The sequence below is a fragment of the Rhinoderma darwinii genome, chromosome 5, assembly GCF_050947455.1.
Source record: "Rhinoderma darwinii isolate aRhiDar2 chromosome 5, aRhiDar2.hap1, whole genome shotgun sequence".
Lineage (NCBI taxonomy): Eukaryota > Metazoa > Chordata > Amphibia > Anura > Rhinodermatidae > Rhinoderma > Rhinoderma darwinii.
In genome coordinates this window covers 149,585,982-149,658,070 of record NC_134691.1, presented here as the reverse complement: position 1 = coordinate 149,658,070, position 72,089 = coordinate 149,585,982, and the positions used below count along the sequence as shown (strand labels likewise).

General features: G+C 44.4%; 1 protein-coding gene across 1 annotated transcript; it reads left to right on the top strand.

Moving 5' to 3' along the window:
• Positions 1-39,178: 39,178 nt before the first annotated feature.
• TMEM170B (transmembrane protein 170B) lies at positions 39,179-59,583 on the top strand. Its single transcript, XM_075826635.1, has 3 exons — positions 39,179-39,790; positions 47,027-47,197; positions 57,858-59,583. The coding sequence occupies exons 1-3, from the start codon at positions 39,694-39,696 to the stop codon at positions 57,986-57,988; spliced, it is 399 nt and encodes a 132-aa protein (XP_075682750.1). The 5' UTR covers positions 39,179-39,693; the 3' UTR covers positions 57,989-59,583.
• The last annotated feature ends 12,506 nt before the right edge of the window (positions 59,584-72,089 follow it).

The following is a 72,089-nucleotide window of genomic DNA, read 5'->3' as shown; positions in this document are numbered from 1 at the left end:
TATTTTATAAGAGCTTTTCATATTCTGTTGGTTTGTGAACGCTATCAATTACTTTTTTTTGCTATACCAGACTGCCACCTCCTGGGCAACACATGTACAACAATACAGTAACAAAAGACTAATACAAAACTATATTTTTTCCCACTAAAGGTTTATTGTCTATTGCATGTCAGTGAATGTATAATCACGGTTTTAACCCCTTCCTGACATTTGTCGTAAGTATACGTCATGGAAATCCAGTGCTTCCTGCAATTTGTCGTATTCTTACGAAAAATGGATGACACGGGCTCAGAAGCTGAGTCTGTGCTATCATCTCCGTGTGTCAGCTCTATGTTACAGCTGACACCCTGCTGTAATAGAGCGGATTTAATTCCGATCCCAGCAATTAACCCCTTAAATGCAGTGGTCAAAAGCGACCGCTGCATTTAAGGTGTTTGCAGCTCGCCGCCACCCCGGCAACGAAATTGTCGGGGTGCCAGTGGCTGCAATGGCAACCGGAGGCCTAATACTGGCCTCCTTGTCCGCCTAGTACAGAATCCTTCCAGACCCCGCCCAGAGGCTATGTAAAAGGCTAAAAGGCTTCCGTAGCAAGATGGCACCTTCTCAGAAGCCTAGCCAGTGTCATCAGCAGTGAATGTCAGATGTATGTTACAGCTAGCTCCGATCCCTGCCATTAACCCTTAAGATGCAGCGATCAAAAGCGATCACTGCATCTTAGTGGTTGGTAGCAAATCGGCAGCCCTGCATGCAATCACAGGGCTGCCGACTGTTGCTATGGCAACAGGACTCCTAGCAATAGCCTCCTGCTCTGCCATTATGGAAGCAGACTAGGCCCCGCCAGAGGCGAAGCCTAATTGGTTTGCTGTCAGTGAACAACTGACAGATGTAATACATTGCACTACATAGGTAGTGCAACGTATTAGAAAAAAAATCAGACAGTGGGACTAAAGCAAAGTGTAAAAAAAAAGTTGTAAATAATATAATAAAGGTTTCAAGTAATAAAATAAAATACTTTTTCCCTTATCAAGTCTTATTATTGAACAAAAAACATACATATTTGGTATCACCGCGACCGTAACGTCATGAACTATAAAAATATTTTGTTATTTATTCCATATGGTAAACGCTGTATAAAAAAACTTAAATAAACAATGCCAGAGTTTTTTTGGTCACTTTGCCCTACAAAAATTGAAATAAAAAGTGATTAAAAAGTCGCTTGTATCAAAAAATGGTACCTATAAAAACTATAACTCGTCTCACAAAAAACAAGCCTTCATATAGCTCCGTCGACGAAAAAAGAAAAAAACGTATGGTTCTCAAAAAGTCGTAAAGCATAAAAAAGTGCTTTCAATTTGGTATCACCAGAATCACACTGACCCGCAGAATAAAGATAACATGTAATTTATAACTCATGATGAACGGTGTAAAAAAAACGTAAAAAACAATGCCAGAATTGCTGTTTTTTGTTCCCCTTGCCTCTCAAAAAATAGGATAAAAAGTGATCAAAAAGTTGCATGTAACCCAAAATGGTACCAATAATAACTACAGCTCATCCCACAAAAAAACAGCCCTCATACCACTACGTCTATGAAAAAATAAAATTAGTTAAGGCTCCAATAATTCAGGAAATAAAAATATGCAGTTGTGCAGGCCCGAGGGGAACATTTCTTCTGTTTCAAGAGGCGATTTATCAAGGCCGTAAAATTAGAGAACCAGGAAGGGGAGGACCCCAACATATCTGCTGGAAGTGAGGATGCCCGTATTATACAAGGACAACACTTCCCAGTAAAATTATGTTTGGGCCCTACCCTTCCTGCTTCCCTAATTTTAGTGCCTTGATAATTCGCCTCTTGAAACAGAGGAAGTGTTTCCCTCGGGCTGCACAACTGCCATATTTTTCTTTCCTGACTTATTGAAGCCTTAACTTATTTTAAATTTTAGACGTAGTGGTGTGAGGGCTGTTTTTTTGCGGTATGAGCTGTAGTTATTATTGGTACCATTTTGGGGTACATGCAACTTTTTGATCACTTTTTATCCTTTTTTTTGGGGAGGCAAGGTGACAAAAAAACAGCAATTCTGGCATCTTTTTTTTTTGTTCTTTTTATGCAGCGTTCAGTACGCATAATAAATTACATGTTGACTTTAGTCAGATTCCGGCGATACCTAATTTTTAGCACTTTTTTATGTTTTACAACTTTGCACAATAAAATTACTTTTATATTTTTTCTGTCGCCATGTTGTGAGAGCCATAACTTTTAACTTTTTTCATCGATGGAGCTGTATTAGGGCTTGTTTTTTGCAAGACGAGTTATAGTTTTTATAGGTACCATTTTTGGATACATGCGACTTTTTGATCACATTTTATTTTACTTTTTGGAAGACAAAGTGACCTAAAAAACCAGCAATTATGGCAGAATGTTTTAGGTTTTTTTTACGGCGTCCACTGTGCGGGATAAATAACATAATATTTTTATAGTTCAGTTTGTTACGGTCGCAGCGATACCAAATATGTATGGTTTATTATTTTTTTCAATAATAAATGACTTGATAAGGGAAAAAGGGGGCGATTGTGTTATTTTATTACTAGAAACTTTTATTGTATTTTTTACAACTTTTATTTTTACTTTTTTTCCACTTTTTTTTCCACTTTTCTGTAGACCTACTAGGGGACTTGAAGATCCAACTGTTTGGTTGATGTTCTAATACATTGCACTACCTATGTAGTGTAATGTATTGGAACTGTCCGTTGTTCACTGACAGCAAGCTGATTAGGCTCCTCCTCCAGGAGGGGCCTAATCGGCTTCCGTAATGAATGTGTGAGCCACAAAATTCGGATCCCAAAAAAAACATGCAAGGTACAAAATTATGTCACAAGCTTGTCCCAACCCCTATAGAATGTCAGAAGCCATTTCCTTGTGCATTTTTGCTTGCCTTTGCTTTGTGTGAGTTCTGTCAGATTCCTCTGCTGATATAGCTGTGGTTTTTGGCAATTCCTCACTGTGAAGATGTCTTCTGTTCATGTGGACGATGTACTTCTGTACTTCAGACTGTCTTCAGGCGATTTGGACAGCAACCATCAATGCTGGACGAAGAACCGAAGAGTAGGAGGAGGTATTGGGTTCACCTCATTGTCTCCCAACGGCCTAGGAAGGGGCATTTCAACATCCTCGACTATTTCGCAGATTGTCAAGCTTACCTGTGAAGTCATCTGACAGCAACTTCGAACACCAGTAATGCCTAAGCCTGAAGACTAGATTCGGATTGCCGAGGGCTTCTTCCAATCTGTGCAGTTTCCCAACTGTGTTGGTGTGCTGAATGGGAAGCACATCCGCGTTAAAAAGCCGCCTCACTCAGGGTCACAATATTTTAATTACAGACATTTTTTCTCGGTGGTGCTGTTAGCCTTGGCTGACAGTGACTATCAGTTTGTAATTGTCGATATTGGGGCCTATGGAAGCTCTACGGGTGCTGGCGTCTTCAGGGCTTCCAGAATGGGTGAATGGCTAGCATCTAACCAGCTCGACCTTCCAGAACCTAAACAGCTTCCAGGATCTAAAGGACCTCTGGCACCAGTGGCGTAACTACCGCCGTAGCAGCCGTAGCAGCTGCTATGGGGCCCGCGGCATGAGGGGGCCCGTGTCGCCCGCCGACACGGGCCCCCACCATGGCCGCAGGCTCCGCTAGCAGCCGCTATGGCTGCTACAGCGGGACGCCACTGAACACTACGGCAGAGCAGGGAGGTATCTTCCCGCTCTGCCATTAAACAAAAGACATGTATCCCCTCTCCACAGGATATCCACAGGATAGGGGATACATGTGTGCTCGCTGGCATTGATAGGGAGAACGGGGGACTGAAAGTCCCCTGAAGTTCTCCATCACAAACCTCGGACTTCCGGGTTCTGTGTCGGCTTCTCCGTAGAAATGAATGGAGCGCCGGTCGCGCTTGTGCACATGCGTGACCAGCACTCCTTTCATTTTTATTGAGCTGCCGACACAGATGCCGGAAGTCAGAGGTTAGTCATGGAGAACTTGGGGCGACTTTCAGTCCCCCGTTCTCCCTATCAATGCCAGCGATCGCACATGTATCCCCTATCCTGTGGATAGGGGATGCATGTTATTTGTAGGACACAAAAACACTGTAGGTCGCATTTTTTTGAGGGGTTGGGGACGCTGTATGGCATTCGCTGCAGGGGGGGGGCGCTGTATGGCATTCACTGCAGGGGGGGGGGCGCCGTATGCCGTTCCCTGCAGGGGGGGCGCTGTATGGTGTTCCCTGCAGGGGGGGGCGCTGTATGGCGTTCCCTGCAGGGGGGGCTGTATGGCGTTCTCTACAGTCGGGGCTGTATGGCATTAGCGCCATACAGCCCCCTCTGTAGAGAACGCCACACAGTCCCCCCTGTAGATAACGCCACACAGTCCCCCCTGTAGATAACGCCACACAGTCCCCCTGTAGATAACGCCACAAAGTCCCCCCTGTAGATAACGCCACACAGTCCCTCCTGTAGATAACGCCACACAGTCCCCCCTGTAGATAACGCCACACAGTCCCCCTGTAGATAACGCCACACAGTCCCCCCTGTAGATAACGCCACACAGTCCCCCCTGTAGATAACGCCACACAGTCCCCCTGTAGATAACGCCACACAGTCCCCCCTGTAGATAACGCCACACAGTCCCCCCTGTAGATAACGCCACAGTTCCCCCTGTAGATAACGCCACAGTCCCCCCTGTAGATAACGCCACACAGTCCCCCCTGTAGATAACGCCACACAGTCCCCCCTGTAGATAACGCCACACAGTCCCCCCTGTAGATAACGCCACACAGTCCCCCCTGTAGATATCTACAAAGGGGGCTGTATGGCGTTATCTACAGGGGGGGCTGTATGGCGTTATCTACAGGGGGGCTGTATGGCGTTACCTACAGGGGGGGACTGTAAAAAAGGCACTATCTACAAGGGGGGGGGGTTGTGTGACTCCCAGGGGAGGGGGGGGCCCCAGTCAAAAGTTTGCTATGGGGCCCAGTCTTTCCTAGTTACGCCCCTGTCTGGCACCCTTTGTCATTGTGGGCGATGAATGCTTCGGACTGTCCCCTCACCTGATGCGTCAATTCCCTAGGTGTGGCTTGGATGAATGGAGGCGCATTTTCAACTACCTGTGCGAGACGTTATGTGGAGTGCGCTTTTGGAATTCTAAGCAGCAAGTGGCATGTGTTCCAGAGCTCGATTCAGATGGATCCTGTGAAAGTGACAAAGGTTATCCAAGCCTATGTTGTCCTCCACAATTTCCTGAGGATTTATGAGTCGGCATTGGACGCTGAGCTGAACCATTTGGCAACAGATACAATCTCTTTGGACTACACATGGCGTGGAAGACCTGGAGTGTCTGGACTGGCCATCCGTGATTTGTATACCGTGTATTTTGTGTCACCAGTGGGAGCGGTTCCTTGGCAGATGGATGTGCTTCGTGGACCAAATTAAATTTCATTGGCACTGTTGTATTTTCTGTTTATGTTAAAAATGTTGTTTAGTTTATTTTAAAGTTGCAGTAGTAGAGTAGGGACTCGCAGGAGAATGAGGACCCTTGATGAGGGTTGCGAGCTGATGTATCTGTCTTTTTTTTTTTTTTTTATTAATTAAGAAAAAAAAATGTGATTATATACATTTGGCAGAAATGCAAACCAATACCTCATTGTTTCCAAAAGAAAATAAAATCAATAAAGTTATTGGTCCATTCAATCACCCATAGTAACTTATTTATCCAGAGAATATCAATAGATGGTCTAACCTCAGGATAGGCCACAAATATTTTATGTGTTGGTGTCCAACACACGGGACACCCACCAAACAGCTGTTTGGATAAGGGGGTACAGCGCTCGTATGAGCGTAGCACCTACTTCTAAACAGCTTATTGGTGGGGGTCCCGTGTGTTGGACACCAACACAGTAGATTTTTGTGGCCTATACGGAGCAGAGTCCATTTATGTTTTATCGGTGGAAACCCCTTTGGCATAAAAGATTTATGTTTTTAAGTACTCGCATGTGTGCGGATACATTGATTAATTTTAATTGTGTTTTTCAATTTGATGCATACTACACATCTCCCAGATAATACATATGCACACTCACACCATACATATACCTCAGGTCATATTCACATCACGTTAGGGGCTTCCATCAGAGGTAAAAGGTCGGGAAGACTCCCGACATATACCTACGACAAAAGGCTCAAACGTATACCATTGTATGGCATACAGTGGAATACTTTTGCTGGGGGGACCGGCCCTGGCAAAACCACTAAGGTCATTGTGCATTTATGGACAGTGACTTCAGGAGTTCCCTATCGCTGGATTCGGCAAACAGAGCATCAGCTGCTGCTCTGCTTAGGGACTCCAGCACTCCTCTTGACGTCACTGTCCATGAATGGACAGTGACTTCAGGAGTTTTCAGGGGACCGAAGTCCCAGACAGAGCCATCTAATAGTGCTCTGCCCAGGCACTCCAACACTTTGGACAGTGATGTCGGGAGCTCCACGAGGTATACGTTTAACGTATACCTGTGGCAGATGCCATACAGTGGCATCCGTTACCCATAGGCTCCCAAGTTAAAAAACGTATACTGTGTAGTATAAGTTTTTTATGCGGGGGTCCCTCAGGATGGAATAGCGTAGTCTACTACGATACTCCATCCTTCAAATAAAAGGTATACTGACGTATACCAGTCCGACGGAGGCCAAAAGGACACTGTTTTTGTCTCTGTCGGGATAATGGAGCCCTATGGATAAGTTTATCTTGTACGTCGGGAGCTTTCCTGACGTACAAGATAAACGTAGTGTTTTAACGTGATGTGAATGGGTCCTCATGCGTATTCACAGCACACATACAGCACTCAAGCAATTACATTCTACAAAAACACATAATTAACTATTTAACCTTCTTTATACACTACCGTTCAAAAGTTTAGGGTCACTTAGAAATTTCTTTATTTTTTAAAGAAAAGCACAGTTTTTTTCAATGAAGATAACATTAAATTAATCAGAAATACACTCTATACATTGTTAATGTGCTAAATGATTATTCTAGCTGCAAACGTCTGGTTTTTAATGCAATATCTACATAGGTGTATAGAGGCCCATTTCCAGCAACCATCACTCCAGTGTTCTAATGGTACATTGTATTTGCTAACTGTGTTAGAAGGCTAATGGATGATTAGAAAACACTTGAAAACCCTTGTGCAATTATGTTAGCACCGCTATAAACAGTTTTGCTGTTTAGAGCTATAAAACTGACCTTCCTTTGAGCTAGTTGAGAATTTGGAGCATTACATTTGTGGGTTCGATTAAACTCTCAAAATGGCTAAAAAAAGAGAGCTTTCATGTGAAACTCGACAGTCTGTTCTTGTTCTTAGAAATGAAGGCTATTCCATGCGAGAAATTGTCAAGAAACTGACGATTTCCTACAACGGTGTGTACTACTCCCTTCAGAGGACAGCACACACAGGCTCTAACCAGAGTAGAAAGAGAAGTGGGAGGCCCCGCTGCAAAACTGAGCAACAAGTCAAGTACATTAGAGTCTCTAGTTTGAGAAATAGACACCTCACAGGTCCTCAACTAGCAGCTTCATTAAATAGTACCCGCAAAACGCCAGTGTCAACCTCTACAGTGAAGAGGCGACTCCGGGATGCTGGCCTTCAGGGCAGAGTGGCAAAGAAAAAGCCATATCTGAGACTGGCTAATAAAAGGAAAAGATTAATATGGGCAAAAGCACACAGACATTCGACAGAGGAGGATTGGAAAAAAGTGTTATGGACAGACGAATCGAAGTTTGAGGTGTTTGGATCACACAGAAGAACATTTGTGAGACGCAGAACAACTGAAAAGATGCTGGAAGAGTGCCTGACGCCATCTGTCAAGCATGGTGGAGGTAATGTGATGGTCTGGGGTTGCTTTGGTGCTGGTAAAGTGGGAGATTTGTACAAGGTAAAAGGGATTTTGAATAAGGAAGGCTATCACTCCATTTTGCAACGCCATGCCATACCCTGTGGACAGCGCTTGATTGGAGCCAATTTCATCCTACAACAGGACAATGACCCAAAGCACACCTCCAAATTATGCAAGAACTATTTAGGGAAGAAGCAGGCAGATGGGTATTCTATCTGTAATGGAGTGGCCAGCGCAGTCACCAGATCTCAACCCCATAGAGCTGTTGTGGGAGCAGCTTGACCGTATGCAGTGGCGGATTAAGAAGACCATGGGCCCTGGGCTGTTACCCAAACTTGGGCCCCCCTTCTCCACCACCACCCTGCCGCGCCGTAACTATTGCTAACACTACCTAAACACTAGTACACAAAGTAGGCACATTATGCACAAAGTACACACAGTACACAAAGTACGCACATTATGCACAAAGTACACACAGTACACAAAGTAGGCACATTATGCACAAAGTAGGCACATTATGCACAAAGTAGGCACATTATGCACAAAGTACACAAAGTAGGCACATTATGCACAAAGTACGCACATTATGCACAAAGTACGCACAGTACACAAAGTACCACATTATGCACAAAGTACACAAAGTAGGCACATTATGCACAAAGTACGCACAGTACACAAAGTACCACATTATGCACAAAGTACCACATTATGCACAAAGTACGCACATTATGCACAAAGTACGCACATTATGCACAAAGTACACAAAGTAGGCACATTATGCACAAAGTACGCACATTATGCACAAAGTACACAAAGTAGGCACATTATGCACAAAGTACGCACATTATGCACAAAGTACACAAAGTAGGCACATTATGCACAAAGTAGGCACATTATGCACAAAGTACGCACATTATGCACAAAGTACACGCAGTACACAAAGTACGCACATTATGCACAAAGTACGCACATTATGCACAAAGTACGCACATTATGCACATTATGCACAAAGTACGCACATTATGCACAAAGTACGCACATTATGCACAAAGTACACAAAGTACGCACATTATGCACAAAGTACACAAAGTACGCACATTATGCACAAAGTAGGCACATTATGCACAAAGTAGGCACATTATGCACAAAGTACACAAAGTACGCACATTATGCACAAAGTACGCACATTATGCACAAAGTACGCACATTATGCACAAAGTACACAAAGTAGGCACATTATGCACAAAGTACGCACATTATGCACAAAGTACACACAGTACACAAAGTACGCACATTATGCACAAAGTACGCACATTATGCACAAAGTACGCACATTATGCACATTATGCACAAAGTACCCACATTATGCACAAAGTACGCACATTATGCACAAAGTACGCACATTATGCACATTATGCACAAAGTACCCACATTATGCACAAAGTACCCACATTATGCACAAAGTACGCACATTATGCACAAAGTACACAAAGTACGCACATTATGCACAAAGTACACAAAGTACGCACATTATGCACAAAGTAGGCACATTATGCACAAAGTACGCACATTATGCACAAAGTACGCACATTATGCACAAAGTAGGCACATTATGCACAAAGTACACAAAGTAGGCACATTATGCACAAAGTACGCACATTATGCACAAAGTACGCACATTATGCACAAAGTACACAAAGTAGGCACATTATGCACAAAGTACGCACATTATGCACAAAGTACACACAGTACACAAAGTACGCACATTATGCACAAAGTACGCACATTATGCACAAAGTACGCACATTATGCACATTATGCACAAAGTACCCACATTATGCACAAAGTACGCACATTATGCACATTATGCACAAAGTACCCACATTATGCACAAAGTACCCACATTATGCACAAAGTACGCACATTATGCACAAAGTACACAAAGTACGCACATTATGCACAAAGTACACAAAGTACGCACATTATGCACAAAGTAGGCACATTATGCACAAAGTAGGCACATTATGCACAAAGTATGCACAGTACACAAAGTACCACATTATGCACAAAGTACGCACATTATGCACAAAGTACGCACATTATGCACAAAGTACGCACAAAGTACGCACATTATGCACAAAGTACGCACAGTACAAAGTAGGCACATTATGCACAAAGTACGCACAGTACACACATTATGCACAAAGTACGCACAGTACACACATTATGCACAAAGTACGCACAGTACAAAGTACGCACATTATGCACAAAGTACGCACAGTACACAAAGTACACACATTATGCACAAAGTACACAAAGTAGGCACATTATACACAAAGTATGCATAGTACACAAAGTACACGCGAGTATGCACATTATACACTAAGTAGGCACATTATACACGAGTATGCACATTATACACAAAGTACACCTTGTAAACACATGAATATGGGCATTAAACATACATGAATATGGATATTAAACACACATTAATATGGACATTAAACATACATTAATATGGACATTAAACACACATGAATATGGATATTAAACACACATGCACTTACCTTTTATGTCTTCACTGCAGCTCTTCTCCTGCTCACAGCACAGAGCCCGCCGACAGTCTCCCCTCCCCCATGTCCCGACAGCTAGCAGCAGAGATGTTTAGAGCAGGGAAGGGGGGCTGGAAGGGGAGCTTCTAAAGCAGCACAGACCACGGCTGCTAAGTAGAAGCAAAGCTCCCCTCGCCTGACAGGTGCGGTCCTGGCACCGGGGCTCCCTCCGGTGCTAGCGACGCCACTGGGCATGAGGGGGTTGGGCCCCCTGGCAGTCTTGGGCCCCGGGCGACCGCCCGAAACGCCCTAATGATAATCCGCCACTGACCGTATGGTACGCAAGAAGTGCCCATCAAGCCAATCCAACTTGTGGGAGGGCCTTCTGGAAGCATGGGGTGAAATTTCTCCCGATTACCTCAGCAAATTAACAGCTAGAATGCCAAAGGTCTGCAATGCTGTAATTGCTGCAAATGGAGCATTCTTTGATGAAAGCAAAGTTTGAAGGAGAAAATTATTATTTCAAATAAAAATCATTATTTCTAACATTGTCAATGTCTTGACTATATTTTCTAGTCATTTTGCAACTCATTTGATAAATATAAGTGTGAGTTTTCATGGAAAACACAAAATTGTCTGGGTGACGCCAATCTTTTGAACGGTAGTGTATATTAAACACATAAAGTGTCATGAAACAAAATAAAATGAATATAATTGTTGAAAATTATAAATCATAAAAATGTGGAGGTGCTGGGTCCTGCTAGGGGAATGGATCAGCCTCCCGCTGCTGCATATGCTGATATTGTTGGGAGGAAGGTCCTGGCATGCCATAGCCTGGTCGATCCTGGCTGAATAACGACATCAAACTATCCTATGGCGGATGCTGGCTGGGTTGCAAAGATGTTCTAGGTACTGGAGGGCCGAAGTTGCTACCATCTCACCTCCGACGATGGTATTCAATTGCTTGTCAAAGCTCACGTGGGTCTGGGTGTGTGGCAAAAACCTCAACTACACCCATTAGTGTGGACTGGCACCTCATCTGCCTCTCCTGGGTAACTCTGTTGAGGTTGTTGGATAGAGATTGACAGAAGGTGCCCTCTTCAGTTTCAGTCGCTCTTTTCTCCAGATGTTCCAGCACGTGCAAATCTATCTCCTGCCTTGGGTCTCTAGCGATCAAACTTTGTCCGTCCGGCCACGTTTTGCTCCGGGGATAGTTGGGGCACAGGAATGTCTACTTCTGCGGTCTCCACAGGGACAGGACTTAAAACAGTATCCTCCTCAATTAATGTCACTGATGACTCATCTCCTGTGTCAAGATTATCCTTGGTTGTGTTGAAAAATTTAAAAAAATGTAAGTGAATTTCATTTGCACTATAAGTGTATGTGCACACGACCTATTCTTAGACGTAATTCAGGCGTTTTACGCCTTGAATTACGCCTGAAAAGACGGCTTCATAACGTCTGCAAACATCTGCCAATTGCCTGCAATGGGTTTTATGATGTTCTGTTCCCACGAGCCTTTATTTTACGCGTCGCTGTCAAAATACGGCACGTAAAATGACGGCTCGTCAAAAGAAGTGCAGGACACTTCTTGGGACGTTTTTGTAGCCGTTTTCTCATAGACTCTATTGCAAACAGCTCCAAAAACGGCCGTAGAAAAAGCAGCGAAAACGTAGCGAAAAACGCGAGTTGCTCAAAAAACGTCTGAAAATCAGGAGCTGTTTTCCCTTGAAAACAGCTCCGTATTTTCAGACGTATTTTGTTAATCGTGTGAACATACCCTTAGGAGTTATGTCTACAGCAACGTGCTTGCTAAATCACACAGGGCTTTAAAAACAAATGCAGTTTATCCGCTGGGTTGGCTATAGGGAATTCTGTACTTGAATTAGACCTAGAGATTTGTTTAGGCCCATTGGGCACCACAATACGTACTCCATTGTCATAGCCCCATGCCTCACTACACGCCCTGACTGCAACAATAAAAGTATACAAGCAATACATACGGCCCATCCTCCATGACATTTAGCAGGAATAACAGCTGTTTGGTGTAGCGGTGCGGTTTCTTTTTCATGCGTCCGTCTCCGCTCCTCCCTTTTTCATTTAATAATGGTTGGAAAACAGGGCTTATTTCTGCCGGCAGGCAGCCTTTTTTGAATTTAACTGTTGCACGCCCACCAACTATTGAGGTCCGCTCCATTGTATTTTTCCCTTTTTCATTCAGCTCCCGCTTGAATTGGTCCCTGCACATGTTCCAACTGTTTAAATGTAGTCAACTATGATTTAAAAAAGAAACAAACATAAAACTCACAGATCAACATATTTAACCCCTTCCCGCTTTGGCCACTCCTGACAGAGCCACATTTTTCAAATCTGACATGTTTCACTTTATGTGGTAATAACTTCGGAATGCTTTTACCTATCCAAGCGATTCTGAGATTGTTTTCTCGTGACACATTAGACTTTATGTGTAGCGTCCATGGCCGCGGGCCATCGGATCTACTCACCTCCTGACGCCCGCAGCCATGGATCTGTGAGCGCTGGTCCCCATCTCCTTCCCAGGAGACGCCAGAGCTCGCTTACGCTCCGGTCCGATGTGTCCCGTAGGGTGCGTGCCCGCTCTTAAAGGGCCAGCGCGCGTACATGAGGGAAATCTTCATCATCAACACACATGATTTCCTGGACTATTAGAAGGCCCCAGCCCTTTTGATCCTTGACTGAACGTTGTTAATATATCCCAAGTCTGTCTTGCAAATGGTCCCTTAGTGTATACCGTTCCTTTTGTTATCCGTGCCCTGTTACCTGTTCCTGTATCCCGTGCTGTGTTCTTGTTCCTGTGCCTACTAGTTGGAGTCGTGTCTACTGCACCTATTGTTGTTTGCCACGTCCTGTGTCATCCGCCATGTCCAGAGGGATTTGCCACATCTGGCGCAACCTGCGGCACCCGCTGTCATCCACCACACCTTGTGTTACCTGCTGCACCCTTCTCCATCCGTGCCAGAGCTGCGGCCACTGCCTGGACTATTCAGCTACCCTTGTGCGGCACTTTGTATTGCTGGGTTTCCCAGTTGTTTGGCCAGCTGCCTCCCTGCTACGGCGGTGCAGCCTAGTGGGTCCACATACCCACAAACCGTGACATTATGTTACTGTTAAAATTTGCTCAGTACGTAGTATTTTATTGTGAAAAACACCAAAATGTAGTGAAAAATTTCAAAAATTTGCATTTTTCTAAATTTAAATGTATCTGCTTGTAAGATAGGCAGTTATACCATACAAAATTGTTGCTAATTAACATTCCCCATATGTCTACTTTAGATTGGCATCGTTTGTTAAACATCCTTTTATTTTTCTAGGACGTTACAATGCTTAGAACTCTAGCAGCATTTTCTCACATTTTTAAGAAGTTGTGAAGAAACCCCCAATAAGTCACCCCATTTTAAAAACTTCACCCCTCAAAATATTCAAAACAGCATTTAGAAAGTTTCTTAACCCTTTAGACATTTCACAGGAATTAAAGCAATGTAGAGGTGAAATGTAAAAAAAAATTTAATCAATGTTTTGCAACACAGAGTCTTTTACCAGAGGAACGCAACTCAATATTTATTGCCCAGGTTCTGCAGTTTTAGGAAATATCCCACATGTGGCCCTAGTTTGCTTATGGACTGAAGCACCAGCCTCAGAAGCAAAGGATCACCTAGTGGATTTTGGGCCTCCTTTTTATTAGAATATATTGTAGGCACCATGTCAGGTTTGAGGGGCTCTTGCAGTGCCAAAGCAGTGGAAATCCCCCAAAAGTGACCCTATTTGGGAAAATACAACCCTCAAGGAAATGATCTAGGGGTATAGTGAGCATTTTGACTCTACAGGTTTATTGCAAAAATTATTGGAAGTCGGCCGTGAAAATAAAAATCTACATTCTTTCAAAGAAAATGTAGATTTAACTAATTTTTTCTCATTTCAACAAGGACTAAAGGAGAAAAGGCACCACAACATTTGTAAAGCAATTTCTCCCGAGTAAAATAATACCCATAGGTGGACATAAACGGCTGTCTGGACACACAGCAGGGCTTAGAAGGGAAAGAGCGCCATTTGGAACTTGGAGCTCAAATTTAGCAGAAATGGTTTGCGGAGGCCATGTCACATTTGCAAATCCCCTGACGGACTTAAACAATGAAAACTCCCAAAAAGTGACTCCATTTAGAAAACTACACCCCTAGAAGAATTTATCTAGGGGTGTAGTGAGCATTTTGACCCCACAGGTGTTTCATAGATTTTATTAGAATTGGGCAATGAAAATAAAAACAATCGTTTTTCTTCAATAAGTATAGTACTAATAATATAGTACTATAATAAACGTAGCTTTAGCTAAAAAAAAAATCATTTTCTCAACAAATAAAGGAAAAAAAGAACCCCAACATTTGTAAAGCAATTTCTCTGGAGTACGGAAATACCCCACATGTGGTCATAAACTGCTGTTTGGGCCCAGGGCAAGGATCAGAAGACAAGGAGCGCCATTTGGCTTTTAGAGCACAGATTTTGCTGGATTGGTTTCTTGACTCCATGTCGCTTTTGCAAAGCCCCTAAGGTACCAGTACAGTGGAAACTACCCAAAAGTGACTCCATTTGGGATACTACACCCCTTGAGGAATTAATCTAGGAGTGCAGTGAACATTTTGACCCCACAGGTGTTTCATAGATTTGAATTGGGCAGTGAAAATACAATTATTTTTTTTCCAATAAGACGTAGCTTTAGCTCAAAATATTTCATTTTCTCAAAAAATAAAGGAGAAAAAGCACGCTAACATTTGTAAAGAATTTCTCCCGAGTGCGGCAATACCCCATATAGTAAATTTATAGGGCCGTGATGACCACACTACTTTTGCCAAGCCCCATTCACTTGAATATGTGAACTTTCTAATACATGTTATTAGGGGAAAGTGGCATCTTTCTCACATTTCAGCTGCCCGTAGTTCCCCTTTCCCTGTCTGCAGGAACTCTGCAAATGTTCACAAACCTCCTCACTCACTTAGGCTTTGTTCACATCTGCGTCAGGGCTCCGTTCCGTCTGAGCCTTCCGTCGGAACGGAGCCCTGACTGACACAAACTGAAACCATAGGTTTCCGTTTCCATCACCACTGATTTCAATGGTGACGGATCCGGTGCCAATGATTTCCATTTGTCTCCGTTGTGCAAGGGTTCCATAGTTTTGATGGAATCAATAGCGTACTATGGAACCCTTGCACAACGGAGACAAACAGAAACTATTCAATACATAGAGTGCCTGCCGGCAAACAAAGCCCTTGTTTCCCAACTACCAAAATTAAAATAACAAAATTTTATTAGGTATAACAACCATAGACAGACTACATGAAAGTTAAAATTCCTGGTCCATTGCTGATAAGGATCAGCATAGTGCAATGTATCAAGACTCAAAGGAAGCAAGGTGCTAGCGACTGCAGTCCGCAGCACCAATGCTATCAGTTAAATTCTAAAGGATCAGCAAGACCAATAATTAAAATTCAAAAGAGCCCCCCCGACATGTTTCGCTACCGATGTAGCGTCTTCAGGGGTATCGGGGCTAGTGACAGCGAGCGGCGGAATCCACAGTCATATATACAAGGAGAAGTGTCTACACGTGTGCCTGTAATTAGCTGGGAGCCAATCAGAAACCGAATAGAGGACCGTGCCTCCACTCGGCTGACTGACAGTCAGCACAGCAAATCGCAGACGATACACAGACCACCAATGAATGCAGTGCAGGCGCGCATGCGCTGTAAAGAATATACAGGAGATAGAAAAAATCGGGTAGTTAAAAAGATGTTGAAGAGGATTCATCTGGGCGCATGCGTACTACAATGTATGCAAACATCATTAAGGTGAGATGTAATCGCTAGGTCAATCCATGACCAGCGATAAAGAGGGGAAAATGTAGACAAATAGACTGGGAGTTATGGCTATGATAACGTGGACCACAGAAGTGGCTTAGCACAGGTATAAACGATGTGTGTGTAATGCCACCTAGAAGATAACATTAATAGTGGCACAGATTTAATCTATAGTAGGAGCTAGATTGTAAGTTTAAAGGAAACCGTCACACTAGTCACTAAAATAGTCTGAATAGTTATCCAAGAGTAAATAGTAAATTAGATTTAAATCAATGAATAGTAACGGATAGCAAAAGGTATAGTCATAGTCAGAATTAGTTCAATGATAATGCAGCTTATAACATAAGGCGCTCGAAAGAAAAACATAATAATGTATATATACCGGAACGAAAAGAGGAACCGGCAGATGATAGTAAAATGCTCATATCAGATAGTAGATAAATTCACAGAAACGCCGCAAAGGTGAAACCCTCGTTAAGGCCCCTTGGACTGAGAGAACCCAAACGATAGATCCAACGTGCCTCCTCTTGTAGTAACATGCGATCTAGATTACCTGCTCTGGGGCCAAGTTTAATATGGGTTATACCCCAAAATTGTAAGGCACGAACATCCCCATCATGTGCAGAGCGCATGTGCCTAGAGAGTGGTGTGTCTTCTTTGTGATGAATGGTACTTAGGTTCTTAGAGACTCTCCTCCTCAATTCCTGTATGGTCTTGCCAACATATAATTTAGGACAAGGGCACTTAGCAATATAAATAACCCCCTTACTCTGGCAATTAATAAATTCTCTGATCTGGTAAGATCTTCCATCCAATGGATTTGTGAAATGTTTGACGGTAGGCATGAGATAACAGAAAGAACACCGACCACATGTGTGTGAGCCAATAATAGATGACTTTAGCCAACATTTCGATATCACATTCGGTCCGGAGTGATGGCTATGGACCACGTAGTCGCGTAGGTTCCTCCCTCTACGGTAGGTGATACTAGGTGTAGAGGGGATAGCATCACGAAGATCCGGGTCGGCCAAAAGAATTGGCCAGTGTCGGTGTAGAATTTCGCGAACCTGTTGGGAGCCAGTATCAAAAGTGCCGATGCATCTGATGTTAGTAGATCCCATGGATTTAGCAGTGATCGCTATTTGCTGAACATCTTGAGACTTACGTTCACATAATAATTCACTTCTATTAGTAGCTCTAGCCCTGGCATAGGCTTTGTGCAGTCACTTTCTGGGATAACCTCTTGCCACAAATTTGGAGAAGAGGCTATTACATTCCAGTTGAAAGCACCGTTCATCCGAACAGTTTGTTTTTGCACGGAGGTACTGCCCAATAGGGATTCCCTTCTTAAGGGCAGGAGGATGGTAACTTTCCCAATGCAATAGACTGTTTGTAGATGTAGGTTTCCTGGAGATATCAATATGGACACCACCAGCAGGATCCAAGGAAATTTTTAAATCCAAAAAAATAATTTCTTTTTCGTGTATACAGTGGGTGAATTTCATACCCACCTGATTAGTATTGAGTATGTTCATGAAATCGTGGAATAGGGATAGGTCACCGTCCCACAGGAGGAGAATATCATCGATATATCTCCCCCAGAAAAGGATGTGACAGGTGTAGGAGGCTAGTGTATCAGTGAAAACTATGGTGTCTTCCCACCAACCCAAAAATAAGTTTGCATATGTGGGTGCACAGACGGTGCCCATTGCAGTTCCTTTTATCTGTTGATAAAATTTGCGATCAAATAAGAAGTAATTGTGAGTGAGGAGAAATTGAAGTAGAGATAATAGAAATTTATTATGTGCATGGAATTGGGTGCCTTTAGTACCTAAAAAGTTTGCAACTGCTGTGAGTATATTAGTGTAAAGTGATTCCACGTCAATACTAGCAATGAGTGTAGAGGAAGTAACATGGATCTCCTGGATCCTGTTAATGGTGTCCTTGGTGTCTCTCAGGAATGAGGGCAAAGAGGTAACAAAAGGTGAAAGGATCTCGTCCAGATACATGCTAATGCCTTGAGTCAGGCTATCATTACCAGACACAATCGGTCTACCTGGCACTGGGCGAGATTCCTTATGGATCTTTGGCAGAGCGTAGAAGGTCGCCAGAGTTGGGACAGGGTTATAGATCCGTTTGAATTACTGGTTGGTAATAAGGCTAAGTGTCTTTGCTTCATCAAGAAGTATGTGCAGCTCTCTCAAGAACAGATCAGTAGGATTTTTGTCCAGGATGATGTAGGTAGTAGTATCATCCAACAATCCTTTGGGCCATAGCGACATAATCGCCCTGGTCCATAACCACAATGTTACCTCCTTTGTCAGAGGGTTTTATAGTAATCAAACAGAAACTATTGGCACCGGATCCGTCACCATTGATATCAATGGTGATGGAAACGGAAATCTATGGTTTTCCTTTTGTATCAGCCAGGGTCCCGTTCCCACGGAAAACTCTGACGGAGTGTTGGAACGGAACCCTGACGCAGATGTGAACAAAGCCGAATAAATACTAGTTTAAAATAGTAATTACTATACCAGGAGGAAAGAGAGGAGAGAGATGCTGCAGCAATTGGCTAAAGGAAGGGAATGTGATAAAAAAAAAGAAAAAAACTTTACTTACCTGGTATATCCCCCACCGCTCCAGCATCATCGTTTCGGTAGTCCTGCCAGTTTTTGCTAGCTGTCTTGCAGTGATGACGTGCTGACTACCCGCACGTGACCGCTGCATCACCGCTGAGGCCAGTGATTGGTTACAGCAATCACATCGGGGTAGTCGCCATGTCACCGCTGCAGGAAAACGTACAAAGACCGGCAGGCCCACCAGAGTGTAGCGACGTGAGGTATACGATGTGTGTTTCTTTTGTCATTTTATCACATTCTCTGCTGTGACTACCGTGAACCGCCGTCTTCTCTCACCATTCGGCGGCCATGACCGCAGACCTTTGAGCTCCTACCGGCGTCTCCTACCCCGGAGACGCCAGAACATGCGGCCGTACTGCTCCACATTGTTTCCTAAGGTGCGCGCACGCGCGACCTAGCTTTGAAGGGCCAACGCGCACACCTGTAAAATATTCCCAAACCAATCCCAAGTTTTCACTGGACTATAAAAAGGGCTCTGCCCCTCCACACCTTACCTGAGCGTTGTTGTTGTCTTCCCATGTTAGTTAAGCAAATGGTCCCTCAATTGTATCCTGTTCTCAGTGTACCCGTATCCTGCTTCCTGTATCCTGCTTCCCGTATCCTGTATCCAGTAACTGATCCAGTAACTGTGTTTGTTTCTGAGCTAAAGTCTAGTGTTGGAGTTGTGTTGGGGTCATCTGCCATGTCCAGTGATTTCTGCCACGTATGGTGTCATCTGCCACGTCCGGTGTCATCTGCCATGTCTTGTGTCATCTGCCACATCTGGTGTCATCTGCCATGTCCTGTGTCATCTGCCACGTCTGGTGTCACCTGCCACATCCTGTGTCATCTGCCACCCCAAGCACCATCGGTGTCACAAACCATCTGTGCCAAGGCATCTGCTACACCTCGTGTCTGTCTGGAACTTTCATACAGGTACTCTTGTGCTTAGACCTTCCATTGACTGGTATTTGGTCAGCTGCCACTCCGCTATGGCGGAGCGGCCTACTGGGTCCACATACCTCGGAATCGTGACACCTGCCTTTAACTAATTTGTTTGGGACTTGGGAAACACTAATGCTAACATCCCTGGTGGGCTAGTACAGAGAAGGGGTTAATGATAACATCCCTGGTGGGCTAGTACAGTAGAGATAAGGGGTTAATGATAACATCCCTGGTGTAGTAGGACAATGAAGTGATTTATATTAACATCCATGGTGATCTATGGAAGTGAAGGTTAACTCCTTGTGCAGAAGTTAGCTACCTGTACTGACAGCTGCAGGACTCCTTCCCTTTGAAACACCGTCTGTGGCCGTAAAATGTGCAGAAACACAGATCATCAGCTATCAGCCGATCACAGAGCAGCTCAGACAAGCAAAGAGGCTTTGTAATTGGCTGACGGGGATAATGTAGTGTCTGTGTAAGCTATGAGAAATTTGTGGAGAGTGGGATACTTGTTAAAATCCTCTTTTGGCAGAGTGGGCCCCATCCCCTCTCTGGGCCCCTGTGCAGTTGAACAGGCTGCACAGGCTACATATCCGCCCCAACATAAAGGATCCAGATATAGTGTCATACATAGCCAAATTGTGTATTACAATTTCTCAATAATGACATACATACAACATTTTGCCATGCATACCCCATTGCGTTGTACAGTGCCCAATTGTCCCATGCCATGCAATATAGTGCTTCTTTAATGCCACACAGTCAACCATTGTGCTATATGTTCCGCCACTGCATTATACAGTGCTTGTTTACTGCCATACAGTGACCAATTTAATGTGCCACATAAGGGGCATTAACTAATCCATCTTTTCTAATATTGATTCGTTCCTGGGCCAAAGTCCTCTTCCAGCTTTAATCATAAGTAAGAAAAAATTAAATCCAATAAATGCCACACAAATATGAAGGCAAATGGGTGACGGTAAAGGAGTAGCCTCAAGATCCACTGCAATGTCTTTTTATATTTATTTTTCCCCTCCAGAACTTATGTTTCCTTCTATGCTATGAGTCAGCAAAACATCCCCACACAACAGCTGCAATCTGTGCGTGCACGCGCACACGCACACACTCTCCTCTCTTCAGCTCTTGCTGTGACACAGTCCATAGCTGATTGGACAGTGTCACAGCGATGTTACACGCCCCCTTGCCATTATACATCCCATTGACCGTTCTGGGGTTATTTATGTATCGAGCGCAAAATATAACGGCACAGATATCTAAATAACGGAGGAGGGTAGGAAAAAAATGTAAATTGCACCAGGGTTTGTGCAGTCCGGCCCATTACATGCTGCACTCAACTGCACATGTATGGGCAGGTGAAAGGTTCTCTTTAAAGGGGTTGTTTTTTAGAGTATGTTCACACGTAAGATCAATAACGGCTGGAAATTACGGAGCTGATTTCAGAGAAAACACCCTCTAATTTTCAATCGTTTTTTAAGCTGAAAACGTTTTTTGAGGCATTTTTTGAGCCGTTTTTAGAGCTGTTTTTTCACATTGGGACAATGAAAAACAGCTCAAAAACGGCTTAAGAAGTGACATGCTTCTTCTATGCGTCAATTTTTTACACAGTGTTTTTTAAAACAGCAGCGTAAAGAAACGCCCCATCTAAACGAAACGCCATTTTTCCCAGATGTTTGCAAGCGTTCTGCTACTATTTCTCATGTGTATTTCGAGGCGTTTACGCCCCGAAATAGGCCTCAAAACACAGCGTGTGAACATACCTATATGCTGATGACCTATCCATAGGATAGGTCATTAGTATATGATGGATGGGGATCCAACACGTGGACTCTGCCCCAGTCAACCGTTCCAGCTGCCTCTGGGCGAAGGAAGCTATGCAGGGGTCGTGCCGGAAGCAGAAGGTCATCAGTATAAAAAACAGCCCCCAAACTGGACAACCCCTTTAAAGAACACCAGTCACAGAGGCATAAATCAATTTAGTGAAGGAGTATGCCTCACTATAACATACAGAGGGGGGTGCATACAAGAGGCTCTGTCACCACATTATAAGTGCCCTATCTTCTACATAAGGAGATGGGCGCTATAATGTAGGTGACAGCAGTGCTTTTTATTTAAAAAAAACAATCTATTTTCACCACGTTATTAGTGATCTTAGCTTTATGCTAATTTGTTTCTTAATGGACAACTGGGCGTGTTTTACTATTGACCAAGTGGGCGTTGTACAGAGGAGTGTATGACGCTGACCAATCAGCGTCATACACTTCTCTCCATTCATTTAGTCAGCGTATAGATAGGGATCCTGCTAGATCAGTATGTGCTGTCTTATACTGACACATTTACGTTACTGAAGTGTTTAGACAGGGAATAGACATTCCTTCAAGCTAGGATGGGATGTCTATTCACAATCCCGGCACTTCACTAACGTTTCTGTGGTACTTACAGCAGAGCAAGCGTAATCTCGCTGTAACCCGTCAGTGATAGCGAGATCTTGCGAGATTACACTTGCTCTGCTTTAAGTACCACAGAAACGTTAACGAAGTGTGGGGATTGTGAATAGACATCCCGTCCTGGATGGAAAGGAATGTCTATTCACGGTCTAAACACTTCAGTAATGGAAATGTGTCAGCATAAGACAGCACATACTGATCTAGAGTCACGAAGGGTCTGTGGACCCACTGGGTCGTACCGCCTTGGCGGTAAGGCAGCTGGCCAACAGGGCGCAGGTCAGAGTCTATAGTTATATAGGGTACCTGTGGCAGCACGGACAGTAGCTTGGCACGAACTAGGCAGCAGGTAGACGTCAGGCATGAAGAAGCAGGACAGGCGTGATATCCAGCACAGCATGACTACAGCTAAGCACGGCACTAGATCAGGATACAGGTTACAGGAACAGGAAACACTGGGAGCAGGAAACACTAAGGGACCATTTGCATAGACAAACTATAGGGAACACAACAATTCTCAGGCATAGAACTAGGGGGCTGGAACCCTCTTATAGTCCAGGGTACTCACGGCTCAAAGGTCGCCCATGAGGTCCAATGCGCACGCTGCCCCTTTAAGAGTGGGCACTAGCGTGCGCATGCACCCTACGGGATCTGGAAGAGGTGAGTGGACGCGAGCGCTGGTGTCTCCTGAGGAGGAGGCTGGGGCCAGCGCTTTCCGACTTGTGGCTGCAGCTGTCAGGGGGAGGTTGGAGCTGACAGCCCGCAGCCACGGACATTACAGTATCCCCCCTCTTACGCCCCCTCTTCTTGGGACAAGAGCAAGAGAGAAACTTCTTCAGAAGAGTAGGGGCATTGAGGTTCTCCTCTGGCTCCCAGGACCTATTTTCAGGACCGAACCCACTCCAATCCACCAAATAAAAAGTCCTTCCCCTCACTCTCTTGGTGTCCAAGATCTCCTTAACCTCAAAGATGTCTGAGGGGCCGCTGGAGGCAACCGCAGGGCTGGGAGTCTTGGAATAGCGGTTCAGGATCACTGGTTTCAGGAGGGAGACATGGAAGGAGTTGGGAATCCTGAGGGTAGGAGGCAGCCGAAGCTTGTAGGCGACAGGGTTGATCTGCTGCAGTACCTCGAATGGTCCGGGGAACCTGGGGGCAAATTTACATGATGGTACCCTCAGTCGGATATTCCTAGACAGCCAGACCTTAATTCCAGGAAGAAACCGAGGAGGCTCTCTTCTCCTTGTGTCAGCCTTCCGTTTCATGCGGTCCACTGCCATAAGGATGGAGGATCGAGTCTGCTGCCAGATCTGCAAAAAGTCTCTAAACGTGGAGTCAGCTGCATGTACCTCGGAAGTATCAGGCACCGGAAGAGGAATTTGTGGGTGCTGGCCGTAGACAATGCAGAACGGTGTATTCCTAGTACACACGCTGGTGTGATTATTGTAGAAGAACTCCGCCCATGGGAGCAGCTGCACCCAGTCATCATGCTGTTTGGAGACGAAGTGGCATAGGTAGTTCTCCAAAATCTGGTTGATCCTCTCGACCTGACCATTAGACTGAGGATGGTAGGCAGAAGAAAAGTCCTACTTCACGCCAAGAAGTCCGCAGAGGGCTCTCCAGAACCTCGAGGTAAACTGAACCCCCCGATCAGAAACAAAATGCTGCAGCAAGCCGTGCAGGCAGAAGATGTGTTGAATAAATAACTTGGCCAACTAAGGAGCAGAAGGAAGAACGGTCAGAGGAATGAAGTGGGCCATCTTCGAAAATCGGTCCACCACCACCCAGACAGCACTGCATCCAGCAGAGGGAGGCAGGTCCGTGATAAAGTCCATCGCTATATGGTGCCAGGGAGCATTAGGCACAGGCAATGGCTGGAGCAGACCAGCAGGTCTGGAGTGGGTGGCCTTGTTGGCTGCACATACAGCACAGGAAGAAATGAAGTCCACAATATCCTTGGGCAGAGTGGGCCACCAGAAATGACGAGCAATCAAATCCCGGGTCTTACGTAACCCCGCGTGACCTGCCAGTCTAGAGGAGTGTACCCAGCGGAGGATTCTTCCACGATTAGCCAGGCGCACAAAAGTTCTCCCTGGAGGAATGTCCCCAGTTTGCAGGGGATTGACCGAGACAATGCAAGATGGATCGATAATGTTCTCTGGACTCTCAATGGTGTCTTCTGTCTCGAAAGACCTGGACAAGGCATTGGCCCTCACATTCTTGTCGGCCGGGCGATAATGAAGCTCAAACTGAAACCTTGAAAAGAAAAGTGACCGCCTGGCCTGACGAGGGTTCAGCCGTTGAGCCGTCTGGAGGTAGGTCAGATTCTTGTGGTCCGTAAAAATCAAGATCGGATGAGCTGCGCCCTCTAGTACATGTCTCCACTTTCCAGAGCCAATTTGATGGCCAGTAATTCCCGATCCCCAATCGAGTAGTTGCGTTCTGCAGAAGAGAAGAGCTTGGAAAAGTATCCACATACCCTTGACTTGCCCTTGGGACCTCTCTAGAACAGAAGTGCACCAGCACCGACAGAGGATACGTCCACCTCCAACGAGAACTGCAGAGAGACATCTGGATGATGGAGGATAGAGGCTGACGTGAAGGCACACTTCAGGCTATTGAATGCGGACTCTGCCTCGGGAGTCCACACCTTGGCGTTCATACCCTTCTTAGTAAGGTTAGAGATGGGAGAAGTCAGTGAGGAGAAGTTCGGAATAAACTGCCTGTAAAAGTTAGCAAATTCCAAAAAGCGCTGTATGGCACTCAAGCCTTGAGGACGTGGCCACTCCAGGACAGACTCTAAGTTCTCAGAGTCTATCTCGAGACCTCGATTAGAATCGATGTAGCCCAGGAAGGGAAGGCATCCTTGTCAAATACGCACTTCTCCAACTTGGCGTACAGACAATTCTCCCTTAACCGTAGCAGAACCTGACGGACATGTCTCTGGTGCGTCATAGGATCTGGGGAGAAAATCAAGATGTCATCAAGGTAGACTACAACACAAACATAGAGGAGGTCACGGAAAATGTCATTCACAAACTCCTGGAAGACCGCGGGAGCATTACACAGGCCGAAGGGCATAACTAGATACTCATAGTGCCCATCATGGGTGTTAAATGCAGTCTTCCATTCATCACCCTGGCGAATCCGGACTAGGTTGTTAGCCCCACGCAGGTCTAGTTTGAAAAAATTCTTGCACCATGTATACAATCAAAAAGTTCGGAGAACAGTGGCAATGGATATTTATTCTTCACCGTGATCTGGTTGAGACCACGGTAGTCGATGGAAGGATGAAGAGAGCCATCTTTCTTTTTGACGAAGAAGAACCCGGCTCCTGCCGGGGAGGAAGACTTTCGTATGAAGCCCCTTTCTAAGTTCTCTTTCACATAGGAGGACATGGACAGAGTCTCTGGCAAGGAGAGAGGATATACCCTACCACGGGGAAGGGATGCACCAGGAATCAGTTCAATAGGGCAGTCATACGCCCGATGTGGAGGCAATGTCTCCGCCTCCCTCTTACTGAAGACGTCCAAAAAGGCAGCATAATGACCCGGCAATCCTGCCAATAACCGAGGCAGCGAAGGCTGAGCCGAACGAATCCGCACCAGGCAACGACCTTGACATTCAGGGCCCCACTGAAGAACCTCTCCAGAATTCCAGTCCAGAACTGGGGCATACAGACGGAGTCAAGGCAGGCCCAGCAACACAGGGTTAACAGCTTTGGGCAGGACATAGAAAGGCAGAAGTTCGGAGTGAATAGCTCCCACTTGGAGCCTCAGTGGCTTGGTCACAGCTATAACTGGGTCTGGCAGAGGTAGTCCATTCACTGATGCCACTGTCAACGGGCTCTCCAGAGGGGTGGTGGGCAATTGCAGAAGGTCCACCAGATCTCTGCGGATGAAATTAGCAGCGGATCCAGAGTCCAGATACGCAGAGACCTGACACTATGGTCACAGGTATGGAATATTTAGACGGAAGTCCATCTTTACCCAAGGTCTTCACTCCAAGCAAACCTAGGTTTTGGGATTTTTGGGGGCACAGGCGCATCAGACGGCCATCAAGACCGCAATAAAGACAGAGTCCAGATGTGCATCTGTGTTGTCTCTCTTGGGTAGATAACTTATACTGATCCGTTATTACAGACTTCTTAGGAGGATCAACATCTGAGGACAGCAGGGGTTGCTGCAACATAGGGACCAGATTAGGAAGGGCTCCCTCCCGTTGAACCTCTTGGAGGCGTTCACGGATCCGTATATCAATCCGGGCAGACAGAAGGATGAGGTCATCCAGGGTAGACAGCAGATCCCGGGCGGCAAGTTCGTCTTTAATTCTGGAAGATAGTCCGTGCCAGAACGCAGTCACCAGAGCCTCATTGTTCCATAAGAGCTCTCCCGCCGGGGTTACGGAAGTGGATGGCGTACTCATTCACGGAGGTGTCTCCTTGGCGCAGGTTAATCAAAGAGGCCGCTGCAGATGAGACCCATCCAGGCTCCTCAAACACTATGCGAAAAGTCCAGAGGAAGGCAGGGAAGTCACGGGTCTCTGGTCCTTGTCTCTCCCAGATAGGGTTCGCCCATGCAAGAGTCTTTCTGGTGAGGAGAGAAATGATGAAAGCGACCCTAGCACCATCAGACGAAAATGTCCTAGCATACAAGCTGAAGTGGATCTGGCATTGATTAAGAAAAACACGACAGGTACTTGCTTTTCCATCATAGCGGTCAGGAAGTGGCAAAGAAACACGTGGGTCAATACTGCCAAGAGGTGTAGACTGAGGATCCACATTGCCAGGAGGTGTAGTAGGAGGAATGGCAGCTTGTGCCTCCTGCCGACATGCAAGAATGTTCAACGCCTGGAGGAGTTAGTCCTGTCGAGATTGGAGGTCCAGCATAACCGCTCGCATCTCCTTTGTCGTCGTCATAGTCTTGAACCGACCAGCGGGGTCCATGGCCTGAGCGTATTGTCACGAAGGGTCTGTGGACCCACTGGGCCGTACCGCCTTGGCGGTAAGGCAGCTGGTCAACAGGGAGCAGATCAGAGTCTATAGTTATATAGGGTCAGTGGCGGATTATCATTGGGGCGGTTCGGGCGGCCGTCCGGGGCCCAAGGCTCCCGGGGGGCCCATGGTCGACCGAACCACACATGATCGCACGGCCCCCCTCATGCCCGGTGTGGCATCGCTAGCACCGGAGGGGGCCCCGGTGCTAGCGGCAGTCACATTCACTCATCAATGAAAAGTTACTATAGTAACTGGGGCCTATGTAATAAACTACACGGGCCCCTGTTACTATAGTAACTGACAGTACTTACCCTCCTCTTCCTGGAGCGCATCGGAGGTACTGACGTCACAGCGCTGTGCGCAGCGCATAACGTCACGATGCTATGCGCCGCGCACAGCGTCCCGACAGTTGATGGAGCGAGGACCAGCGGCCGAAGAGGAGGTAAGTTTAATTTTATTGTCTTGCTGATGGGTTGGGGTCAGACACCCGGGACCCCCGCTAATCAGCAACTTTGAATGGGTTGCAGCCGCTCGTACGAGCGCTACTTCCCTTTCATTCCGGTCACTTTCTCACACTGAATCGCCGACACGGACTTGTCAGCGATTCACAGTGTGAGCAAGTGAGGGAAATGAAGGGGAAGCAGCACTCGTACGAGCAGCTGCAACCCCTTCAAAACAGCTGATTGATAGGGGTCACGGGTGTCTGACCCCAACCCATCAGCTATTGATGGCCTATACTGAAGATAGGCCATCAATGTTTAGGGACTGGACAACCTTTACAGCCTACCATGTGTTAGGCTTAGATACAGAGCCGCAGCTTATACTGCATAAGAATACTGTATGCTGGACCCTGTATCTAAGCCTACATTAGGCTTATATACAGGGTCCAACAAACAGTTTCACAAGTGCACATGGGCCCTGTATCTAGGGCCCTGTATCTAAGGCCCTGTTCACATCACCGCTGCCCTTCCGTTGAGGGGTTCCGTCTGGTTAACCCCTCAACGGAAAGGCAAATGGAAACCTTAGCTTCCGTTTGCATCACCATTGATCTCAATGGTGATGGAAACTTTGCTAAAGATTTCTGTTTGGGGGGATATTCATTTGTATCTATAGGGGGCTGTGTGTAACGCTCTCTACGGGGGGGGGGGGAATTTGTGATATCTACAGGGGCTGTGTGTGGCGCTATGTATGGGGCGGGGGGTGTAATATCCACAGGGGTTGTGTGTGCCACCATGTACAGGTGGCTGTGTGTGGCACTATGTACAGGGGGCTGTGTGTATGTGGTGTTTTACAGTGTGTGGTATTATATTCAGGTGCGCAGTGTTTGGTGCTATTATATTTAGGGGTACAGTATGTGGCACCATGATAACTTTATTTTCATTTATAGGTGTGGAAATGTTGGAAAAGTGAGGAGTCGAAGACATCTGAGTGGCAAATTCTGCAGAAATCAGTCATGGCCGGGAGAAGTCGTCATGAGCTCTGGACCGGATAGTGAAGAAAAGAGGAAAAAAACTACTAGAATCTTAGACGTCGTCACATGTGAGTCACTAGATTTATAGAGAATCTGTCACCTCTCCTGCCATGTTTATCATAGGAAATCCTTGTATTTCACAAAAAGTCTTTCTGCAGTCCAGGACTGATAGACAATTCCCCTTGTAAGGAGGATGTGTCCCTGAACAGTGTGATACTGTCAGTATGTAGGGACACCGCCCTGTGACAAGGGGAATCCGTAACACCCATTTGTTAATGCTTGCCCAAAAAGGTAGTGTTAAAAATAGTTACGGCGCGGCAGGGCGGCAGTGCGCAAGGGGGGCCCAAGTTTGGGTAACATCCCAGGGCCCATTGTCTACTTAATCCGCCACTGTATAGGGTACCTGTGGCAGCACGGACAGTAGCTTTGCAGGAACTAGGCAGCAGGTAGACGTCAGGCGTGTAGAAGCAGGACAGGCGTGGTATCCAGCACAGCACGACTACAGCTAAGCACGGCACTAGGATACAGGATATCAGGATACAGGTTACAGGAACAGGAAACACTGCGAGCAGGAAACACTAGGGGACCATTTGTATAGACAAACTATAGGGAACACAACAACGCTCAGGCAGAGAACTAGGGGGCTGGACCCCTCTTATAGTCGAGGGTGCTCACGGGTCAAAGTTCGTCCATGAGGTCCGGTGCACGCGCAGCCCCTTTAAGAGCGGGCACGGACATTACATCTAGCAGGATTCCTATGCGCTGAGGAAATTAATGGAGAGAAGTGTATGACTCATTGGTCTCTGATTGGTCAGCGTCATACACTCCTCTGTACAACGCCCACTTGGTCAATAGTAAAACACGCCCAGTTGTCCATTAAGAAACTAATTAGCATAAAGGTAAAATCGCTAATAACGTGGTGAAAATAGATTGTTTTTCTAAATAAAAAGCACTGAAGTCACCTACATTACAGCGCCCATCTCCTTATGTAGGAGATAGGGCACTTATAGTGGTGACAGAGTTCAGCACGACTTCTAAAAGTAAGCTAACTTTTGGGTATTTAGGTATGTTTCTCCTTGCTTAATTTATAAGACTTTGCAGACTCCAATGCTGTCTATGAATGAGTATCACTGGAGCAAATACAACTCTGCTGTGTCTCAGAATGACCAGTCAATTCCGCCACGTAGTACCACCAGACAACTGCCTAGAGGCAGCTAATAGGTCTGGCTGCTTGTCCTCCTGAGCCCATAATAAGATAGTTAAAACTTGCACACACTTCCCTTGTCACACTTTTTGTCCAGAATGTTCGTCTAATTTTCCCATATTTCTGTTACTTCTAGATAACAATGTTGTGCTAGATATTTTAATAGTTCATCTATTCTAGTCATACTTGCCAACTTTTGGAAATGACATTTTGTTCAGTTGTGATCTAAAGAGAAAACACAAGAAAAATATAAAACACACAAATAAAAAAAATAAAAAGACCATAAAACCCAGGCTGGAATAAAACAACCTAAAAACAACCATCTACACTGTTAGAGTACGTTTACACGCTTAATAAAAAACATCTGAAAATACGGAGCTGGTTTCAAGGGAAAACAGCTCCTGATTTTCAGCCGTTTTTTAAGCAAACTCCTGTATTTCACGGCTGTTTTTGGAGCTGTTTTTCTATAGACTTAATGAAAAACGGCTCCAAAGACGGCTCAAGAAGTGACATGCACTTCTTTTTTGTGGGCATCTTTTTTACGCGGCCGATTTTTAAAAGGGCCGTGTAAAAAAACAACCCGTCGGAACAGAACGCTGTATTTCCCATTGAAATCAATGGGAGATGTTTGGCGGCATTCTGCTTCCGATTTTTCAGCCCTTTACGGCCCTAAAAACTGCTGAAAATAAGCCGTGTGAACATACCTTTAAAGTGTAGCTAAACATTTAACAAACTTCTGACATCTCATAGTGACATGTCAGAAGTTTTGATTGGTGAGGGTCCGAGCACTGAGACCCCCAGCAATCGCTAAAATGAAGCAACTGAAGTGCTCATGTGAGAGCTCAGCCACTTAGTTTCTGTTCGGCTTTTTCCGGAAATCAATGTACCGGAGGACGGGCTCAATAGAAAGTCTATGAGCCCCGTACTCCGATACATCGGATTTCCGGAAAAAGTCGAACAGAAACGAAGCGGCTGAGCGCTCACACGAGTGCTTCATCAGCTTCGTTCTGGCGATTGGTGGGGGTCTCAGAGCTCGGAACCCCACCAATCAAAACTTCTGACATGTCCCTATGACATGTCAGAAGTTTGTTGAACGTTTAGCTACACTTTAAATCTGATACCTACAGTAAATCAAAAGCACAAAGCACCTCCTCATGAGAACTGCCTGTGAGTGGTTATTGGATTCCACAAACCTCTCTGCTAATACACTTGGTTGTAAAAAAGAAATTCTGATAAGAGTGATGAGCGCTGGTAATGCAATGTCTCAACAGAATTTTTAAAGAGAAACATCAGCGAAAACTGTTTTCCCATTATAATTATTCACTGGGGACTCCTTGAGACTCCCCAATGAATACTTGTTTAGCCCCAGTGTTTATGTAGCAACACAAGCGACAGCCAGCAGATGACACAACTTGATCGCCACACAGGGCACTATTACTGTGTGGGGGCACTGTTAGGCCTCATTTACACGAGCGTGTGCGTTTTGCGCGCGCAAAAAACGCAGCGTTTTGCGTGCGCAAAAGGCACTTGACAGCTCCGTGTGTCATCCGTGTATGATGCGCGGCTGCATGATTTTCGCGCAGCCGCCATCATAGAGATGAGGCTAGTCCACGTCAGTCACTGTCCATGGTGCTGAAAGAGTTAACTGATCGGCAGTAACTCTTTCAGCACCCTCGACAGTGCATTCCGATCACAATATCGAGTAACCTGTTTAAAAAAAAAGAGGTTCGTACTTACCGAGAACTTCCCGGCCGTTTCCTTGGTGACGCGCCTCTCTTGACATCTGGCCCCACCTCCCTGGATGACGCGGCAGTCCATGTGACCGCTGCAGCCTGTGCTTGGCTTGTGATTGGCTGCAGCTGTCACTTGGACTGAATTGTCATCCCGGGAGGTCAGACTGGAGGAAGAAGCCGGGAGTTATCGGTAAGTCAGAACTTTTTTTTTTTTTACACGTTCACGTATATTGGAATCGGAAGTCACTGTCCAGGGTGCTGAACCAGTTTAACTCTTTCAGCACCCTGCACAGTGACTGTCTCCTGCCGGGTTCGGTCAAAACGAGTTCGGCCGAACCCGGTAAAGTTCGGTTCGCTCATGTCTAAGACACTCCGTTCGGATGTTTGTAAACAGAAAAGCACGTGGTGCTTTTCTGTTTACATTCAGTTTGACAGCTCTTGCGCGAATCACGCAGTTCGCACGGAAGTGCTTCCGTGCGACCTTCGTGGTTTTCACGCACCTATTGACTTCAATGGGTGCGTGATGCACGAAAAACGCACGATTATAGAACATGTTGTGAGTTTTACGCAACGCACTCGCGCTGCGCAAAATTCACGCATCGTCTGCACTGCCCCATAGAGTAATATAGGTGCGTACGACACGCGTGAAAAGCACGCGCGTCGCACGCGCGTATATTACGCTCGTGTAAATGAGGCCTTACTGTGTGGGGTGCTATTACTGTGTGGGGCTCTGAGGGCAGCACTTTTACTGTGTGGGGGCGCTATTACTGTGTGGGGCTCTGAGAGGAGCACTTTTACTGTGTGGGAGTGCTATTACTGTGTGGGGTTCTGAGAGGAGCACTTTTACTGAGTGGGGCGCTATTACTGTGTGGGGGCACTTTTACTGTGTGTGGGTACTATTGCTGTGTGGGGGCACGGTTACTGTGTGGGCTAACTATTACTGTGTGGGGACACTGTCACCGTGTGGGGGCACTGTTACTTTGTGGGGTCACTATTACTGTGTAGGGTGTAGGGGTACTGTTACTATGTGGGGGCACTATTACTGTGAGGTTGCAACATTACTGTGTGGGTTTATGAGAGGAGCACCATTAGGGTATGTGCACACGATAACGTCAATTACGGCTGAAATTACGGAGCTGTTTTCAGGAGAAAACAGCTCCTGCATTTCAGACGTAATTGCTCGCACTCGCGTTTTTCGCCGCGTCTTTTACAGACGTAATTTGGAGATATTCTTCATTGAAGTCAATGAAAAACGGCTCAAATTACTTCCCAAGAAGTGTCCTGCACTTCTTTGCCAAGGCTGTCATTTTACGCGCCGTCTTTTGACAGCGACGCGTAAAATTACAGGTCGTCGGCACAGTACGTCGGCAAACCCATTGAAATGAATGGGCAGATGTTTGCCGACGTATTTGAGCCGTGTTTTCAGGCGTAATTCGAGGCGTAAAACGCCTCGTTTACGCCTGAAATAGGTTGTGTGAACCCAGCCTTAGGGGGGATTCACACGAGCGTGTATTCGGTCCGTGCGGGCCGCGTGCTTTTCACGCGGCACGCATGGACCAATACAAGTCTATGGGGCAGTACAGACAGTCCGTGCTTTTTGCGCAGCGTTTGTCTGCTGCGCAAAAAGCGCGACAGGTTCAATAACTCTGCGTATTTCGCGCATCACGCACCCATTGAAGTCAATGGGTGCGTGAAAATCACGCGCACCACACGGAAGCACTTCCGTGGGACGAGCGTGATTCGCGCAACAGCAGTGAAAAGGATGAATGAAAACAGAAAAGCACCACGTGCTTTTCTGTTTCCGAACATCCAAACGGAGTGTCTTTGCGATGAGCGAAGCCGGACAAGCGAACCGAACTTCACCGGGTTCGGCCGAACTCGTTTTGGCCGAACCCGGCAAAAAAATTATCGGTACGCGACGTCAGGAGATAGTCACTGTCCATGGTGCTGAAAGAGTTAAACTGTTTCAGCACCATGGACCGTGACTTCCGATCCCAATATACATGAACCTGTAGAAAAAAAAACGAAGTTCTGACTTACCGCTAACTCCCGGCTTCTTCCTCCAGTCTGACCTCCCGGGATGACAATTAAGTCCAAGTGACAGCTCCAGCCAATCACAGGCCAAGCACAGGCTGCAGCGGTCACATGGACTGGCGCGTCATCCAGGGAGGTGGGGCCCGATGTCGAGAGGCGCGTCACCAAGGACGCGTCACCAAGGCAACGGCCGGGAAGTTCTCGGAAAGTACGAACTTTTTCTTTTTTTTCAACAGGTTTTTCGATATTGTGTTCGGCATTCACTGTCGAGGGTGCTGAAAGAGTTAGCTCTTTCAGCACCTTGGACAGTGACGGGCGTCGACTAGCCTCATCTCTATGATGGCGGCTGCGCGAAAATCACGCAGCCGCGCATCAGACACGGATGACACACGCAGCTGTCAAAAGGTTTTTGCGCGCGCAAAACGCAGCGTTGTTTGCGCGCGCAAAAACGCAACGTTCGTCTGTATCTGCCCTTACACTGTGGGGGCACTGTTACTGTGTGGGCTATTACTGTGTGGGGGCACTATTACTGTGCGGGGGCATTGTTACTGTGTGGGGGCAGTATTACTGTGTGGTGGCACTATTACTGTGTGGGGACACTGTCACTGTGTGGGGGCACTGTCACTTTGTGGGGTCACTATTACTGTGTAGGGGTACTGTTACTATGTGGGGGCACTATTACTGTGAGATTGCAATATTACTGTGTGGGTTTATTAGAGGAGCACCATTACACTGTGGGGGCACTGTAACTGTGTGGGCTATTACTGTGTGGGGGAACTATTACTGTGCGGGGGCATTGTTACTGTGTGGTGGCACTATTACTGTGTGGGGGCATTGGTACTGTGTGGGGCACTATTACCGTGTGCGGGCACTATTACTGTGTGGGGCTCCGAAAGGAGCACTATTAATGTGTGTGGCCTAGATGCGCAAGTATTACTGTGTGGTGGCACTATTACTGTGTGGGGGCGCTATTACTTTGTGGGGGCACTGTTACTGTGTGGGGGCACTGTTATTGTGTGGGGGCACTATTACAGTGTGGGGGCGCTTTTACTGTGTGGGTGCACTGTTACTGTGCGGGGGCAATATTAGAGTGTGTGACCTAGATGCGCCAGTATTACTGTGTGGGGGCACTGTTACTGTGTGGGCTAACTATTACTGTGTGGGGGCATTATTACTGTGTGTGGGCATTGTTAGTGTGTGAGGGCGCTGTTACTGTGTGGGCAAACTATTACTGTGTGGGGGCACTATTACTGTGTGTGGGCATTGTTAGTGTGTGAGGGCGCTGTTACTGTGTGGGGGCACTATTACTGTGTGGGGGCATTGTTACTGTTTGGGGGCACTATTACTGTATGGGGGCACCATTACTGTGTGGGGCTCTGAAAGGAGGACTATTAATGTGTGTGTGGCCTAGATGCGCCAGTATTAATGTGTGGGGGTACTATTACTGTGGGGGCGCTATTACTTTGTGGGGGCAATATTACAGTGTGTGGGCACTATTAGAGTGTGGGGCCGCTATTACTGTGTGGGGCTCTTAAAGGAGCACTATTAATGTGTGTGGCCTAGATGCGGCCGTATTACTGTGTGGAGGCACTATTACAGTGTGGGGGCGCCATTACTGTGTGGGGCTCTGAAAGGAGCACTGTTAATGTGTGTGGCCTAGATGCGGCAGTATTACTGTGTGGGGGCACTATTACTGTGTGTGGGCATTGATACTGTGTGGGGGCATTATTACAGTGTGGGGGCGCTATTACAGTGTGGGGGCGCTATTACAGTGTGGGCTAACTATTACTTTGTGGGGACACTATTACTTTGTGGGGCATTGTTACCATGTGGGGGCAGTGTTACTGTGTGGGGCACTATTACAGTGTGGGCTAACTATTACTTTGTGGGGACACTATTACTTTGTGGGGCATTGTTACCATGTGGGGGCAGTGTTACTGTGTGGGGCACTATTAATGTGGGGGCATTGTTACTGTGTGGGGGCACTATTACATTGTGTGAGCACTATTACTGTGTGAGGGCATTGTTACTGTGTGGGGGCGCTGTTGCTCTCTGGGGGCAGCTATTACTGTGGCAGGGCATTGTTACTGTGTGGGGGCACTATTACAGTGTGGGGGCACTATTACTGTGTGGGGGCATTGTTACTGTGTGGGGGCATTGTTACTGTGTGGGGGCATTGTTACTGTGGGGGGGGCATTGATTCTGTCTGGGGAAGCTATTACAGCGTGGGATACTATTACTGTGTGGGGCTCTGAAAGGAGCACTATTAATGTGAGTGGGGTGAGGAGGCTGTTACTGTGTGGGGGCACTATTACTGTAGGGGGCATTGTTACGGTGTGGGGGCACTATTACAGTGTGGGGGCACTATTACTGTGTGGGGGCATTGTTACTCTGTGGGGGCATTGATACTGTCTGGGGAAGCTATTACAGCGTGGGATACTATTACTGTGTGGGGCTCTGAAAGGAGCAATATTAATGTGCGTGGTTTAGATTCGGCAGTATTACTGTGTTGGGGCACTATTACTGTGTGGGAGCATTGATACTTTGTGGGGGCACTATTACAGTGTGGGGCGCCATTACAGTGTTGGGCGCTATTACAGTGTGTGGGCGCTATTACAGTGTAAGGGCGCAATTACTGTGTGGGGGCATTATTACTGTGTGGGGGCACTATTACAGTGTGGGGGCGCTATTACAGTGTGGGGGCACCTTTACAGTGTGGGCTATTACTTTGTGGGGCACTATTACTGTTTGGGGCATTGTTACTGAGTGGGGGCGCTGTTACTGTGTGGGGGCGCTGTTACTGTGTGGGGGCACTATTACTGTGGGGGGCATTGTTACTGTGGGGGGCATTGTTACTGTGTCGGGGCACTATTACAGTGTGGGGGCACTAGTACTGTGGGGGGGCACTATTACTGTGTGGGAGCATTGTTACTGTGTGGTGGCATTGTTACTGTGTGGGGGCACTATGACAGTGTGGGGGCACTAGTACTGTGTGGGGGCACTATTACTGTGTGGGGCATTGTTACTGTGTGGTGGCATTGTTACTGTGTGGGGGCACTATTACAGCGTGGCGGCACTAATACTGTGTGGGGGCTCTGAAAGGAGCACTATTAATGTGTGTGGTTTATATGTGGCAGTATTACTGTGCTGGGGCACTATTACTGTGTGAGGGCATTGATACTGTGTGGGGGCACTATTACAGTGTGGGGCGCTATTACAGTGTGGGTCGCTATTACAGTGTGGGCCGCTATTACAGTGTGGGCCGCTATTACTGTGTGGGGGCATTATTGTGTGGGGGCACTATTACAGTATGGGGGCGCTATTACAGTGTGGGGGCACCATTACAGTGTGGGCTATTACTTTGTGGGGGAACTATTACTGTGTGGGGCATTGTTACTGTGTGGGGGCGCTGTTACTGTGTGGAGGCACTATTACTGTGGGCGGTATTGTTACTGTGTGGGGGCAATATTACAGTGTGGGGGAACTAGTACTGTGTGGTGGCACTATTACTGTGTGGGAGCATTATTACTGTGTGGTGGCATTGTTACAGCGTGGCGGCACTAATACTGTGTGGGGGCTCTGAAAGGAGCACTATTAATGTGTGTGGTTTAGATGCGGCAGTATTACTGTGCTGGGGCACTATTACTGTGTGGGGGCATTGATACTGTGTGGGGGCACTATTACAGTGTGGGGCGCTATTACAGTGTGGGTTGCTATTACAGTGTGGGCCGCTATTACAGTGTGGGCCGCTATTACTGTGTGGGGGCATTATTGTGTGGGGGCACTATTACAGTATGGGGGCGCTATTACAGTGTGGGGGCACCATTACAGTGTGGGCTATTACTTTGTGGGGGAACTATTACTGTGTGGGGCATTGTTACTGTGTGGGGGCGCTGTTACTGTGTGGAGGCACTATTACTGTGGGCGGTATTGTTACTGTGTGGGGGCAATATTACAGTGTAGGGGAACTAGTACTGTGTGGTGGCACTATTACTGTGTGGGAGCATTATTACTGTGTGGTGGCATTGTTACTGTGTGGGAGCACTATTACAGTGTGGGGGCACTAGTACTGTGTGGGGCATTGTTACTGTGTGGTGGCATTGTTACTGTGTGGTGGCATTGTTACAGCGTGGCGGCACTAATACTGTGTGGGGGCTCTGAAAGGAGCACTATTAATGTGTGTGGTTTAGATGCGGCAGTATTACTGTGCTGGGGCACTATTACTGTGTGGGGGCATTGATACTGTGTGGGGGCACTATTACAGTGTGTGGCGCTATTACATTGTGGGGCGCTACTACAGTGTGGGGCGCTATTGCAGTGTAGGGCGCTATTACACCGTGGGGGCGCTATTACTGTGTGGGGGCATTATTAATGTGTGGGGGCACTATTACAGTGTGGGGGCGCTATTACAGTGTGCGCTATTACTTTGTGGGGGCACTATTACTGTGTGGGCATTGTTACTGTGTGGGGGCGCTGTAACTGTGTGGGGCGCTGTTACTGTGTGGGGGCACTATTACTGTGGGGGGTATTGTTACTGTATGCGGCAATATTACAGTGTGGGGGAACTAGTACTGTGTGGGGGCACTATTACTGTCTGGGGGCATTGTTACTGTGTGGTGGCATTGTTACTATGTGGGGGCACTATTACAGTGTGGGGGCACTAGTACTGTGTGGGGGCACTATTACTGTGTGGGGGCATTGTTACTGTGTGGTGGCATTGTTACAGCGTGGGGGCACTAATACTGTGTGGGGGCTCTGAAAGGAGCACTATTAATGTGCGTGGTTTAGATGCGGCAGTATTACTGTGCTGGGGCACTATTACTGTGTGGGGGCATTGATACTGTGTGGGGGCACTATTACAGTGTGGGGCGCTATTACAGTGTGGGGGCGCTATTACAGTGTGGGGGTGCTATTACTGTGTGGGGGCACTATTACAGTGTGGGGGCACCATTACAGTGTGGGCTATTACTTTGTGGGGGCACTATTACTGTGTGGGGCATTGTTACTGTGTGGTGGCACTGTTACTGTGTGGGGGCACTATTACCGTGGGGTGCATTGTTACTGTGTGTGGGCACTATTACAGTGTGGGGGAACTAGTACTGCGGGGGGCACTATTACTGTGTGGGGGCATAGTAACTGTGTGGTGGCATTGTTACTGTGTGGGGGCACTATTACTGTGTGGGGGCATTGTAACTGTGTGGTGGCATTGTTACTGTGTGGGGGCACTATTACAGCGTGGGGGCTCTGAAAGGAGCACTATTAATGTGTGTGGCCCAGATGCGGCACTATTACTGTGTGGGGTGAGGAGGCTGTTACTGTGTGCGGGGTACAGATTCGGAGATGGTGACTAGTCCGGGAGCAGAGTATAGAAGGAAGGTCCCTGTATAGGAGTAGCAGCAGGGAGAGTGGAGCGCCACATCCAGCCTCGCAGTCTCCTCCTCCAGGATGATGATGGTGACTGGGGTGATGATGATGAGGGGAAGGAGGAGACATCTGATGGGGATAATGGTGCTGGAGGATGCAGGTTGGCTGCTCGGCTCCGTGCGGTGCACAACTCACAGCAGTGCCGGGCTTGTGGCAGCTCGTTGCCCACAGCGGTAGCGCCTCACTGGCTGCCAGTACGTGCTAGTCGGGCAAGGCTAGGGAGCGCCTTGCAGCAGCAGCCCTCTTCCTCAATGTCTCCCCTGCGAGGCTGCTTCTCCTCCCCGGTCCAGCTGCGCCCTCCGCTTATCCCCAGGCCATCGTTGTTTGGCCTCTTGCTGCTTGAACTCCTTGTGCTGCTGCTGGAGGAAGAGGAGCAGCTGTCTGGGAGCCCCGAGACTCACTCGTCCCCTTCCTCTAGCACCTTGCCGGCTGAGGAGCACAATGAAGGCGGAGAAGGAGGACCTGTCAATGATCAACCTGTCTGTACAGCAAGTGCTGAGCCTGTGGGCACACGGGACGGTGCTGAGGACCCTGACCGGTGAGTGGCACATGTCACAGCACATCAGGCCTCATAGATGCCCATTAGTGACCCACATGGGGGGTGTAGCACCCTACTAAGGAGAGGGGGAGATAATGAGAGGGTGACTCACTCTCATCCATTGTCACTTCTCCCCTACATTTACACAGTCCATTCTAAGGCCTCAATATATAAAGCATTTATTAGTCCACAATGAGTTTTCCCATGATCATCCCACAACTCACATAACACAGGAGTGCTTACAGGGCCGGCCTTAGGATAGATGGTGCCCTGTGCGAAATTTTCTTTCGACGCCCCTCCCCATCATAAAAAAATGCCCTATAAAAAAGTATAATCCCCTCACACAGTATAATGCCCTTTTAATGCCCCCACACAGTATAATGCCCCCTTTAGTGCCCCCCACACAGTATAGTGTCCCCTAAGTGCTACACACAGTATATTGCCCCCTGTAGTGTCCCCTACACAGTATAATGCCCCCTTAGTGTCCCCCCCACAGTATAATGTACCCCCTCCCCTCGGTGTCACACACAGACCCCCCTTGTAGATTGTGCCATACAGCCCCCCTGTAGATTGTGCATACATCCTGTCTGAAGATTCTGCCATACAGCCCCCCATCTCCCCTTTGTAGATAGTGACATACAGCTCCCCACCTCCCCATTGTAGACAGTGCCATATAGCCCCCCCCCCCTCCCCCTTGTAGACAGGCTGAACGGCCTGTAGCCTAGTAAATGGCAGAGCAGGGAGATACCTCCCTGTTCTGCCATAGGATTCAATAGTATCTGAGTCCTAAGGACGTAGATACTATTGAATGAAGTGTCACTACCACTGTAGCAGCCATAGCGGTGCACTCTATGCTCGGTGGCATCGCTAGCAGCCGCTATGGCTTCTACAGTGGTTGTTACGCCACTAAGCAGAGAAGGAGCGCCCGGACAGAAAGGCATCATTAGAGTCCCTGGGCCTGGGCGCTTCACAAGCAGGGGAAGGGAGCCAGCGCAGCGCCCTCTTCCACCTGCTGGAGTGATGCGCCTTGTGCGATGGCACAGATCGCCCACACCCCAAAGGCTGGCCCTGAGTGCTTATAGGGAAACACAGGACCTGGTACACAGCCGTTACTTATTGTCAGGGGTGGACTCATTACTGAAGACATCAGATCACTGTAACCATAAATTGATGGAATAGTGGGTAGAAGTGTTACTTAAAGGAGTTTTTTCATAATCATTATTTATCACCTGTCCACAGGATAGATGAAAATATCTGATCGGTCCAACCGCTGGGACCCCCACCGATCATGAGAACTGGCTTACCTTCCGATCCTGGGAGTGGTAGTGCTCGTGCTCGACCACCGATCTTGTAATTTCTATGGGACTGTGGAAGATAGCGAAGCGGCAGCCCCATAGAAATGAATGGAGCGGTGGTCGAACATATGAACTACTGCTCCATCCCTATGGGGCTCCCAGGTACGGCAAGGTAAGCCCGTTCTCGTGATTGGCGAGGGTCTCAGCAGTCGGACCACCATCGATGTGGATAGGTGATAAATAATGATTATGGGAAAACCCCTTTAAAGTTCCTGGGCCCTAATGCAAAATCTGTAACAGCCCTCCCACCTATCATGTGGCATTTATAATTATTATTCTTTGATGGCAGAGGGGCCTTTGGGACCCCTCAGGGACCAGGTTTGACTGCTACCTCTACATCCCCTACAGATACGTTTCGGATAGTGGTGTTTCTATTGCTCTAACCAAAAAGTAGGTACTCCTTGGCATTTTGATGTCTTTGGCACTAGAACTGTCACTTAGTATTTAGGAACAACAAGCTTGCATTGTCTTTACACTAGCACAGTCAGGGCATACTAAATGTATCTGTGTTCGGATTGTAGCATGCTTCAGGTCCCTTGTGAACCGTATGCAAAACTTAGGGCCCTTTTACAGCGGCCAATTATCAGGCACAGGCGGGTGTAAACAGGGCAAATGCCCATTCATCGACTGATTGTATCGTTTTAAATGCCGAAAATATTATCGTTGTGGGCAGCACGTGTGTAAATAGGGAGACGTGCTGCCGACATGATAGAAATCTATGGGGATGAGCGATCGAAGTAACAAGCACTCATCCCCGTACTAGCTCCTTGTGGAAGGAGCGCCGATAAACAACGATCGGTCTCATTGATCGGCGCTAATTTACACGGCCCGCATCGTGCCATTTAAGAGTACCTTAAGTATTAGGCTGGACATACACATTAGATTAATGCAAACGAAATCACCAAATGTCATTGAGGCCAGCTGATGTGTATGAGGGCATCTCAACTGGCCCCCGAAGGCAGACATAAGGGGAACAAGGGTTTGGCATGTTGGATTTCAATATGCCTGATATTTTGTATTCCTCAGAGCTAAGCAGCTACCAGGGGTGTTTAACAGCCTTTCTCCTATTCAAGTGAATGGGAGCAGAGCTGCGGTACTGCAGCACGGCCGCTACACAGTGTACAGAGCAGTCTGCTTCCGGCACCGACCACTGCATAGCTTTCCGGCGCCAAGAGGCAGCCGTTACAGCTGATCGGTGCAAGGTCCGGGTGTCGGACCCCCACGATCATATACTGATTACTTATCCTGTGGATAGATCATCAGTATGAAAAATAGCCACCAACCTGGAGAACACCTTTAAGTCATTAAACTAGCACCAACACAGGAAAACATACATATTGGCAGACACTGTATGAGGAGATTTACAGTCAGAATCGTTCAACGTCTCACAGAATAGACATGCTGACCGACTAAAGGCCTTTTTACACAGGCCAATAAATGGGGTGAACGCTCGTTCTTGATCATTATCTAGTGTAAAAAGGGCAGTGATCAGCCAACAAATTAGCGAACGTTTGTTTTTTGGTTGATCTTGGATTTTTTATGCGGCACAAAAATGGTCGCTTGTCGGCAGCAGATCTCCCTGTTTAAACGGGATCGGCTGCCGATAAGATGCAGAATATTTGCTGACGAACGTTCGTATTAACAGTTCCTAGTCGAGCTTCCCACCACTAGTATCTAAGTAGATGCAATAACCAGAGCTTGCCTCCCCCTCTTCAAGGGCTCCATAGCAGCTGCATGGTCTGCCTCTATGGTATGTACACCCTTGGGGTCAAAATGGTTCAAAGACTAAACAAATGCATTTAAATCAGACGAGCAAGCCATGAAAGTGTGATGTGGGGGAGAGGTCTGGCTGCTGGGATCTCCACAATCTTAAAAATGATTGGATTTGTTCAACATTTCCAATGACCGAGGGCCTATTCAGAGGATTGATGTTCACGTCCGGGTGCTGTCCAAGTGTAGAACTGAACACCGATCTATTTAACTCAATAGGCTTGTTCACATGTCCGATTTTACGCACAGACCATCGTTCCCTGTAGAGAAAATCGCAGCATGCACTACATTGGTCCGATTCTCGCACTAGACTTGTCTATTCAAGTCAATAGGTCTGTGAGTAAATTGAACGGCACACTGATGCTATCCGAGTGCGGTCCATTTTCACATATAGCTGTCAATGAGAGGCTGAAAAAAAAGCAGGGAGTTTTTACGTGAAAAACATGATCACTGATGTTACACAGGCGATAAAAACTGACAAACTGAACGCACTCTGACACAATACTGATTCAACTCAAAATTTGCAGTTTTACCCTGAAGAAACACAAATAAGTTTTAAAACACTCGTCTGAATTCAGCCTAAAGGGGGTTTTACACTGGGCGATTATCGGGCAGACAAGCGTTCATACAACACTCGTTGACGATAATTGCCCTGTGCAAACGGCAGCGATCAGCAGATGAACGAGCAAACGCTCGATCATCTGCTGGTGGTTTCGTTTTACAAGAGTTAAATATTATCGTTGTCGGCAGCACATCTCCCTGTGTAAACAGGGAGACGCGCTGCCGACATGATAATAACGTATGGGGATGAGCGCTCGGAGTAACGACCATTCGTCCCCATCCATAGCTCAGTGTGACAGGAGCAAACGGCGCTCACTGCATCGGTCGATTATCAGCCAGTGTAATAGGGCCTTAAAGAGGCTCTATCACCAGATTATCAAATCCCTATTTCCTATTGAAGATGATCGGCACTGCAATGTAGATAACAGCAAAGTTGTTGTTTTTTTAAAAAAAAATTTGCCCAAGTTATGAGCAATTTTATATTTATGCAAATTAGCTTTTCAATGGACAACTGGGCGTGATTTCTCGTTTTACCAACTGGGCGTTGTGAATAGAAGTGTATGATGCTGACAACTCAGCATCATACACTTCTCATCGTTCCCACCCAGCTTCTTTCACTGCAGAAATACAGCGTGACGTCACCCACAGGTCCTTCAACATTGAAGATACATTGGCTCCAGGCGTCCAAAAGGTTAATATGCTCGTCTCTAGGGAGTTTGCTATGCGTACCTGCACATACCCTGCACATACCCTGCACTGTAACCTCTGACGCCTGGAGCTGATGTGTCTTCTCTCTTTCCAACGCCAAGGTTGAAGGACCTGTGGGTGACGTCATCATTCCCAGCCAGCTTCTTTCACTGCTGACACACAGCGTGACGTCACCCACAGGTCCTTAAACCTTGGCGTCGGTAGAGAGAAGACACATCAGCTCCAGACGTCAGAGGCTACAGTGCAGGGTATGTGCAGGTAAGCATAGCAAACTCCCTAGAGACGAGCATATTAACCTTTTGGACGCCTGGAGCCGATGTATCTTCTTTGTCCGACGACAATGTTGAATGACCTGTGGGTGACGTCACGCTGTATTTCTGCAGTGAAAGAAGCTTGGTGGGAACGATGAGAAGTGTATGATGCTGATTCGTCAGCGTCATACACTTCTATTCACAACGCCCAGTTGGTAAAAACACAATACACGCCCAGTTGGTAAAACGAGAAAACACGCCCAGTTGTCCATCGAAAAGCTCATTTGCATAAATATAAAATTGCTCATAACTTGGGCAAAAATGATCGTTTTTAAAAAAAAAACTTTGCTGTTATCTACATTGCAGCGCCGATCACATTCAATAGGAGATAGGGATTTGATAATCTGGTGACAGAGCCTCTTTAAGTGGCTATGTCACTATACATCAATATAAATGGCAGGTATAGAGATACCTCCAAATTGGTGCATTGACTGGAAAACCCTATAAAGGAAGAACTAAGTATCTAAGAACATTAAAAATTATTTCCACATACAAATAAAAAATCTTTTGTCCTTGGATGCAGAAACAGATCATATATTAATGTAACCTTTTAGGATCCACAGGAGGGTGATACATTGTTACCAGGCATCCCTGACCACGTTACTTCGGGTTGTATGGATGGGCACTTTAAATTTAGCCAATTATTCAGGGAACTAATCTAAATGTTATTTATTAAATAAGGAAGAAGATTTTTTCTTTAGCATTTCAGCCCAAAATTGTTGGTGACTAATTTTCTATCACACATTGTTCTATAGATGTTTTTGAGTTTGCCTAGACTCTTATTATCAACCTGTAAAGTGCCTAAAAAATATTCATTAGATACTGGTCAACAGAAAAATAAATCTCTTCTATGTGAACTACTTTTATTACAGTTATTTAAGAAAGTAATAGACAGCATAACTAATAATCCATTACTTTGACATATATAGACCATCTTTGGACCACCCAATTGGTTTTGGTCACATGATTAGCCGAATGAAGCGCACTTGTATGGAGATGTGTCTCGTGATTGTAATAGGACTATCATGACAAGATCTCTGAAAAGTACCAGTCGGGATGGATACAAAAACATCTCTAAATCAATGAAGAACGCTGGCCGTGTAGTTCTATTGGTTAAAAAAATGAATGTTTGTGGCACAGCTGTGAATCTGGTTACTAAAAGATGTAATGAAAAACTGAGTGACCATGTAAGGCTCCGTTCACATCTGCATCTGGGCTTTCCATTGTTCTGCCCACGTCGAAATCGGACATTTAGGCAATAGTTAGTAAAGTGACTTACTACGGTAGTTACTGTCAACAGCCCGGAAGTGAGGTGTACTGTCCTCGGCTTCATATACGCATATGCCCAATTACGCCGGACTCCTCTCTGATGGGCCTGCATCAGGGTAAAAAATATGTTTTATTCTTCTGCGTCATACAAGTAGAGACGTCAATTAACTGCATGGGAAGGGGAGCTGTAAATGCCGGACGCTTCCGGGTTCGGCATACTCTCCAACTTAATTTGCATACGGTGCGTGATGGAGAAAAAGTTTTTTTAATAGTGGTGTCAGACGTTGGCTAGCCTAAAATCTCATGCCTGACTCCCTTTAAATAAAGAATATCAAGCTTTTTTAACTTATTTATGGCAATATTGAATTCAAATTTTTTTTTTATTAAGGGGGAATTCCCACTTCAAACATACCCCTGTTCTTCAAGCAAAGAAAGGCGTACAGCAGCCGCATCCATGAGGAGTCTAAAAGGAGAGGTGACTCCCATAGTCTACAATGGAGAGAGCTACACTCTCTAGATGGATGCGATTGACGCTTGTCTTTGTTTCCAAAAATGGGGTCAGGGGGCCACATTCTCCTGCTTGGTGGGGTTCCCATAAGTGGTACCCCCACCTATCAGGTATTTATGGCATCCTGTGTATATGCCATAAATGTCTAAAGTGGGAAAACATTTTATCCCAGAAAGTCCAGTACTGCCAAGGGTAATACCAAAATAGCAAATTCACCTAAATTGCTTCCCACTGTGCATGATCTGCACCACTTTAACATAACAGATTCTCAAGAGATGCAATTGCTAAAGAAGGACCGAAGAAGACATTATACGTTTTTGGGTATTTATTTATTTTTTTTCTTCTTTTACCCTTCTTGAAGCAAAGTTTATGCAAATTTGCCCTGTTGTACAACATTTACATGAACTTTTATGAGAGATAGAAGAAAGCACGGCTTTATGAATTCCAAAGTCACGTCACGCATTTCAGTTTTATTTTACCTTTTTTTTACCTATCATTGCAAAAACCATGGCAAATATGTGTAGAGTCGGCTGAATTTCCTGACTCAAAGATGAGTCACTTGCAGAAATAATACTTCTCTTGTATTGTGAATTCTCTATGAGATTATGATGACAGCTCGTTATTGCTGGTAGACTGCGTGTTTTATATTCACGGATCCTGTCCTCCCATTCTTCCTACTGTTTGATACATACAATATCTTATAGAAAGAGATATCTTCAGACTCTTGCTAAATGACTTCTTGCTTTTCTTTCAGAGATGTGGTATTGGGTGTTCCTATGGGCCCTCTTCTCTTCTCTCTTTGTCCATGGAGCAGCGGGAGTTCTGATGTTTGTCATGCTCCAGAGGCACAAGCAGGGGAGGCTGATATGTGTGGTCTTGGTCAGCATTGGGTTCCTAGCTTCTGTCACCGGAGCAATGATAACTAGTAAGTGTTATATTGTAGTCTTGTACAGATTACATATTGGGGATTGGTGAATCTGAGTAAACAGATGGTGATCTGTGATAAATTATGAATCCATAATATTCCTATACTGTTTGACCAACGAATAGGTGAACCTCCAGAGATCCGTCTATCCCTTTTACCTCCAATCCAAATTCACAATCTAATAATGCACGGCAGGCCAGAGTACTTCAATGCTTATCTTCTTTATATACAATTAGTAGTGTATTATGATACATATACAATAATGCTCCAATCCATCAGTACAATCATTTCTTACTGGCTCGATAGACTCTCATGGTGGTTTACCGATACTCCATAATTCTCATGGCAAAAATCAGCACGTTTAGTTGCGTGCAGCATCAGCATACCTAGGTGATAATACGGGGGAAAGACTAGTTTTGCATATTTGTCGTGCTTGAATGTTTGAGATCAACAAACTACTTTTAATATTAGACAAAGACAACTCAAGTAAACACAAAATGCTGTTTTTAAATGATTATTTGGTTTATTGAAGGAAAAATGCTGTCCAGCCCCTCCTGGCGCTATGTTAAACAATAATTGCCCAACCAGTTAACCAAATTCAATTAACAATTGGGTTCAATTTCACTAGCCACACCAAAGCATGATTACTGCCAGACCTGTTGAATTGAAACATCACTTAAATAGAAGCTGTCTGGCGATGTGAAGAAGGCTAGAAGGTATCTAAAAGCAGCACGTGATGCCACGTTATAAAGGGATTCAAATACAGATGCCAAAGTAATGAAAATCTTCCAGTCTGGAAAGGGTTACAAAGCCATTGCTAAGATTTTAGGACTCAAGCAAACCACAGTGAGAGCCATCATCCACAATTGATGACAGGCTACGCGTTTCGACACCGTACCGGCGTCTTCCTCAGTCCAAAATCAATTGATTTTGGCCTGAGGAAGACGCCGGTACGGTGTCGAAACGCGTAGCCTGTCATCAATAAATCCTTTTATTACTTTACCCACTGGAATAGTTGTGGATTATCTTTAACCAAGCAGCGCCGATGGTCTCGTTTTTCTCAACCTAATCGCACTATAACATTGACAGCAAACATGCTTTGACTGTGACGTGGACCTGGCTGCAGCTTTCCAAGCCTTAAGGTGTCCACCACCCGAGGTAAGCGGAATCACCGCACTCACCATTCTTCTGATAATTATCAGATTCTCATTTGTGGCGCCGTGTCTCTTTTCTAATCTACATATCATCCACAATTGGAGAAGACGTGGAACAGTAGTGAACCTTTTCAAGAGTGGCCGGCCTACCAAAATTTCAGAGCACATCGACAACTCATCCAAGGGGTCACAAAGGAACCCAAACGAACATCTAAAGAACTACAGGTCTCACTTGCCTCAGTTAAGGTCAATGTACACGATTCCACAATGGGGAGTTGCAGGCTCCAAACCACAGCTGAATTAAAAGAACACAAAAGCTGATCTCACATTTGCCAAAGAACATCTAGATGACCCCCAAGACTTTTGGGATCATTTTCTGTGGGCTGATGAGTCAAAGGTGGAACTCTTTAGAAGACATGGGTCTCGTTACATCTGGTGTAAAGCTAACACCACATTCCAGGATAAGAACATCATACCAACAGTCAAACATGGTGGTGGTAGTGTGATCGGGCTGCTTTTCTTCTGCAGGACATGGATGACTTCTCATAATTGATGGAACCATGAATTCTGCTCTATCAGACAATCCTAACGGAGAATGTCCGCCTGTCAGTTTGTGACCTAAAGTTTAAAGGGGTATCCCGGTTACACCAAGTTACCACCTACCCTACTAGGGGTATGATGTTCTTATGGTGGGATGCAATGCAGATCGGTGGGTATTGAAAGCAGGGACCCCCACAGTTTACGAGAACGGTGTTCCCGAACCCCTCGTTTGAAGCGAGCGGTAGGTCGCTCATGCGCACTGCCGCTCCATTCATTCTCTACAGCAGCGCCGGAAATAGCAACATGCTGTACTCGCCTATCTCCGGCGCTCCCATAGAGAATAAATAAAGTGGCAGTGCGCATGAGCGACCTGCGGCTCGGTTCAAGCAAGGGGTCCCAGCTGTCGCACACCCAATGATTAGCAAGTTACCCCATACCCTACAGATAGGAGGTAACTTGTTGTAACCGTAATACCCCTTTAAGCACATTTGGGTTATGCAGCAGGACAATGATCCGAAGCCCACAAGCAAGTCCACCTCTAAATGGTTCAAAAGAAACATTAAGGTTTTAAAGTGGCCGAGTTAAAGTCCTAACTTGAATCTCATTGAGATGTTGTGACAGGACCTTAAATGTGCAGTTCATGCTCAAAAATCCTCCAATGAAGCCAAATTAATACAATTCTGCAAAGAAGAGTGGGCTAAAATGCCTCCACAGTGATGTAAAAGACTCAACACAAGTTATGGCATATGTTTGATTGCAGTTGGTACTGCCAAGGGTGGCAAAACAAGTTATTAGGTTTAAGGGGGCAATAACTTTCTCACTTGGGTGATATACGTTTTGAATAAGTCTTTATCCTCAATAAATGGAATGATCAATTAAAAGCTGTTAATTTTACTTGTGTTGTCTTTATATTATATTAAATCTGAAACATCTAAATGTGACAAATTATCAAAAAATAGAAGAAATTGGATGAGGAGCAAATACTTTTTCACAGCACTAAATGTGTGGGGATACATGGGCATTTTTTACGCCAGTGATTTCCAGACAGTAGATCATATGATTAGCGGTTTTCCATAGTAATCTATAACTGGAGAGGTGTGATGTGCCGCATGAGTAGCAAGTGCTAGAACAGCTTTTCAAAAGCCAGAAGAGTCGCCTGTGAAGAGTTGAAAGAGAGCTCTTGTGAAACACTTCTCCATAAACACTGTTACTTGCTGTACCCAGGTTCCATAGACATCAGTTATTATACTTAGGCCCTGTTCACATCACCTTTTGGCCCTCCGTTTGATGTATTTGCCGGGAAAACTTCCGACGTATACCTCCAATGGAAGGTGAGAGGTATCCCACTGTATAGGCATAAAGTGCAAAATGTCGTCCATGGGCTACCAATAAAAAAAATGTATGTCACGCGGTATACTTTTTTTTACTCTATACTGTTTCCACTGTATTAAACCCTTCTTTTTTTGCGGTAGATCGATTTGACACACTTTTGGCCTCCATTTGGGTAATGGAGCTCTATAGATACGCTTAGTGTGTACGCCTGGGAGCTTTTCCCAGCGTACATGCTAAGTGAACAGGGCCTTATTCTTTTTAATTCTAGACCTTAACCCTTAAAGGGAGAGAGGAAAAGGCACATGTACAAAATTGCGCACACCTAAAATAATAAGAAAAAGATAAGAAAAAAACAGAAATGGAAAGACCAAACTTTATTATACTCTACATACAAAATATAAAACCATATAAAAAAACATAGAGAATCAGCAAACCTGTAAAAATGAAACAGGAAGCAAACAAATCTTAAATAGAATTCCAAATGGGACAATGTGAGCCAATATTAAAAGAACGCAATAGCCGTATAAATGTATTATGTGCAACTAGTAAACCTGGAAGGTAACCACATGCTGAACCACACAAGAATACAAAGTGCAAGATAATATCTATACCCCAATGTGGGGAAACTATAGCCCCACAAATATGAAAAAAATATACACCGAATTTTTCGGACTATAAGACGCACCTGACTATAAGACGTACCCAGGTTTTAGACAACAGAAAATAGGGAAAAAAAATCATATTTTACTAGTTTTACAAAGCAAAAAGTATTTGTTAAAAAAAATAATTTGTTCTGTTTCACCACATTCTGAGAGCCATTTTTGGGTACATACGATTTTTTTTATCACTTTTTATTTCATTTTTTTTTTTATTTTTTTTTACATTGTGCTTGGGAAAAAATGGGAAAAGCTTTTTTTTTTTTAACTTTTAATATTTCTTTACACTCCTGAAAATGTATCTAGCTTTTCTTTTTTTACACATTTTATTAGTTTCCCTAGGGGACTTGAACCAGTGATCATTAGATCGCTGGTACACTACACTGCAATACATGGATGAGTTACGGAAACAGCGTAACTTGCTGAGCTACGCTGTTTCCGTATCTCCCATAGTAGTGAATGACAGTTACAGAGGCAGCGTAGCATTCTACGCTGTTTCCTTAACTACTATTCAGTTCTATGGGAGTTACGGAAACAGAGTAGCTCAGCGTGTTACACTGTTTCCATAACTCGAGCATCTATGCTGTTTTCGAAGCTGCCAAGTTCTGGAAACAGCGTAGCTCGCGGTGCTACGCCATTAACGTAACTCCCATTCACTTCTATGGGAGTTACGGAAACAGCGTAGCTCAGCGAGCACTCGGCTGTTTCCGTAACTCCCGACCACCTAACCAGGAAGTGGCCGGGAGACAGCGGAGCGTGTAAGCTAAAATGGGGTTTAGGGGGCCCCGTTCTAGAGATAGGTGCAGGTCCCAGAGGTGAGACCCGCATCTATCTGACATTTATGACATATCCTGTGGATACCTCAGAGAAAGCATGGTTGAACAGCAGCGCACGTCTCCAAAATTTCAATCAATATGTTCTTTTATTGGTCAAACATCCAGTAAAAAATGGCAACGTTTCGACCCGTGACAAGTGGAGGGACTTTCTCAAGGATGTTTGACCAATAAAAGAACATATTGATTGAAATTTTGGAGACGTGTTCTGCTGTTCAACCATGCTTTTTCTGAGGATTACATTACGTCAGACTGGGTTTGTCTGATCTTACAGCGTGTCACCGCTCCTGATTTCGGGATTTGTGCTGCTTCAAACACTTTATTTTTTGGATTATATCCTGTGGATACGTCATAAATGTCCTTCATGGGAAGACCCCTATAAATGCAGCGGTTGCTATTGACCACGGCATTTAACTAGTTATTTAACTAGCCATCGCTGTTCCTGGCCGTCAGCTGACACAGTGTATGGAGCTGGCTCAGCGCATGAGCCCGCTCCAAAAATCATCCCCTCCCCGCTCCATGATGTGCCGGCACATCATGGGTCGGGAAAGGGTTAAGTAAGAAGCGGTCAGGGGGCCCGGCACTGCCGGGTCCCTTGACTGCTGACTATAAGACGCAGGGACTTTTTAGCAAGATTTATTCTTGCTAAAAACTGCGTCTTATACACCGTGTTCCAAATTATTATGCACATTGGATTTAAGTGTCATAAACATTGAATTATTAGTTTTTCAATTAAACTCATGGATGGTATTGTGTCTTAGGGCTCTTTGGATCATTGTAATCAATCTCAGACACCTGTGATAACTAGTTTGCCAGGTGTGCCCAATCAAAGGAAAACTACTTAAGAAGGACGTTCCACATTATTAAGCAGGCCACAGGTTTCAAGCAATATGGGAGAGAAAAAGGATCTCTCTGCTGCCGAAAAGCGTGAAATAGTGCAATACCTTGGACAAGGTATGAAAACATTGGATATTTCAAGAAAACGTAAGAGTGATCATCGTACTGTGAAAAGATTTGTGGCTGATTCAGAGCACAGATGGGTTCATTCAGATAAAGGCATAATGAGGAAGGTTTCTGCCAGACAACTTAATAGGATTAGGAGAGCAGCTGCTAAAATGCCATTGCAAAGCAGCAAACAGGTATTTGAAGCCGCTGGTGCCTCTGGAGTCCTGCGAACCTCAAGGTAGAACCTCAACCTTAGGATCCTCCAGAGGTTTGCAAGTGTGCATAAAGCTATTATTCGGCCACCCCTAAACAATGCTCACAAGCAGAAACGGTTGCAGTGGGCTCAGAAATACATGAAGACTAATTTTCAAACCGTGTTGTTTACTGATGAGTGCCGTGCAACCCTGGATGGTCCAGATGGATGGAGTAGTGGATGGTTGGTGAATGGCCACCATGTCCCAACAAGGCTGCGACGTCAGCAAGGAGGTGGCGGAGTCATGTTTTGGGCTGGAATCATGGGGAGAGAGTTGGTAGGCCCCTTTAGGGTCCCTGACGGTGCGAAAATGACCTCAGCAAAGTACGTAGAGTTTATGACTGACCACTTTCTTCCGTGGTACAAAAAGAAGAACCGTGCCTTCCGTAGCAAAATTATCTTCATGCATGACAATGCACCATCTCATGTTGCAAAGAATACCTCTGTGTCATTGGCTGCTATGGGCATAAAAGGAGAGAAACTCATGGTGTGGCCCCCATGTTCCCCTGACCGCAACCCTATTGAGAACCTTTGGAGCATCCTCAAGCAAAATATCTATGTGGGTGGGAGGCAGTTCACATCAAAACAGAAGCTCTGGGAGGCTATTCTGACATCCTGCAAAGATATTCAAGCAGAAACTGTCCAAATACTCACAAATTCAATGGATGCAATAATTGTGAAGGTGATATCAAAGAAGGGGTCCTATGTTAACATGTAACTTGGCCTGTTAAGTTTTTTTTTGATTGAAAGAGCTTTTGATTTCTGTAAATATGATGCTGCAAATTCAACAAATTACCATTTTAGTTCTCTTTACAACCATTAAAATGTTTGATCTCTGTTGTGCATAATAATGTGAAACTGTGCATTTTGAGTTTTTTCCTTCTAAAAAAAGGAGATTTGTTCAATAAAATTTGCATTATACTCCAACGGTTGATGGCTTGAAGATAATACTGACTGTCATTTGCATCGACTATTTAGGAAAATCAGCGAAAAATAACATTTGCATAATCATTTGGAACGCGGTGTATATATTTTTTCATATTTGTGTGGCTATGTTTCCCCACATTGGGGTATAGATATTATCTTGCACTTGATATTCCTGTGTGGTTCAGCATGTGGTTACCTTCCAGGTTTACTAGTTGCACATAATACATTTATACGGCTATTGTATTCTTTTGATATTGGCTCACATTGTCCCATTTGGAATCCTGTTTGAGATTTCTGTCTGCTGTTTGCTTCCCATTTCATTTTTACAGGTTTGCGGATTCTCTCTGTTTTTTAAATGATTTTATATTTTGTATGTAGTGTATAATAAAGTTTGGTATTTTCATTCCTGTTTTTTCGTATCCTTTTCTTATTATTTTGGGTGTGCGCAATTTTGTACATGTGCCTTTTCCTCTCTCCCAATATGCATATTTTTTGCATGTTACTGCAGCACCCCACATAGATTTTTTTCATACATAGTGGTGCCCATACGTCCCATTTTTCCCAACTTAACCCTTGAAGGGACTGCACTAGAATGGACAATTATCCCCTAAGTGCTGCACTCGGCTGTTTCCATCAATCCCATAGATTTTGATTGGAGCGGCAGCACACATTTTTGACCGCCACTCCATTCAATGTCCTCCTCACTGTAGGAAAGCAGTGGGGAGGAAATGGGGGGTTCAGGACCCCTTTTCTGGCGATCGGTGAGTATTCCATCCGTAGGGCCCCCAGCAGTCATACAATTATCATCTATCCTGTAGATAGGTGATATTTGTCTATTCTGGGAATACACCTTTAAAATAATGTGCAGATATAAAAGGAGCTTGTATCATCACCCAGTGAATGACTAGATCGTGGCCCAGATGTAATTGTAGGGTTGCTTAGTGGTAACGTGCCAAGCATACTGTAGTGATCACCTATATAACGGAAAATATGTGTATTTGTTTGATCATAAAATCATTCTTAATAACAGGAACACAATAATATCGATCACATCTAAGTTCATGAACCTAAATGTGATTGATATTATGGTGATCCTTTGTGTTAGACACACGCAGGACCCGCTCTCAGGCGAGCAGTCAGTTCAGCTCAACTTTATCTCAACTAGCAGAATCGGTTGATAGTGAACGGTTACAGCTTCTACAGTATGTATACATGGAAACTATTGTAAAAATCAAAGAATATTTTTAATAACAGTAAATTAAAAAAAATTCTAATCACATAAAACACTGATGTAATACAAAAAAAGGTTTCAAAAGTGTACATAGCTTTTAAGATCTTGAAAAGCTGAAGGAACTCGAAGCAGCAACAGGAAACTCAAGTGAACATGGCGAAAAGGTGCAAACGAGTTATTCTTCCCTGTTCCCATGCCCACAGTGCCATAAGGCAGCATTTCTTAGGCCTCATGCACATGAACGTGATTACGGGCCCATAGACTTCTATTGGCCACAGGTACCTTCCCGTTTGCTTACGGGAAGGTGCCCGCGCAGTTGAAAAATATGGAATATATCCTATTTCAGGCCGTAATAACGGCACGGGTGGGCCCATAGAAGTCTATGGGGCTCCCGTAATTACGGGTGGCTACGTGTGTGCACCTGTAATTACGGGAGTGTTGCTAGGCAACGTCAGGGGATAGTCACTGTCCAGGGTGCTGAAAGAGTTAACTGATCGGCAGTAACTCTTTCAGCACCCGGGACAGTGACTACCGCTGGAGTTAATAGTATTAAAAGTTAACTTACCTGCTTCTTCCTCCAGTCCGGCCTCCCGGGATGACGTTTCATCCCGTGTGCCTGCTGCAGCCAATCACAGGCTGCAGCGGTCACATGGACTGCCGCGTCATCCAGGGAGGTCGGATTGGATGTCAAAAGAGGGGCGTGTCACCAAGAAAATGGCCGGGGTACGTATGAAGTTCTTTTACTTACAATCGCTGCGTTCCGCTACGGAAACTCTGCCCTAAATGGCTGCCCCTTCTCTCTATCCAGCACTGATAGAGAGAAGGGGCTGCTGATTAGTGCAGTGCAATTTTTCAGAGAAAACGGGTCCGTAAATACGGGTGGAATACTGGTGACAAAGTACCCGTATTTACGCCAGTTTTTACGGGAGGAAAAAAATACGTTCGTGTGCATGAGGCCTTAGCAGTCATTGTGCCGTGATTTTTATGAATAACATTTTATTACTTTTTCTACTTTGGACAACCTCATCTCAGAAATAAGGTCCCTACTGGAAGCTCCCACAATCCGCATATCCTAGTAGTATAGAGAGGAATTGTCTAAAATATTCAACCTCTCTAATACACAACTGTGTCTTATTTTTAGCCCCTGTATTTTAGAGGCACAATGTGTAATATATTGGCAGATGGAGGCAGCTGGTAATAGCAGCTAAACCACAACGAGGGATTGGAATGATTGTATACACTGGTCATTGAATTTCTCTTCTTTATTCCTTTTCTCAAGGGGATATTTACAGGGGAATCAAATCATATTTATATTTCATTCACATTTGGTAAATTGTGTATATATAATGCTCTGGAAATAAATTGTGTTTTTTTTTTTAACTTCTGTACAGCTGAAGTCTAAAACTTGAGCTTGGTGACTCACACATTAGCTAAATAAAAATCTCCTTCCCCCCAGCACTATTCTAAAAATAAGTCGATTTCCTTCTGTAATGTCTTCTGACCTTTATAAAGTTTGAAATATTGCAATTCACAGAAATACACAAAAACTTTTAATAAAATGAGGAACTTTAAACAATGAATCACTGATTTAAATGTACACTATATGGACAAAAGTATTGGGACACCTACACATTACACCTTTTATGACATCCATAAGCATTCATATGGAGTTAGTCCCTCCCCCAGTTTGCATCTAAAACAGCTTCCACTGTCCTGGGAAGACTTTCTACAAGATTTTGGAGTGTGTCTGTGGGAATTTTTGCTCATTCATCCAGAAGAGCACTTGTGAGGTCAAACACTGATGGTAGATGAGAGGGCCTGGCTCGCAATCTCCGTTCTAGTTCATCCCAAAGATGTTCGATGGGGTGGAGGTCAGGGCTTTGTGCGGGCCAGTCAAGTTCTTCTACACCAAAGTCACCCATCCATTCCTTTACGGGCCTGTGGTTTTTCATACTGATGAGGTCACCAGTATATGATTGGTGGGGGTACGACACCTGGACCCCACACCGATCAGCTGTTCCAGCTGCCTCCTGCACCGTAAGTTATACAGTAGTCGGTGCTGGAAGCAGAAGGCTCTGACCATTGTATAGCGACCGTGCTGGGTCACTACAGCTCTGCTGCTATTCAAGTCCCATGACCAGACAACCCCTTGCTTATATATTACCCATTGCTTATACTATAAGCCTTATAGAGCGCCAACATATTTTGCAGCGATGTACAGAGATTATCACCGTCTCGGTTCACTCCCTGTCCCCAATGGGGCTCATAGTCTACTTCTTCCTATCCAATTTAATAGGCTGCCAATAACATATCATTATGGTTTGTTTTTTTTGGAGTGTAGAAACCCAGGCAAACTTGGGTATAACATACAAAGTCCATACAAATGTTGTCCTTGGTGAGATTTAAACCCAGCAGCAGTATATATTGTTATCTGCAAAATGCCCTTTGTATTGATAGACTCTTTAAGCTCTACTAAACCGTGGCAAAGAGGAGGGGCAATTCTGGCAGCAAAATATTGTACTATCCGTATGGATACTGTCAACAAGACGGGTCATAATTAGAAAAGAAAAAAAATTAAGAGCTTTAAAGGACTCAATCACTAGACAGACCCCTTAACATAGTGCTTCAATAAGATACCCTATTAAATATATTGGAGGGAGTCCCTTATATGAAGTGGTGTACATACAGCTTACGCGCTTCGTCCCTCGATGGGCCCTCGCGGCTATTTAGAAGTGATTGAGTTTTGGATAGCCATCTACTTCCATAATATGTAGACTTTCTTTTTACAGGTGCAGCAGTTGCGGGCATATATCAAGTTGCTGGGAAGAACATGGCACCTCTAGAAGCTTTGGTGTTTGGAGTAGGACAAACAGTTCTGTCTGTAATCATTTCCTTTTCACGTGTTCTTGCCACACTATGAGACATATGTAGTACATGATGTTGTAGTGCGGACCACTACCCATTGTGTAATAATGAATCACAATATTTTGAAGAGAGACCCTCAGTAGAACTTCACATTTAAAGGGAATATCATCTCTTCAGAAAACGTGGCTTCCGATTGCTAAGCTGTTGCACTAATAAATTGTCTAGCACCTCACGTGCCTCAGTCAAAGGCAAGAAAAGGTACATTTTCTACAATGCGGGAGGAAGGAGCACCTTGCAGAACTGTTCTGGTCGTCTAGTCATCTGTGAGCATGGCAGCGGTGTACAGTGTTCTGAAGATTTCATTACATCACAAGTGATAAGATACAAATACTCACAGAGTCCTTTGGGGGTAATCTGATCATCAGATACTCACATATCTGGAGGTTCTTCTGAGGTACGAACACTGACATTGGAGTCCACAGAACACGGTACCACTGCTGTGCATAAAAGGAAATGGTGAAAGGCTTATCTGTGCCAAATAGTTTTTTATTTTTATTATGAATTATGTTATTTTTTTTAATGAATTTAGTCTTAGGTGATGACATAATTTTTTTGAAAGTGATAAATATTTAGCAGTGCTTTTCATCTCATTATGAACCTTAAAACTTGTCCATTAGCCAATAAGTACAAAAGTTTTCATGACGTTAGTTCTAATGGTCCAATATGATTCATCTACCTGATTTCCTTGGTATACAGACGCTTGGTGACTAGAACTGCCAGTAACACCCACTGAGCCAATTATATATGCTGTAATAGCAATTAAGAAAGGAAACAGTTAACAACTAACGTCATCAGAATAGTTACTGATGGATTGCATTCTAAGGGCCTGTTCACATCAGCTTTGTCTTTAAGTTGAGGGGTTCCCCGACGGAAAGCTCAGAGGGAACCCCTCAACGGAAAGCAACGCTGATGAGAACACAGCCTTAGGCCTCATGCACATGGCAGGCAGAGCATGAAGCCTGTATGTCGGCACACAAAGTCCCTATGGCTCTTTACTACGGAGGCATAGGCACTCTATGTGCCATCGTGTAGTGCTTCCTTATGGCACATCACGGAGGTATTCTCCCCTAAAAGCAGTGCTTTTAAGGGGAAATATTCATAATACTGCATCCGATGAAACATAGCACAATTGTTTTTCTGTCGTTACGGACCATGAAAAAAAAATGTATGCCTCCGTTTGAAATCAAAGTCATGGAGGTTCAGTGTGTGTGTCGTATTATATCTCTGTACAACTCAGAACTTGTACCATTTTGGACTTGGGTCATTTGCATGAGCCCTTAGTCTGCATCATCTGGCATACTAAATCATACATAATACAGATGTAGCAGAGCTGAATTTGCTTTTAGCACAACTTATATCATGCAATGTCTGTATTTTTTCTCGTTGAGAGTCTCATGAAAGATATACTTTAAATGGCAAATATGGCTCTTCTACATCTGTATCTCAACATACAACTTTCCGTTTTCTCCATTCCTAGCGAAGAACATTATATGATAAATATGAATATTATGCTTAAGGATTTCATTCGTAAATGTTTGACTTGTATTTTAGACCTTACTTTCATTGGTATAAACCGTTGAGTACAACAAACATTGGTTTGACATTTCTTTTCTTTTACTATGAGATGATTTCTCCAGCTATGGCATGACTGCAGGAGCAATAATATAAACCCAGCTAATAAAATAGTGTAACATAAATAATGTAACATTTGCTGATAGGCATTAATATATCACAATGATATTTGGCATTCTCACTATATATCCTCTCTGAGGTTCTCTAAATGTATGTTTAAAATATATATTTTATATGCTATTATTTCCAGTATTTAACCAGATGACCTGAATAGCTAAGTGGTACATTCCACGATGATTTAAAGTGGATGTTCACTTATGAAAGTGACTTTAATTTGACATAAAAAGTGTAATGAATTGCAAGAAAGGAAAGAAATGATCCAGCGCTGAGTCGTGCTTCAAGTTAAAAAGGAAACGATATTCCCACCTTTATCGGAGTGTAGAGGATTAAAATTGTAGGGAGACGCAGTCCCAAAACAAGTGTGAATAGTAGGCAGTTGTGCCTTAGCCTACGCGTTTCGAGCACGTCCTGTGCTCTTACTCATGGCAAAAGACATTCTTTTGCCATGAGTAAGAGCACAGGACGTGCTCGAAACGCGTAGGCTAAGGCACAACTGCCTACTATTCACACTTGTTTTGGGACTGCGTCTCCCTACAATTTTTATCCTCTACACTCCAATAAAGGTGGGAATATCGTTTCCTTTTTAACTTGAAGCACGACTCAGCGCTGAATCATTTCTTTCCTTTCTTCCATTATACACCGCCAGCCGTAGCGGGGATCCGAGCGGCGAGTCTGGAGACGCATCAAACTGGTGAGCTGGAGGTTCCCTCCCTTCTTTACTGTAATAAATTGCATTACTTACCTTCTACTGATCCTGAGTCACTCATAGCAATTCTGCAAGCTTCGGAGATAAAATCCCCCAACATTCTTTGCGTGATCTGGCCTGGTTTTAATTCTGGTGTAGTCTTTACCTCAGGCTCTGTATAGTAATATATTGTAGGAAAAACTAACTGCACAAATGAAGAATATGAGCTCCGCTAACCTGCTGAGGATAGGACTGTAAACAAGTTTTTTTACTGTTTCCAATAACAACCAATAATATTTAAATGCCGTTCTGGGTTATAATACAGTGCACAAGTACAAGCTAAGTAAAGCTTTGTTCACATCTGCGTCAGGGCTCTGTCCCGACGTTCTGTTGGAGCTTTCCGTCGGAACGGAGCCCTGACTGACACAAACGGAAACCAGAGGTTTCCGTTTCCATCACCATTGATTTCACTGGTGACGGATCCGGTGCCAATGGTTTCCGTCTGTCTCAGTTGTGCAAGGGTGCCGTCGTTTTGGCGGAATACTGTAGTCGACTACGCTATTGATTTAGTCAAAACGACGGAACCCCTGCACAACTGGGACAAACGCAAACCATTGGCACCGTATCCGTCACCATTGAAACCAATGGTGATGGAAACCTCTGGTTTTCCGTTTGTGTCAGTCAGGGCTCTGTTCCGACGGAAAGCTCCGACGGAAATATCGGAACGGACCCCTGATGCAGATGTGAACAAAGCCTAATGTATTTAGAAACATACCAAACTTTATGTAGTATGTCTGTAATGCATGTTTATATGGGAGTCAGGAGATAGCTGTTGGCCGAGGCCTATGTCACCATGTGTATAGTCAGTGTATAATGTCTACGTGCCGTGTGATTTCTGTCCCATACAAAGTCACACAATGGCTACATCTTAGTCATTTGTGAGGGTTCAGTAAAGATGCAGATTTTGTGGTACCCCAAGGAAGTAACATTACAGTTTGTATGTGATTTCCAATAAATTGGGGGGGACGATCGAAACAAATGTGAATTGAATTGATGACAATTCATGAGAAGAGAATGGCACTTGTAGAGGCATAGCCCTCTTCATTCTGGTTATAGAGGAAGGTCCCACCTCACAGACCCCTCCTGATAGTATCTTCTGACAGGCCGCTGAGACTTGTTAGAAGGTTGTTACAATTCAAGGGTGACTTTCTTTAATTTGCTTATTTGACTTACAATTTATTCATCCTGTTTAGATGCTGTCAGCCAACCATTCTCTTCACGTAGACGCAGTAGTACAGAAAACAACATTCACTTGAGTGAACAGTATTAAAAATAAAGGCTTGTCCCACCAAATTGCATACATGAATTAATCACCAATGTATTTGTGCCCCAAAATTATACACAAAGAAAGTACAAAAAAACACGACCTCATGTAGCAGTTTCACTGTAAAAATAATAAAATTATGAATTCCGGGATGAAGAAACCTTTGTGTGCTCCTCAAGGCTAAAAATGGTGTGGTCCTAAAGGGTTAAAATAATAAGTTGTGTTGCGTAGTAATTGCATAAGTATATGGGGCCAGTGATAAATCCAGTACACCATGTCACACTTTACTCTTTGCATAAAATGAGTGACTGAGATTTTTTCGCTTTTCAGCTTACTTTGGGAATGTTCGTTTCTTCTTCCTATTGCGTTTCCATTCCCTGATTATTCACTTCTAACTTAAGAGGCAACAGAAAAAAGTTCGAAAAAAATAAAACACAATCAGTAAACATTTTGTTTTTCCAGGCATCCGGGCCTCCACCAGTCTCAATAACGGGACAGTCCCTACCCCTCCCACCCCACCCCCATGATCTACTGTTATTGCCGGGAGAAGCTTCCCGTGAGTCCTCATTTCCCCTAGTGGAGTAGAAGCATTACACAGTGCCCATCTGCACAACCCCTTCTTGGCATACCGACAATCTGCTGATCTAGTTGCTAAAACTGGGTAACCACAAATTTTACTGCAGGAGACGTTTAATAGTCCAATTTAAATGGGTGAGTGACCGTAAGACCTGGTTACGCTACTGAGCCAGAGTGAAAGGCGTTTTTTTCTGCTCTGTCTAAGAGGGGCATCCTGCATGTGAGAAGACCCGCTGACGTCTATTCACCCTAATAAGATATACAGAAAAAGGATTGTGCTTTTGGTACATTGCAGACTATATATTTATGGAAGAATATGGTTCTGTTGTGGACTTACAGATGTCTAAAATGATGCTAAATACTTTGATGGTATTGACATTCTTTTATAGAATAAATTACCGGTACAATATATGCAAAAAAAAAACTAAATTCAAAACGACAAAATTTGATACAGCCTAAAAAACATCGCAATTCCAAAGGGAAAGTCTGCATGGTTCCCAAAGTTGTCACCATGTAAGAAGCCTGAATGCTATCACAGACTTGTCACAGCTAAAAATTTTAGAGCAAAGAATCTTCGATGGTCACAACCCTAGGTGTCTAATAAGGTAGTGATATTTTATGGGTTTTACCAAATGTGCTTCATATTAAATCACTGTTTACTATGTTTTACTCAAGTGAATGGGACAGCGCTGCAATACCTTGCACAGCCACTCCGAATGTAACGGTGTGTGCAAGTAGGAACGGCCTAAAATAATGAAAAGGCTACACCGCTCGCTCGAGCACCGCGGTCCCTTCAAACAGCTGATCAATGAGAGATGCCGAGAGTCAAACCCCCACTGATCTAATGATAGGCCATACATTATGAAATCCTGTGCAGTAGCTCCCATGCTCCCTCTAGTGGTGGTTGCAGGTAGCCAACATCTTTTTAATCTATACATATGCAGGAGATTTAAAGCTCTAAATCAGAAAAACGAAGCCCAGACAGCTATAAAGATGTATTAAGAAATAATTAGCATTGAATGTTGGTGCTAAAATCAACATAATGTTTACAGGACAAGAATCACTTTAAGGGTATGTTCACACGCACTAATTACGGACGTAATTCGGGCATTTTTGCCCCGAATTACGTCCGAAAAATGCGCCTTAATAGCGTTGACAAACATCTGCCCATTGAAAGCAATGGGCTGATGTTTGTCTGTTCACACGAGGCGTATATTTACGTGCCGCTCTCAAAAGACGGCGCGTAAATAGACACCCGCGTCAAAGAAGTGACCTGTCACTTCTTTGGGCGTAATTGGAGCCGTTATTCATTCACTCCAATGAAAAGCAGCGCCAATTACGTCCGTAATGGATGCGACGTTCAAGCGCCTGCACATGCCGTTACGGCTGAAATTACGGGGATGTTTCCTCCTGAAAACATCCCCATAATTTCAGCCGTTATGAATGAACATACCCTAAGAAGGGAGCTCATGGTATTTATCACACAAGTGATATTGGTCATGAAATCTGATAGTCCCAGAGAGAAAATATGGAGAGTTCTTTTGCCAATCTGAAGATCACACATGCTAAATGCCACCACTCCTGAGCTGTCACTTATGGTCAGTGAGACATCTTCCGTTTTTCAGACTTCCTCAGTAATGTGGTCATGGTGAGGGTCTTTTCCTTCTCTTTTTGATGTGAAAAGGCAGGAATGTTAAATAACAGATATTTTTCAGGAAATTGGCCATGTACAAAAAAATTAACCTTTTATAGTCAGGTTTAGATTGAAGAAAACATTCCTCCTATGTGTCCCCATAATTAGTTAATTTAATGGCAATTGCACCTTTTTTTTTTTTTCATATGGCACAAAATGTGCTCTTCCTGTCCAACACAATACATAAAATCCGACATAAGCTGTAGAGCAGCGTGGTATACAAATACTAATACTAATTATTATTGTCATTTGTAGCAGATTGTGCTACTTTTGCTATTTTATTAGGATTTGACATAATACAGAATGATCAGTTTATTTTGATACAACAATATCACGATAGGCTCCGGTACTAAAATTCAGCTTACTGAAATAACGTATAATACAGATAGCAGACATTTGGCATACCTGTTTTGCCGCTCTGCATGGTATACCTGAATATTATGCTCAAAAGCTGCAACAAAAACACCAGAAACAGTAAAGTCAAATGTTTTGGTTTGCCTGCATGTAACCAGTCAAACTATCCGTCTTATAAGCATGATGGTGCTCATTTTATTGTTACCGTACTAACATCATAACAGAGAGCAACCTATATAGGCGGAATGGCCATGGAGAGGGCTTTCTAAAACAAAATAGTTTCTATGAATTTTTTAACTGAACAATGTGCTTGTGTGAATGAGGATGTAGAGGTTCCAGTATTGTACAACACTGTATTCAGTGTAGTGTAGTTGTTAGAAGTAATGCGGATATAACCAGTGGCACTGACTACTGTATATTGTTGTTGTTGCTATCATTAACTATGTAAGTAATGACTGCGGCTTGTTTGTGTTAGTTATTTGTTGTAGTGTTTGTCATATGAGCAATTACACTGTCACTTTTTTCTTTATCTTAGAAATATTGAATCTTCTGTAGATGGCTTTTGTCTTTTTATAAGAGAATTTGTTGCCGTTTTGCACTTACTTTATACTTCTTGTCTCTTTATTCTTTATGCCATTGAAAGCTTAAAGGGATTGTCTCATGTCTATATACCCTATTAGGGCAATGGACCTCATTGAGGGGGATTCCCTGCTCCTCTATGCGTCAACAGGCGGAGTCTCTCACTTTGAAGGACTCGGGTCGTCTGTGTATTATAAGGATAACCATTTATTTGAATGGCAGTGATGTAATACTACATTATGGACTTAGAGTTCATCAACAAGCTATAGCGGTGTGCTGCTTTGATTAAAAGGGGAACAAATACTTTAAGAGGGTGAAAGTTATCCTCATATGATATGATATATGCTATTGTTACAGATTATTTTTAGGGACAATCTAGAAAAAAAGTTGAAAAACACGGCGCCACATGGCACAGGTCACAAAATGTAATGTACGGCGGGGTGAACTCGCATGTGGGGGGACACTAGTTATACGGCAGATCCCCAGGATGTTTTGGGCCTGGGCAGTCACAAAGACCGGACGGCGGTCCGGCGGCTTCCTGGGTGGACAGCCGTGGCAGGGGGCACAGCTGTCCTGGTTACAGGTTGCGAGCTGGGGACAGGCGGACTGCAGCTTAGGGAGTGCCGTGTCACCATTGACCTCAGGCTCCTCCTGCGCTGTATTGCCTATGGTGAATGTTTTTAATAAATGGTGGTACATGCCACAATTTACTTGCCAATTTAAGACTGATGTTTTTAATGTTTAAAGTATGTTACTAAGGGACACCTTATGAGAGGCTTGCTACATTTGGGGGATGGTTACTTCAAATCTTATTGAAACTTACATTTACATTTGTTACTTGCAGTACCCCTTATAACTACAGAAGTTAATAAATTATGTATTTTTATAGGCATGATTTCCAAAACCAAATTTGTATGTTTTTCTCCACAATTATGTTCTCTTTTTATAACAGGAAAACAACATTAAAAAAAAGTTACATCCCATACAGTTGTTTTTTTTTGTGGAAATGGGATTGTACATGCTAATGGATGCGAATGGGTTTATACATTATAAAGAAGTGTTGAGTTTCAAGCTGTAGAGCTCAGTGTGAATTTTCCATTTCAGATGGAGTTGGAGATTTTAAAAAATAAAATTAAAAAAATGGTTGCAAACATGTACAGAGCCATTAAAGAGGAAAATGTATTCATTTCTGATTGTAACTATGAGTTGTCTTTTCCTGGTAATAGCCAATGTTGCTGTTACATAACAATATATTCTATATTATTTTTTTCATGATTATATGTTCACCATAACTAATATTGCATGCAATATACAGAAGTTGATGATTATTAATTACTGTACCTGATCTAAAATATTGAAGAATTAACTATAAAGTTGTAAATATTGTACATGATTTATTTTTAATTTTATACGATTTTTTTATTTTCGCATTAATGTACAAAAATCACTATGGATATAAAAATTAAAAAAAATTAAATGTTTTGTTTTAAGTAATAGCTTGTTATTTTTATGTATGTGTATTATTTAAGTACAGGAAATCTGGTAATACAGCATTCCCTGGACTAGTGGCAGATTACCCTGCCCTAAGGTCTAGACTCTACTCTTTCTAGCATAACAGTTGTGTTTGTATACTTTAGGCATTACTTTTGGCCCTTAATGTAGTCTGGTTACAAGGTCCATTCTAAGGGGTCATGTCTGGTTTTAAAGACTGGGCCTCCATTTTACCAACCAGAATACAGTGAGGAAAAAAATACACACACTATTAAAAACATTAAAACGTATCCTTTAACCCCTTCAGGACACAGCCTGTTTTGGCCTTGTGGACACAGATGATTTTTTGAAATCTGACATGTGTCACTTTATGTGGTAATAACTCCGGAATGCTTTTACCTATCCAAGCGATTCTGAGACTGTTTTTTCGTGACATATTGTACTTTAAGTTAGTGAAAAAATTTGGTTGATAAAGTCAATATTTATTTGTGAAAAACACCAAAATTGACAGAAAGTTTGTAAAAATTAGCAGTTTTCTAAATTTACATTTATCTACTTGTAAAACAGATAATAATACTACACAAAATAGTTACTAGTTAACATTTCCCATAGGTCTACTTTATGTATGCATCGTTTTTTGAATGTCCTTTTATTTTTCTAGCACGTTACAAGGCTTAGAACTTTAGCAGCAATTTCTCACATTTTCACAAAAATTTCAAAAGCCTATTTTTTCAGTGACCAGTTTAGTTCTGAAGTGGCTTTGAGGGCCTTATATATTAGAAAGTGCCAATAAAATGCCCCATTTTGAAAACTGCACCCCTCAAAGTATTCAAAACAGCATTCAGAAAGTTTATTAACCCTTTAGGCGTTTCACAGGAATTAAAGCAAAGTACCGGTGAAATTTACAAATTTTTATTTTTTTCCCGAAATTCATTTGTAATACATTTTTTAATGTAACACAGAAGGTTTTACCCAAAAAATGCAACACAATATTTATTGCCCAGATTCTGCAGTTTTTAGAAATATCCCACATGTGGCCCTAGAGCGCTAATGGACTGAGGCACCAGCCTCAAACTCAAAGGAGCACCTACTGGATTTCAGGGCCTCCTTTTTCTTAGAATATATTTTAGGCACCATGTCAGGTTTGAAGAGGTCTTGGGGTACTAAACCAGTGGACCCTATTTTGGAAACTACACCCCGCAAGGAATTTTTAAAGGGGTATATCTAGCATTTTGTCCCCACAGTTTTTTTGCAGAATTTAGTGGAATTAGTCTGTGAAGATGAAAATCTACTTTTTTTCTGAAAAAACATAGAATTTTTAAATTTTTACAAAGAATAAAGAAGAAAAAACACCCCAACATTTATAAAGCACTTTCTCCCGATTACGGCAATACCCCATATGTGGTAATAAACTGCTGTTTGTACTCTCAGCGGGGCTCAGAAGCAAAAGAGCGCCTTTTGGATTTTGGAGCGCAGATTTTGCTAGAATAGTTTTTGGTGCCATGTCATGTTTGCAATGCCCTAGAGGGACCAAAACAGTGGAAACCCCCCAATAACTGACCCCATTCTGGAAACAACACCCCTCAAGGAATTTTTCTAGCGGTATAGTTAGCATTTAGTCCCCACAGTTTTTTTGCAGAATTTAGTGGAATTAGTCTGTGAAGATGAAAATCTACTTTTTTTCTGAAAAAACATAGAATTTTTTCATTTTTACAAGGAATAAAGAAGAAAAAACACCCCAACATTTATAAAGCAATTTCTCCCGATTACGGCAATACCCCATATGTGGTAATAAACTGCTGTTTGGACTCACAGCGGGGCTCAGAAGCAAAAGTGCGCCTTTTGGAGCGCAGATTTTGCTAGAATAGTTTTTGGTGCCATGTCATGTTTGCAATGTCCTGGAGGGACCAAAACAGTGGAAACCCCCCAAAAATGACCCCATTCTGGAAACTACACCCCTCAAGGAATTTTTCTAGCGGTATAGTTAGCATTTTGTCCCCACAGTTTTTTTGCAGAATTTAGTGGAATTAGTCTGTGAAGATGAAAATCTACTTTTTTTCGGAAAAAAACATAGAATTTTTTACAAGGAATAAAGAAGAAAAAACACCCCAACATTTATAAAGCAATTTCTTGCGATTACGGCAATACCCCATAAGTGGTAATAAACTGCTGTTTAGACCCACGGCAGGGCTCAGAAGGGAAGGAGAACCATTTGAAGCACAGCTTTTGCTGGAAAGGTTTTCGGGTGCCATGTCGCATTTTCAGAGCTTCTGAGGTACCAGTACAGTGGAAACACCAAAGAAGTGACCCCATTTTGCAAACTGCCCCCTCAAAGAATTTATCTAGGTGTGTGATCACTTTTATGACCCCATATTTTTTGGGGCTGAATTTAGTAGAAATCTGCCATTAAAAATAAAATGTTACATTTTTCACAAATGCGTCATTTATAGGACAGATTTATCAGACACAGCATGTAAGTGCAGGGAGGCACCTCAATGTTGATTGGGATTTTTCTTCTGAGTTTAGAAATACCCCCAAAGTGGTCTAAATATGTTGCCTGGAAGTGAAGAAGCACCACAAGGGTTTTGAGGCCTAATTTTTGCTTGGATGATTTTTGGCCACAAGCATAGGTCTGAAAAAATTGTGCAGATCATACACATTTGTTAGAGTATTAGGTATTCATCTAGGGGTATATTGAGGGTTTTTTTTTTTTTTTGAGTGTCCAATTTTAAAAATGGGTAAAAGACCAGAATGATGAAGGGGTGGGGGTTTTAAAAGTATAACATTTTTAATCCAGGGAGGTGTGGTAGATGCGGAAGCAGTTCTTCATTCACAGTCCGGGTTTAGATGGGCAAGTGTCGCACTGATATGTGGTATCCTTACGGATACCCCTTTTTGTGCAGACACGGCACCTTTTCTGTGCCCTGCCTTTTTTTTCTGTAGCAGGCACTTCACTAGGAAAGTACTGCCCAGGAACAATTCGGCAAACATTACTTGGAGCAGCAGACGTTTCCCCCACCTCGTCTCCAAATAAAAGAAATGTCATCATTTTCTCTTGGCACTCCAAGTATGTACCCGGATTGCCAGCTTTCCTAAAAATTTAAAAGGAGTTATATAGTGCCAGCTGGACAAGGTACACTGCCATTTTCTTGTACCAGATTTTACACTTTCTCATGGCACTATATGGTTTCAACACCTGATCATTCAGATCAACCCCCCCCCCCCCCATGAATTTATTGTATGCCTGAATGCACACAGGCTTCATCGTGGATGATGTGAATCCATGTGTGGGGACAGGGCTGCAGCTGGCGTCGTGTATTGATGTCAGCATACAGACCTCTTTTTTGCCTCTAAATTTGAGACACAGGATCCCATCCTGCAGCAATGCCCTGCTTTCGCCAATTTGCAGTGATTGGCTGATGAGGGTCTTGGGAAGGTGCCTCTGATTTTTTCGCACCGTCCCACATGCCACTGTTTTTTTGTCTTTTAGACATTTGAACAGGGGTACACTTGTGTACCAGTTGTCCAAGTACAAGTTGTGCAGGAGGTCCCACACTATCTTCCCTGTTGTGGACAGGACAGGGGGACAATTTGGGGACTGTATTGTCCTGTCCGTTCCCTCATAAACCTGGAAAGTGTGTGTGTATCCGGTGTCCGATTCACACAGCTTGTACATTTTTATCCCGTACCTGGCGTGCTTATTTGGCAAATATTGGCGAAACTTCAGCCTGCCCTTGAAGTGCACCAGGGATTCATCTATAGAGATTTATTTTTGAGGGGTGTAGACTGCTGAAAAATTTTGGGATAAAATGTTAAAGAGGGGCCTAATTTTATAAAGTCTATCGAAGTTTAGGTCATCCGCAGGGGGGCATTGGGAATTGTCACTAATGTGAAGAAATTTATGGAGGGCCTCAAAGCGGGGTCTGGTCATTGTATTGCGGTACAGCGGACAATGATACAGAATGTCCGTGGACTAGTAGGATCTCACTTCGGGCTTTTTAGTGAGATCCATGTTGAGGACTAACCCCCAATACTTGTGCATTTCTTCACAATTAGTCGGTTGCCACTGATTGGCCTGGGCATGAAAGGCGTTGGGGTGTTTCGAAATAAACTGCTGGGCGTAAATGTTGGTTTGATCAACCATGAGCTGTATCAAATTGTCTGTCAAGAACAATTTGAAAAATCCAATAATAGGCAGCCCTTCTGTCTGCACGTGAATGCCTGCCGCAGCAGTAAATTCTGGGATTTGGGGGGTGTAATTGGTTGGGGTTGACCCATCACTGCTGACTGTACCAGGGTCAGGCAGATCTGCAGTTTCAGGGTCAGGCAGAACCTGGGCACTAACCCTCCTGCGACTACGAGGAGGTTCCTCACTGTCACTGGAGGAGGAGCATGAGAGAAAGAACTGTGGTTCCTCACCACTCGTGGAGTCCGTATCGGACGCGATCATGGCATACGCCTCTTCAGCGGTGTAAAGTCTCGCTGCCATTTTGGGTGTGTGTGCGTGTATATATATATATATATATATATATATATATATATATGTATATGTAGTGTTTACACACACGTAGCTCACAGAACTGTAACAAAGTCTAACAAAGATTTTTTTTTTTTTTTTTGTTTTATAGCACTTAGTAAAACTTACTAACGGACACTGAGGCTGACTGACTCGGACGCTACGTATTGACACTGACACTGGATTGACGCTGACTAACTGACACTAATGCTGGGTTCACACGACCTATTTTCAGGCGTAAACGAGGCGTATTATGCCTCGATTTACGCCTGAAAATAGGGCTACAATACGTTGGCAAACATCTGCCCATTCATTTGAATGGGTTTGCCGACGTATTGTGCAGACGACCTGTAATTTACGCATCGTCGTTTGACAGCTGTCAAACGACGACGCGTAAATTGACTGCCTCGGCAAAGAAGTGCAGGGCACTTCTTTGCCACGTAATTTGAGCCGTTCTTCATTGAACTCAATAAAGAGCAGCTCAAGATATACGAGCGTCCCAGACGCCTCGTATATTATGAGGAGGAGCATTTACGGCTGAAACGACGCAGCTGTTTTCTTCTGAAAACAGGCTGTCATTTCAGCCATAAATGACAGCTAGCGTGTGAACATACCCTTACTGACAAGTGACGCAACTGACAGTAATGGATTGACGCTGACTATCTGATGCTGACTAACTGACACTTACTGACAAGTGACGCGACTGACAGTAATGGATTGACGCTGACAATGGATTGACGCAGACTAACTGACAGCGGACACTGACTGACACTGACTAACTGACACTTACTGAGAAGTGACGCGACTGACAGTAATGGATTGACGCTGACTAACTGACTGACACTTACTGACAAGTGACGCGACTGACAGCAATGGATTTACGCTGACTAACTGACACTAACAAGTGACGCGACTGACAGTAATGGATTGACGCTGACAACGGATTGACGCAGACTAACTGACAACGGACACTGACTGACACTGACTAACTGACGCGATGAATTGACGTAGACGAGCAACTACCTACGAACTAAATCAAATTATTATTTGTGATCAAAAAAGAGAAAAAATATCTCCCTTATACACTGGGAGGCGGTGGGGAACAGGGGAAGTAAAAATTAGGGGTTATTCTCTATTTTCACTGACTACACGATACAGGCTCTGATCTCTTCAACTACTAAACACC

Excerpts from the sequence above, each read along its gene's own strand:
- TMEM170B (XM_075826635.1), top strand. The coding sequence starts at position 39,694 with ATGAAGGCGGAGAAGGAGGACCTGTCAATGATCAACCTGTCTGTACAG. Across the intron at positions 39,791-47,026 it reads GGTGCTGAGGACCCTGACCG|AGATGTGGTATTGGGTGTTC; the intron begins GTGAGTGGCACA and ends CTTTTCTTTCAG. Across the intron at positions 47,198-57,857 it reads CACCGGAGCAATGATAACTA|GTGCAGCAGTTGCGGGCATA; the intron begins GTAAGTGTTATA and ends TTCTTTTTACAG.